At 42.0% G+C, this 72,089-nt stretch overlaps 1 protein-coding gene across 1 annotated transcript; it reads left to right on the top strand.

Moving 5' to 3' along the window:
* Nucleotides 1–41,841: 41,841 nt before the first annotated feature.
* Nucleotides 41,842–64,407, top strand: LOC126470086 (apolipoprotein D-like). The gene is made up of 6 exons (XM_050097611.1): nt 41,842–41,964; nt 52,802–52,930; nt 53,088–53,218; nt 55,673–55,761; nt 62,386–62,481; nt 64,117–64,407. The coding sequence occupies exons 2-6, from the start codon at nt 52,808–52,810 to the stop codon at nt 64,245–64,247; spliced, it is 570 nt and encodes a 189-aa protein (XP_049953568.1). The 5' UTR covers nt 41,842–41,964; nt 52,802–52,807; the 3' UTR covers nt 64,248–64,407.
* The last annotated feature ends 7,682 nt before the right edge of the window (nt 64,408–72,089 follow it).

The raw sequence follows: 72,089 nt of genomic DNA, 5'->3' as shown, positions 1-72,089 counted from the left end.
ATTTGCAGTTGAAAAAACTATGTGTGGTAAAGTTAAGTTGGGCTTGGTAGCTAAAAAGTTCAGCTAAATTATGATCGCTTCTCGCAGTGCCCTAAGAAAGAAGAGGACAACCAAAGGGTGCATGAAAACCTATCCTGATAGCATTGTATGCAGCTAAAAACGCTCGGAAGCAGAAAGGAGCGAGAAAAAAATGTAGTTTAAACCACCCAGGGTTCTGCCAGCACCTAAGACGTCGGGTGGAATTATTCCCTTCCTCATTCCTGCCCTAGCCGGTCTCTCAGCAGTGGGTTCACTGGCTGGGGGTGCTGCGGCCATTGCCAAGACAGTCAAGAATGCACAAAGCTCTTAGGAGCAAGTGCAGGAGGCACGATGACATAAACTATTGATGGAGGCAATAGCAATCGGAAAGCGACTTTACTTGAAACAATACAAGAAAGAAGTAGGTCTCATAAAAAAAAGCCCCATAGCAGTCCTACCAGACAGGGCGCTTAGAAATACAGAACTGCTAAAGTCTGGTAAGAAGAAATCAATATTCCGAGATTCCGAGTTATGTTTGTGTGGGACAGGTTTTGAAGACGGATCCCAGCAAAATTTACCTGGTCAGACAGTGGATATTCTCCCTGTCAGTACAATCTGTGTTGAGTGTAACATTCCAACGAAGTCATATCTCAGTGATGGATTGGTTCGTTCAATTTACGGATTCTTACCATCAGTTGCGACAGGGTATAAAATTGTTGAGAACCCTACCAACGCTATATACCGTCCAGTGACAGTTCAGTCATTGGACTATGTGGACCAAAATAACTAACTTGTTGACTTTCGTGGTGAGGAAATCATTGTACGACTACATCTAAGACTAGATGGGCGTAAGGCGTAAAACCATCACACACAGCACCAAGCGCAGCACTTCGCAGCAGAACCGCAAGGTGAAAACACCTACAAACTTTGAGTTTCTTAAATCAGTAGGCTTGAAACCTCTCAATGACGTCGTCGCTCAATATGTCTCATCCATTGGAACATGGTGAGCGAATCATACGCCAGGAATACTTCTCGCATAAACCTTATGCTCCATGGCATTTAACAAGGACGCTGAAATTAGGATTGTCATTCAGGGCCAAGACGCTTTAAATCTTCCATGCAAGAGTTTCATATACTTGGATGGATCATTTAAGAAGAAGGACTGTAGTCATACAGTGGGACGAAAACTTACACGTAATGCTTCGGCATTTCTGTTCCAGGAAATACGGTATGAACTTCATGGGGTAGAGATTGATCGTACACATAATGTTGGCATAACATCAAACCTTAAAACATATGTCTCATCATCACCCTCGGAATTAAATGGGTTAGAAAATGCAGGATGGTTCATAGAGGAGCCTGTGGGCAGAATAGCAGAAGAATACCGCCGATTTACTGCATGCATACCTATAAAACTATTGATGGGGTACTTTGCGGACATGCAGCGAATTATTACGAATGCTAAACAGGAGCTTATTCTGGTATGCAGTGCAACGGACAGCAACTTATACATCCAAGGAGCTCAAGAGGAGAATCACATCATCAACAGTAAAATTACATGGAAAATTCTGCTCATCACTGTAGCAGACGAGGAGAGCTTGAAACTTTTAAAAGTTCTGAATACCGGTACATGCCATTAACTTTCCGCTAATGGGAGGTTTTTGAGTACCCAGTGCTACCGACAGCGATCAGACAAACGTGGGCTATTAAAATTTCCGCTCTGCTGGAAACAGAGATTCATCATCCTTGCATTTCAGGCCAATGGAAGGGAAAATTTAGATAATGATTCCACCTTATTTGACAACTGTAATTTAACTAATGTCAGAGTGTACTTGAATTCATAATTCTGTCCGTATGACAATTTACTGCTACAGTGAGGTCAAAATGTATAAAGTCTAGCATTTGACACGTATGTAAGGTTCCGTACTTCTTACGATGAAGGTGTTGAAGAGGAGGGAAGCCTACTCAGTCCACGGAAATTCAAGGATCTGGCTCCAGTAATCGTAATTGACTGTTCTAATCAGAATGAGATAATTAAATCAGGACCAATAGATGTACAAATCGAATTTGAATCCTCATCAAATTTCCCAGAACACACTGCAGTGTATGCTCTAGTTCTACATACCGTGAGATTAACTATTGCTCGCTTACTATTGTTGTGCAGCGTGCTGTATAAATAACCAAGTACTGTGGCTTATCCAGAGCATTTCACAATGACAACTTGCAGTGTGAACGTCGCTGCCGACATTCAAGGTTTCTATGATGATGAATGAAGACAATCATATTTACAGATGTTGCACTTACAGCATACACAGAAGATGCTGGTGTAATAGGGACATTCTCAGCCAGAATTGCGGCACTGAGGCCTTTCAGAGATGTGAATTGTGCTAAAATACGGAGGATTGTAAAATGGCTAACACGTTTCTTTCATGGACTCAACTGGGGCGATCCTGGTGTACCTTACAAAGAAATACGGACGTCACTTCGAATGTTCGATCATCCTGAGACCATCATCTACGTCAAAGGCGAGGAGATCAATGCATGCAGCGAATCTTTAATTTGCACCTGTTCCAGACCTGGAATTCTATGTATGCCCTGCTATCCATCAGCCCAAGAAGAAGAAGATGTGTGAAAATAGTGTTGTGTCTGCTTATGAAAATGTATAATTACTTTTAAGTCGGATTAATGAAAATAAATGAAATTTTTTACTCACATTCTGTGTTTTTCTTTCTTTCTACCTATCTCCTACTTAGATAGTATGTAGCTTTGCCCAGATTCTACGTCTGTGGTTTTGTTCAAGCAAAGGAGAAGTAATTTCAGCCTTGTTTGCTATATGTCTTTGCAAGCACTATTTATTCCCAGAAACCTACGTGAGCAGCATGATAAGCGAAACCCCATGCAATAATTACAAATATTTTGTTTTTCTCCATCTTAAACATCACCTCCTTCATGCTTCAAACTAATATCTTGTGCACTTTGCACAGCCTTTTATATACATTTCTAAGGGAAGACATTTGTGAAATAAGGACAAAGACGTATGGTAACGAATAACGATTTTTTAATCAGGTATCAATAGTCGCAGTAGTAATATAGCTTTACATCCACAAATATTGTTATTTTTACAATACTAGTAGTAACACAGCTTCTAAATTCACAATTCTTGTTACTGTTTGAAATTTTTTTATTCACAGTTCTTGATTTTACAAATAATAGTATTGGTTGAAAAAATTTTTTACTTTACTTTGCAGTTCTGATCACAGCTATTGCAGAGGTATATTTTCTCTTACACTAGTGGTATTACTACAGAAATCCCACCTGTAGGGAAGCAGCCTACTAACGCCTTATAGAATTGATATGCTTTCCATTGTGTGGCAGCCTAGACCGCTCTAACTAGCTATGACATCACGAGTGTTGGACAATACCTTAAAAGTAAAGTAAATGATATGAAAAGTTCATAGGATGTCAGGAGTGATGCTAAAATAATAATGTGTTAAGTTTCAGTTTAGTAACTATAACAGTTTTCGAAATTTGGATGTTTTACATAAAATAATCGGCGCAACAGGAAGGAGCTAGAAACTTCAAAATTTATATTCGGATTCCTTTTTCATTATAATTTAATGGAAACAGTATAGTGGATCTCACAAAGTAATATTTTAATTGAAATTCATGATCTTCTGTTTTGTGACCTAAAAGTAAGGAAGCAAGATAGATTAAGTAAGTGATTAGATAAAGCTAGGATGTTTAGATTTAGATGGTATGGAGATACGCTACAATAACAAAGATGTGAGAAGTTTCCAAAAGGTAGCAGCTATAAAACTATAGCTGTAGCGACTCTCAGAGGGCTAGTTCAGAGCTCATCTATTGCGTGCAGTGCAACTAAAATAATTCTAGTATTTAACCTAACCACATCAGAATTTTATTACAGATACTTACCTGTGTGCAGATAGCACAATTAAATTGGGAGCTTTATTGGTCATCAGTGGTCCGCACCGCGGCTATATAAATAAGAGTGCGGCGAGCTAGAATCAGGCCCCAGTTCTCTTCTAGATTCGTATCAGCACGCACTCCCTGTCGGAAGCCGCGTCGCGTCTGCGCAATTGCAAGCAACAGACCTAGATGCCGCACTATGTAACTCGGTATGCACGTAACGACGAGTTCACATTGTGGTAAAGTGTTAATTGTGGAACGACTTCAGTGATTTATTCTCAGTTGGCGTATGTCGTATTTTCACGTGTCGCCATATTACAGACCTTCTACGATTACTAGTGTGGCATTTGATGAGAATTAACATCAAATTTTGGCGAGCATTCACTTTGAACATTTACATCGATAACGATTATTGAACAGTTTCGTTATCTATGGATAATAGGATCTGCCCAATAGACTCTGAACATCTCTGATAGTACAATAGCTGACAGTAACATTGCTTGGGTAAACATTTGTCTGAATCTTTATGCTTTGTCGTTTTCAGAATATAGTGAAAATTGTTATAGTAAACTTCATTTCCCACGAATCCCAGGCATCATCCTAAATCCTCAGCGTAATGAATTTCAATGATCAATAATTTTATTTCTCCATCAGAGTGGGCACAATGAACTTTAATTACAGGCATCACGTTTTTGCTAATCTCTTTCTGGTTACCAACATTGTATTTAGAGAGCCTGTGTTGAGAACGGCAACAATAGAAAAAAATTTTCCACTCGCCGCCCCACACACCCAAACAGAAGACTTAATTTATACGTTGCACTGGATGGCTCTAAACATTCTCCATCTCAAGCGGTTGAAATAATTTAAAAGTACAATGAAGCGGATGGCCTTAAAACATCCATTCCAAACAGCTGCAATAAAATTAACTGGTTGGAGGTCTCATTTGAAACCTGTATGACAGCTAGTGGCAGGTGAAACTTAAAAACTAATCTATTTACACATGCAATCACACAATCACGCACGCACATCAAGTGTAAAAGAGAGAATACAGCTAACTACTTTTTAAATGTGTTTTATATATATTTCACATTTTTAACTTTTTCTTTTTATAATTTCTTTAGAGCACATGTTGCTTAAATATCCATACATAGATACTATGCTACTTATTCAGAAGAAAAATAAACAGAATATATTTACACACAGGCATACCTATTTACACATACATCCAAACTCAAACACACCCACAAACATACACTCAGACACACATAAGCACACATATGCAGGCACACCATGCATCACGCCACGCACATACAATATTTATACTGTGATAAAAGAGTCATACTACTCAGCACAAGCTCTCTCTCAGCCAGTCACTCACACTCTCTCTCATTCACACTGTCGGATCCCTCACCCCCTCCCTCACTTCAAGTAAATAATGTGAGTAAGGGAGGGTTTCGATCCCGTCATCACAAATGGCTCTTTTATAGTCACGAGGTGACAAGCCGACTTTAGAGTGCAGCACAGTGTGCACCTCGTGACCTCACGATCGAATGCCAGTTCACCGTACCAAATGCATAGGCAATGGCGGAGCACCACGAAGACCACCGTACAGGCGCTGCAAGTTGCACATCCTTACGTAGGGTAGCCCGGTTTCGTCAAGTTTCGCCTTACCACCCAGATACTCATAAGGGAAAACTTCTTTCCTAATCATAAGTTGAAACTTTTCCTCGCCGGGGTATGCAGATTGGGTGATATGCATATTCTTCCGGGGTAGAGTTTCAACGAGTTCCTGGAGTGGCGCCTACATAAAACGTAGTTTGTCAAGGAAGCGGAGCGTAATTTTTGGCGTCATTCGTTTGGAGAACGAAATATACTTCTCAGGCAGGACACCGACCTGATATTTTTCGCAGCCGAAATTAGCCAATCGCTCAACTAGAAAGTGAGCGTCATACTCGCTTCCATTGTAAAAGAAAACGGGTGTGTGTCGTAGAAACTGATACTTCAAAGTGCATGCGTTACAAACTGCACCTGTAAGTTCTCCGTAAGATGACAGTGGTCTCTATTGGAAGCTTTAATTTTTCTGTGTAATGACAGACTACGAATATGGCAGTTAACGGCATCATTGTATAAGCTTTTATCCTCCTCCGATTCGGTCATGGGGATGTTGGTGCTGAAAGGCCTATGAACATCCCTTGAGAGTTTTTCAAGCTAGATGAGCAACCAAACCGCAGGATTATCCCCAATATAAGATTCATAGCAGTTAAGACTTTAATCAAATTAACATGCAATTTGGGACCCTGCCATATGTGTTACGTGTTTTTGAACGAAGGTGGTATATGAGGCTAAGGGACTCTCTTCGCAGTGGGTGATTGAGGCAAGGAGACATTCAAAGTCTGCGTGTACAACAAATGGACGTTGTTAATCGTGCCAAGCATTTTTGAATTTAATGAACTTGTTTTCGTCTGTAGGCATAACAACACGTACCAGTTTTTTATATTCTCAGTCCTCCAGATGCCTTTTGAAATATCTTTCTTCTGTAAAGGTATTTAGATACTGTACTTGAAGCAAATGTGTTTTTTTGTTCTTTTTTCGACAGTTAGCTGTAAAGGAGGCTGTAATGGAGGTGATCCATATGTAAAGCTGATTATCACTTCAGAAAGTAGTATGTTTACATGAAGATCATGCTTACCTGCATATTTCGAAAAATGGAGTGGTCCAATTACAGTATGCTTGACCTGCTCATCTGGCTTGCTTTTCTGCTTCTTCTTCAGGCCATAAACGTGACCATATATTCCAGGATTTTGTGCCTCAAATTTTGGTATATCTGGTCTGGTATCTTTACGGGGAACTCAATATCGTCAAAGTTATAACATCCACGAATGCTAAGACCTGTTCCATATGAAGATGTGCGCTGTGGATCTTTTGTGTAATTTCTTTCACAAGTCAGGACTGACCATGCAAAACAAGCATCATCCCTTTCATTTTGAACGTTAATACCAGACTACTTGTTCTTAATACCCTCAGGGAGTTATAACTGGGCCCTCCATTTAACGGATCATAGATATGAATATGGATTTGGAGGTATAGTATTTGGCTGAGTGCTTTAGCTGACTCTCTTATTTCCATCTTGGGAAACTGAGCCAGTATAGTAACCAAGGTGGATTCACAACGCCACTCAGCGGTTGATGTAACACCATTATCACCCCAGATATGTAGTGCAGGCTTTTCTCTCCAGTAGCACCCTGTTTTTTTTTCTTTTTTGGGGGGGGGGGGATGAGTTAACTCACAGCAGAATACGGCATTATATTTAGTGGCATTATATCTCATCCCATCAAGGGCTCTGAGGTCTGCCTCCAGCACCTGGAGACATGCTTCTAGAAAGATGACTAGGTCGCGATACCCAACATGGTCGAATTCTCAATAAGCCCCTCAAAGGCATTAGCAACCACCAAGTACTCTAGAGGGCTCATGACGCCACTAATCCAATGTCCTTCACTATCACTACCGCTAGCCATAGGTCCATTATCATTAATACACTACTGGCCATTAAAATTGCTACACCAGTAAGAAATACAGATGATAAACGGGTATTCTTTGGACAAATATATTATACTAGAACTGACATGTGATTGCATTTTCACGCAATTTGGGTGCATAGATCCTGAGAAATCAGTACCCAGAACAACCACCTCTGGCCGTAATAACGGCCTTGATACGCCCAGGCATTGAGTCAAACAGATCTTGGATGGCGTGTACAGGTACAGCTGCCCATGCAGCTTCAACACGATACCACAGTTCATCAAGAGTAGTGACTGGCGTATTGTGACGAGCCAGTTGCTCGGCCACCATTGACCAGACGTTTTCAGTTGATGAGAGATATGGAGAATGTGCTGGTCAAGGCAGCAGTCGAACATGTTCTGTATCCAGAAACGCCCGTACAGTACGTGCAACATGAAGTCGTGCATTATCCTGCTGAAATGTAGGGTTTCGCAGTGATCGAATGAAAGGTAGAGCCACAGGTCGTAACACATCTGAAATGTAACGTCCACTGTTCAGAGTGCCGTCAATGAGAACAAGAGGTAACCGAGACGTGTAACCAATGGCACCCCATACCATCACGCCGGGTGATACGCCAGTATGACGATGACGAATGCACGCTACCAATGTGCGTTCACCGCGATGTCGCCAAACACGGATGCGACCATCATGATGCTGTAAGCAGAACCTGGATTCATCCGAAAAAATGACGTTTCGCCATTCGTGCACCCAGGTTCGTCGTTGATTACACCATCGCAGGTGGTCCTGTCTGTGATGTAGCGTCAAGGGTAACCGCAGCCATGGTCTCCGAGCTGATAGTCCATGCTGCTGCTAACGTCGTCGAATTGTTCGTGCAGGTGGTTGTTGTCTTGCAAACATCCGCATCTGTTGACTGAGCGATAGAGACGTGGCTGCACGATCCGTTACAGCCATGCGGATAAGAGGTCTGTCATCTCGACTGCTAGTGATACGAGGCCGTTGGGATCCAGCACGGCGTTCCGTATTACCCTCCTGAACCAACCGATTCCATATTCTGCTAACAGTCATTGGATCTCAACCAACGCGAGCAGCAATGTCGCGATATGATAAACCGCAATCGCGAGAGGCTACGATCCGACCTTTATCAAAGTCGGAAGCGTGATGGTACGCATTTCTCCTCCTCACACGAGGCATCACAACAACCTTTCACCAGGAAACACCGGTCAGCTGCTGTTTGTGTATGATATATCGGTTGGAAACTTTCCACATGTCAGCACGTTGTAGGTGTCGCCACCGGCGCCAACCTTGTGTGAATGCTCTGAAAAGCTAATCATTTGCATATCACAGCATCTTCTTCCTGCCGGTTAAATTTCGCGTCTATAGAACGTCATCTACGTGGTGTATCAATTTTAATGGTCAGTAGTGTACTACAGCTAGGAGATTACTGTGTCCATTTGGTGAACGTGGGTGATGGGGGGGGGGGGGGTGAGTCACATTCAGGGGAGAGGGGTAAGTGATGAGCCACAAATGCCTTTCGCTGCTGTGAAGATGAACAGCCGGAGCCGGAGTAGGAGGAGGCGGTGTTGGGCTGCTCTGGGAGTGGTAAGGCTGTGAATAAGGCGCTTGTTGATGCTGCTGCATGTTGGAGGCTCCACCATCGCCAGCCTGCGAGATGGGAGATCGTTGATCTGACTGTACCACCCATGGACGCCAGGGGCTATGCACTGCAGCCGCCATGGTTGCTTCCATCACTGCCTCTCGCACGGCAATTAGTGGCAATTTGTATGGTGGTGCACATCGCATGGGTCTGATACCTGCCCTCACAAACACCGTTCTAGGTGCATGTGCCTCAGCAAGCTGTTATCATGATGGTGTTGGTGGCACCTATGTAACATATGAATAACGGCAAAAAATTAAGTATTGTGCTCAAGATTTTTTAAATATGTGCTACAAGCAAATAACAATAATGAAGTACATCAGAATTCCAGAATAACAATTACGTGCTGTAATGATGATGGTCACATTATAATCACCTTTTACAACCTGGGTTCAGGACTGAGCAGTTGAGGCAAGCTTTCTGCGAGTTCTCCCACCCAGTCAAATATCTCCACCTCCTCTTCCAGAAGGGAGAGATCGCACTGCCTTTCAGCTGCCACCATCTCAGGCTCCCACTTTGGTATTTCACCTTTGTCACAATTGTTGTTGTTGTAGAGTCACAGATCCACCTCAATGTAGTTGTCTACAAGAAGATATTGATTATAAGAAACAACAACAGCAACAAAAAATTTGTACTGAATTTGCCTACAACGAGATGTTGGTTGTACATAACTATGAAAAAAATAAAATAAAAAGCCCATACTAGATGGAAGTAACGACTCCTGGTCATCATTATCGACGGATACCCTTACTAGAATCTCATCATCTTCTTGATCTATGGTAACATCTACAACAATGGATAACATATGCCCCACATACGACGCAAAAAAGTCTAATGGCAATATATTGCAAATGTGCTTAAGTTCTTGCTACATTTTGGCCTCCAGCAGCAACTCATTGTCTATTGGCTGCTGCTCTAATGCTGCAACATCGAGATAAAAAATATATAAATACTTGTTACGATATGAATACATCAAGAGCTGTTTTCTGAACACGTAAACTATCGTGCAGAATTTGGAGATGTAGTTACATGATGGTAGCACAAGCTCTTTGGCTTGTTGGAGACTTTCAGCTTTCACCTGCTGCTGCTCTCCCTAATGCTAGAATAACGTTCATAACTTGCCTTCTTTTTCATTCAAGCAGGATTGGTGCAAGTGTTATGGAACAGATCGCAGCTGTGTGGGAGAAAAAAGAATTCTGAGACAAACTTCCCTTATTTCCTGTCAAGTGACTGGAAAATTGAACGGGGCTGCTAGCTTTAGAAAAACACTCCTTGATTCTGAGGCAAACTTACAGCTTGATACTTCTGATGTCAGCTGCATCCCTCGAAATACATGTTGTTATTAGTCAGAGTAAGCTGTTGGAGGAGATTGCTAACCTCGACTTCCTTTTCTTCTTCAAGCAGGCCTGGTGCAGGTGGACGCTGTAGGGGACAAAGAAAATTCTGTGAAACTAATCTAGGCTCCTTCTGAAAACATCCTTTGTTTGACAGCAAGTGGCTGGAAAATCGGATGCATCTGCTATCTTTAGATAAACACCCTTTGTTCATTCTGAGACAGATTGATAGCCTTGTACGCCTAATGCCAACTGCATCCCTCGAAATATATGCTGTTGTTATCCTTAGGACACAGCTGTGAGATGAAAATGCTAAGCTTCAAAAACAAGTCATTGTTTGTGGTAGATGTCCAACAAAGCTCGCCTTGAGAATGGCGTTGTACATTACATTCAATTGCCGTCGATGGCTGTCACCCCCCCCCCCCCCTCCCCACTTCCTTCCGTGCCATGGAAACCAAAGGGATCACAAATGCGGGTAGTGTCACTGTGCAGATCGCCAGACACTGTTTTGTGTCACGTAAGGCTGCCTGAGAGTTATAAATGTGCTTCGCATGGCGCCCTTTCATCTCAAGCCTCCATAGCAGGTAAAATTTGTGGTAAAGTCTCATGGGACCAAACTGCTGAGGTCATCGGTCCCTAAGCTTACACAGTACTTAATCTAACTTAAGCTAACTTACTCTAAGAACTACACACACATACACTCATGCCCGAGGGACGACTCGAACCTCCGACAGAGGGAGCCACACTGACCATGATAAGACGCCTCAGACCTTGCAGCTACCCCACGTGGCCCCAGAGGAGGACAAGAGGCGGTAGACAGGTCCAGTAAAGACCCGCGAGGTGAGGCAGCTGCAGCAGCCGTCATAAATGTGGACCAAGCTCACCCCCTCCACACCCAAGGTCAAGTGACAAGTGAGGTGGTGTGGTGCAGAAGGCAGGGAAGGGATGGACCATGGCACAGCATTATTGCACTTGTGCTCATCAGGGCACCACAGAGCGTCTTTATGACTTTGTGATCGTAGTATACGAAGCGATCTGAAGTCGTTATCCTGCCAAATGAAAATTATTTCCTTGTCAGACCATAATTCACCGATTTCCTGTCCTCTGAATTTCTCTTTTCCTCAATTTCTATCACCTGTTCCCGTTTTACAAACATTTTCCATCAATAGTTTCCATTAAAATTATGTCCACCAAATTGACAGTCGAATTGTACAGCGAAGATTCGAAATGCCCGCAGACAGGGTAGGTGGGGGAGAGGGAGGAGAGGTGGAGAGGGGGGAGTGTGTGGGGACCCACATGCAGGCTGAGGAAAACACATGATGTCATCCTAGGGTGGGGGAGTTGCGGGGTGGGTGTGTTTGGGGGCGTAATTAATTGATCAATTTAATTAACTTGCATATCAATTTATGTCAAAAATGCACTCATGCCGCCCTTACCTTATTACTGTCACTGTTGTGTTCGAAAGGAAGTTTACGAACTATGGAAACAGCTGTAGGGCAGAGTTATGCAGTATCGGCCGGCTAACCGTACCGACCACAGTTGTGATTTCCCTTTCCCTCTCCAAACAGCAGAAGTTTACAGTAAGCAGAAGAAAGTTTGCGTATGCATGTGCACTGGAGTAGGAATACCTTCCTCCTCTCTTCAGTGCTTTATCTACTCTGAGTGCTGGATAGTGTTGCTGGAGATCTTTTCGCTCATACGGTAGATTTTAAGGTAAGTGATTAGTGTCGTTTCTATATTTCGGTTATCTATATTGTGTAAGGACTGATGTCTAACAAACGCTACATGATAATTTCTAGAACAGAACGTACAGTATCACGAGACCTGCTGCTTGTTGGTCATGCAGTACCGTCCACCCGATTTCTTACATTATTGACGAGAAGTAACTTCAACTTTTAAGTTACATTTTCTTCTTCTTACTCCTTTCTGTATTGAAATGGCGGGAAAAGGGAAAGAGTAAGAGGAAAATCTAATAAAGACTGTTTGAAAATGGCTATGAGCAAGGTTATGTCTAACAAAATGACAGCAAAGGAGGCATCTGAAGCGTTTTAAACAATTAGAAAAGAAATGATCGCCACTGAAGAGCAGAGATTAAAATCAGGAAAAATAAATTCTAAAAGAAGAAAGTTAAACTTCAGTTGGGTGTTCTAAAATTAAATAAGCACACAAAAGGTGCCGACAGAAAGTCAATTATAGAGCGGTGAAGAAAACTGGAAATTACTGGAAATAATGGGTCAACAGAAGAGACTGAAAATTGCATTGTATGTTTGGAACCATCTGAAGAAGACTCGGTGCTGCGTACCAAATACAGATGCTGGCCACATCTTAAATGTATGGATCAGCAGGATATTTTGTATTTTATTTGTGATTTTTGTTAAACAGTGGGCTAAACATTGGCGCACCAAGCTGAGATACACACATCAAAAAAATTTTTGCATCACCCCAGTTCCCAGAACTCCTGGAGATAGACGTTGACTGTGGATATTGTACCACAGACATAGTCTCTTTGACTGTTCAGAGTTGTCACTAAACCCGCCCAAAGATGTAAACAACCATGCATGAGCAGCAGCGCCTATTAGACAAAGGGGTTCCGACAGCCGACCAGTTACAGTCATTCCACCAGGAAGGAAGTGTCTGTAGTTCAACCATGAGGTAGCGGTTCGATCGCGTCTGCATTGTTACTTTGTGCCAGGAAGGGCTCCCAACAGGGAAAGTGTTGAGGCATGTCGGAGTGAATCAAAACGATGTTGTTCGGACATGGAGGAGATACACAAACACACTAACTATTGATGACATGCCTCGCTTAAGCCACTAAAGAGCTACTACTGCAGTGGATCACCGGTACCTACGGATTATGCCTCGGCGGTACCCTGACAGCTACATCACCATGTTGAATAACGCTTTTTGTGAACCCACAGGACGTGACTCTGTGTGCAACAGGCTCCATGATGCGCAACTTCACACCCGACGTCCACGACGAGGTCCATCTTTGCAACCTCGACACCATGGAGCGCTGTACAGGTGGTACCAACAACATGCCGGATGGACCGCTCAGGATTGGCATCACGTTCTCTTCATCACTGACTGTCGCACATGCCTTCAGCCAGCCAATAGTCGGAGACGTGTTTGGAGGCAACCCAGTCAGGCTGAACGCCTAAAACACACTGTACAGCGAATGCAGCGAGGTGGAGGTTTCCTGCTGTTTTGGGGTGGCATTATGTGGAGCCGACGTACACCTCTGGTAGTCATAGAAGGCGACATAATGGCTGTACGATACGTGAATGCCATCCATCCTCCGACCGTTAGTGCAACCATATCGGCAGCATACTGGCGAGGCATTCGTCTTCATGCACGACAATTCGCGCCACCATCCTACACATCTTGTGAATGATTTCCTTTACGATAACGACATCGTTTGACTAGAGTGGCCAGCATGTTCTCCAGACTTGAACCCTATCGAACATGCTAGACTGATATGGCTCGAAATAAGTTACTCAAGTTAATGAACTACGGGAGAACTCTTTAGAGATCGCTTTTTTGTAGATTACTGCTTAGATTATGTTGTCATTAAATGCCGTATCTAGATACGCCTCCGGAGCTGAGTGATCACTCAGCCTGAATGCCATTTGGAGGACCTGTGTTCAGTTCCCAGTATTGCCAATGTCTTTTTTTCCTTGGTGGGATGAGTGGAACGGGGTCCAGTCAGTCTTGTAATGCCAACTGGGGTGATACTTGAATGAGAAATTGGTGTTCTAAGGTCCCGAAAGGCCGCGCGTGATTAGCCGAGCGGTCTCGGGCGCTGCAGTCATGGACTGTGCGGCTGGTCCCGGCGGAGGTTCGAGTCCTCCCTCGGGCATGGGTGTGTGTGTTTGTCCTTAGGATAATTTAGGTTAAGTAGTGTGTAAGCTTAGGGGCTGATGAACTTAGCAGTTAAGTCCCATAGGATTTCACACACATTTGAATCTTTTTTTTTTTCACGGAAGCAGACAACGTCGGGGAGAGCAGTGTGCTGACCCCATGACCCACCAAACGGCACCCGAACGAAAGCAAATCGCTGTGTCGGTTCGAGAACATATTTCAAACAAGTGACATAATTTGGCGCCCCTTCTCCCGCCTTTCTCTCGCACACTTCCACCCGTGTCAGTGTTCACTACCAACTGTGATACGTACAGAACACAAACGTTGTGCCTGGGCGCTCACCGGAGAATGGCGCCCTAAGCGGCCGCTACAATTTGTGATACGTACTGTATACAAATCTCGGGAGTCTTTGGCTCCCCTCTCAGACTGGCGCCCCAAGCGGCGTCTTTTGTCGCCTTTGCCTTAAACTCGCCGTGGACACGCAGTCCTAATGGCCAAATTGCGGAGTTGAACAGATAAACTCTCTCACCAAAAAGAACTACTTCTGTTCCTACTGTTTCTGACATATTGGGAAGAGAAGCTCTCACAAGCCAGAAACAGCAGCTTTTTATACTCCTGACATTATTATTTCGAAGAGTTTACAGATTATAGTAATCTGTTTTGGCCGGTAGTGTTCGTCATAAGCGCTGTTTACGAACGTTAACAGTGATTCATACTGTCACAGTGATTCATGCTGTCACATGCCGAGTGATTGGTAATGAAAGCAATTAATTACGTAATTAATACTTCGTGAAGGATTTGCGGTCAGCTGAAAATGGATTTTTAATCCCCATGTCGCTGTTCAGCAGCACTTTTAAAAATCCCTCTAACACGACAGGATAAATCTCTCTAGAATGACAGAATACATTTTTCTGATAAGCCACTGTCACCAGCGAACGATAAATCATGGCATCGCGCTCTTTTTTGATTGCGGTGTACCCTGACCGACAGCTGGTGAGAGGTGTGTATCAGGCTCCTCAGACTAACATCACGTAATGCCCCGTGTTCTCTTCCGTAAACAGCTGCCTGACTTTTAGTTCTCAACAGTTTTCATTTGTTCTTGGTACGTTTCCACTTGTGCCATGTTTTACAGCAACAGCTTTACAAGTGCTAAAATATAATAAAGGGGCGTGTCAGACAGAACAATGAAGACCCAGTCTTTGTACAGTGCCACCTGACACACGTGCTGCGCGGCATATCGTGTCGGTATTCGGTATCAGTATGTGCCTCTCTGTTTCAGTTCCTTTACTTCCTCCCAATGACCTTAGTGACGCACATGTCCAAGGTCTATAACTTTTGTATCAGATCCGTAGACTCAGTGGACACAAACCACAGATTTCTGGGAATTGTCGTCATTTTTCTTGTCTTGTGGCAGAATTTTCTGTATTTGAGCTCGTTTCAGAATTCTGCCTTTCGTTACCTCCTTTATTTCTTCGTACAAAAAAATTAATTCTGTTTACTTGCTGTTTACGAACAGCAACACAATGACATTCTCTGACTCTTTCATTCTTCCTTTGCCATCTACGTCATTCAGGGCTTTTCACTGAGAAAGTATTCTAGAGCGAGACATTTTCATATCTCATTGTACAGATTGTACTTCAAAGATAACAGTTGGAAATCCTAAATCGATACGGTTTCGAAATCGTTCCGTCATAATCAAAACACTTCTAACATTACTTAAAGGTCAATTACCTCTCCTTCAACTTGACTCCACTCCCTCTGTCTCTTCCATTTACACACATGCAAAATCACACACACACAAATGTATTTTGATACAGTATTTCTCAGCAAACCGACGAATAAGTGGCGTTCACATGTTTCTCGGAATAGATGTTAATTTTTTTACAATAATGATCAGTCAGTTAAAATAGTGTCATACCAGTATAACAGCTCATTAATCTTATGAAAGTTTCTTTGACAGATGTCTATCCAGCGTCCTTGAAACTGCACAAGCGTCATCATACCGTCAGCAAATCCGGAAAGTGCGTCTCGATTAACAATACATGAGGCCCGTGTTCATACGGAATTACATTGCTAATGAGTCTCCTTCTGCTTTGTAGTAGAAGTAGTTTTATTCATATGTAGAGCTCTTTTACATGGATACTGAATATTTCTTGTTATTACAATTTAAGAACAACAAACATAATGTAATTCATATATACAGGCATTTACATACTTAAAAGTCTAGTTTGACAAGGATGGCACAGGTAGTTGGCTGTAACCTTATAGCATTTGCCTGGCATAATTTAAGGAAACTACCGAAAACATAAATCAGTTTACACATATTGTTTCATAATGTAACACTACACAAACGCCAGCCGTGATGGCCGAGCAGTTCCAGGCGCTACAGTCTGGAACCGCGTGACCGCTACGGTCTCAATTTCGAATCCTGCCTCGGGAATGGATGTGTGTGATGTCCTTAGGTTAGTTAGGTTTAAGTAATTATAAGTTCTAGGGGACTGATGACCTCAGATGTTAAGTCCCATAGTGCTCAGAGCCTTTTGAACTACACACACTATCAGTTGATGTCAAGGCCACAGCGATGATGCCTGGATTTATTTTGTGTACCGTACCTTCGCATTTGCTAGCTTGAAAGACGGAGTCAGCATCTCTCCGTAATGAGTGAGCTGTTGAGCTCGGAAAGAGCATAACGGGTTAGTATTACACAATGCGTAGCGTTGAGAGTAAAAGAAAGAAAAATATGGTGTGAAAGTGTTATGTGAAGTAATTTGCTTTATTATACTTATTATTATTTATATGAGTTACATTTTTTCCCAGACGCCTGCTCTGTTTTATCCAAGCATTCCTTCAACGTGTAGAATGTATTGCTTTACAATCACTTTATAATTGGGTTTTTAAATAAATTATTTTCAGTGATCTCTTTAATCCCCTTTGGCAACTTATTGTTCCTTTCTAGTCCTTGGTAGGAAATGCTATATTGCTTTTTACGTTTATTCTTGCTTGGTACAAGTAAGTTCAGTCTGAGTCTCGTTCCATGGCCATGGAAACAGCAGCTTGAGTAATAATTATCGATGGTATTTTCGATGCTTACAACTGACTGGTAAATGTACTCACAAGGCGTAGTAAAATGCCCAGTGGTTCGAACAGACGTTTGTTTATTAGTCTTACGCCCCTTTTATGTAGTTTGAAAACTGTATTCTTATTTTGCCCATCTATTATCCAGAAAATAACCCCATAGCTAACAACGGAACCTCCCCATCGCACCCCCCTCAGATTTAGTTATAAGTTGGCACAGTGGATAGGCCTTGAAAAACTGAACACAGATCAATCGAGAAAACAGAAAGAAGTTGTGTGGAACTAGGAAAAAAATAAGCAAAATATACAAACTGAGTAGTCCATGCGCAAGATAGGCAACATCAAGGATAGTCTGAGCTCAGGAGTGCCGTGGTCCACAACAAGAAATATGGTAACATGCTCCGAACTGTCTTCAACAGAATGGGTATAGGTTAGGAACTGGATTCCTAGTAGAGAGGGAATGGGTTGGGTCACGTTCCCGACCCTAACCTTACCTGCTCAAGTCACACATGAAAAATAAATCAGTAGTACGGCAGATACAAGAATATGGCGACAAACATCTGGTGTCTGATATGAAGGAAGATCTTGAACTCCCTATGGATGCGTTTAGGAGGCTGGAACTGACAAAAATAACAAGGCAGTGGAGTATTTTGCGATGTCGCTGTTCGGGACTGCTCTTCTGTCCACGTTATTTACCCTGGAAGGAAAACACATCAAGGATTTACTGAATGATTAATTTGGGTCTGGGAAATGATGATGAGGAACCGGCTGCAGAAGAAGAAAAGGTGCATGCTGATCTGTCACCAGTTGAAGGTGACAGTGAAGCTGCTAAATTGTGCTACTGCTAAAGACTCAGTTTTTGAATGCTGTAATTTATGACTGCAATTATCTGTCACCTTATTTATGTCATTTCATTGTAGCCATTTTTGTTACTGTTTTTGTGGCATTAAAAAAAAAGAGCGGTTAGCGTGAGCAGCTGCGGAACGAGAGGTCCCAGGTTCAAGTCCTCTCTCAAGCAAAAAGTTTACTTCCTTTATTTTCGCAAAGCTATGATCTGTCCGTTCGTTCATTGACGTCTCTGTTCACTCTAATAAGTTTAGTGTCTGTGTTTCGCGACCGCACCGCAAAACCGTGCGATAAGTAGACGAAAGGACGTGCCTCTCGAATGGGAACCGAAAACATTTGATCGCAAGGCCATAGGTCAACCGATTCCTCCACAGGAAAACACGTCTGATATATTCTATACGACACTGGTGACGGCATGTGCGTCACATGACAGGAATATGTCGTCGACCCACCTAACTCGTACACTTGGCGAATGGGTAAAAAAGATTCTTCTTCCTTGCCCGATTTAGGTTTTCTCGTGGATGTGATAATCACTCCCAAAAAAGTGATGAAAACATGAGTGTTTGTCACATAAACTGCAACAAATGAATGCGACAGTTTCACAGTCGCACAGTTTTCCCTGTGCTCTGTCAAAACAAATGTTTTTAACGTTTTCAAATTTTTTCGTGTGTAGACCGTCAAATCCTGCATATGTCCAAGCAAATCTGAACATGTCCTGGAATTTTGGAGAGCGATCATGTGTGAGTGCCTGAACTGTGATAATTGACACACGATCACGTAAACAATACTGCTCTGTGTACCTGTGCAGCTTCGCAAAATAATTGTCTGAAAATAAAAAATTAAACTTCTCACTCGTGGGAAGACTTGAACCAACGACCTCTTGTTTCGCAGCTGCTCACGCTATCCACGGGTCCACGGCGCTCCTGAGCTCACACTATCCTTGATGTTGCTTATGTTGCGCATGGACTACTCAGTTTGTATATTTTGCTTATTTTTTTCATAGTTCCACACAACTTCTTCCTGTTTCCTCGATTGATCTGTGTTCAGTTTTTCAAGGCCTATCCACTGTGCCAACTTATAACTAAATCTGAGGGGGCTGCGATGGGGAGGTTCCCTTGTAAGAATGGAGTGTGCATATGAAAAACATCTAACTAGGAGATTCTGGCTGTTAAAAACCGATGACAGGACTCTAAGGAAACAAAATCCTGATGAAATTCTGTTTGTAAATATCTTTCTGTATGCACACTACTTCAACTGAGAATCAATATTCATTCCTATAAATTCTGTGTTTATTGCACGGTCTGTAATTTAATGGTGTCATTTTCCCTCTTCAAATTGAAATTCACGGCATTTGTTTTCCTTATGTTAGTTATTGCATACTGACCAATTTGTAAACTTCCTTGAGTGTTTCATTTGCTTCCTCTACAAGAAGTTCTCTTGTTTTCTCAGTGACCTTAATATTACTGCCGTCTGCAAAGAGAATTTTTTCCCGCGACTACCACTATTTGGAAAGTCATTGATGTATATCTGGAACAGTATTGTTCCTAACACGCTATCCTTGGAACTTCTATATTAACATAAACTTAGTGAGATTTAAAAATATGCCTTTGACACAATCATCTTTGTTAAGAGGATCAAGTTCCACCTTCTTGAATTCTGCTATTGCTGATTCTTTACGTCTGTCGCTTCAGAAACCAAACGATGATTTACTTAAATTGTGGGTTACGAGTGGTCATGAAACTTCTGAATTGCTGTAGCTTATTTGAAAACAAAAAAAAAAAAAAAAGAAAAAGAAAAAGGTCACTACAACAAAGACGTGTGGCCCATAATAGCACCCGTTTGTTACGTTCGAAAAGGACCGAAATGATGATAGTCAACATTTTTAAAAAGCTGCTGACTTTTTGACTGTTTTTTTCCTCTATATCTAAACGACAACAGGAAGATGCAAGGAACTAGGTGCTAAATTCCAGGAACTTGTTTCACGCAACGTTCTTAAACACGTTATATTTCTCTCTCCACATAAACAATACGAAAGGCTCTTGTAGGCACAATCACAGAGATTATCTATGTCTGACACTAACGGACAAATAACAGCACGTGATAAGAGGTCGTCCTAAAGTACATAAGGTCCATGAAAAAGATCCATAATGAGGCAAAGTTCTTAAATTTCGGTCATGGATACGAAAAGAATTATAGGAAGGTGCTGATTCCTCACGACCTACCAAACTATGTGAATGAGAATGTTTCAGGTATAACGAAGACGTTCCAACAAAAATTTCCAAAAGGCAGTGTATTACCTACAGGTATTGTGTACAACGAAGTTCCTATGAACTGTAAAGAATGAAGCCATTGAAACTATACAAAGCCTTGAAAAATAATAACTCAGCAGGCTACGATCAAGTACCACTGGGTGTGCTGAAACAATGCATATAGAATAAATAAGATCCCTTAACAAAGATAATAAATTAATCCTGCACATCAGGGGAATTTCCAGAGTATTTAAAAGAGGTAAGACTTGAAACTGAGGAAAGGTAATGCGGATAACAAAAATATTACTGGCCCATTTCCTTGATGTCACCTTTCTGAAAAACAGTAGAATTAATTGTGAAAGGCAGATTAATGATTAAATGAACAAATATAAACTTTAAACACTAGGAGTATCACATCGGTCATTTTTAACGAATGTGGGTTTGTTAAGGGCCCTACCCCCTCCCCAAATATCACAGGTCCAAACGCTCTCGTGACTTTTAATCGCATATGGTATTGTGCAACTCACCAAAATGCCATCCTCATCTTACATCTGAAATATCACTTGGGTCATGTTTGACTCATTCGAAGTTTAATGAAATTTGATGTCAATAACATCGGTTTACAGACACTAAATAGTTTCTGGCCGTGCCTCGACGTTATTCACGAGATCTTGGAGTGTATTACGATGGTTTAGGACAAAATAGCCAGATTTTCAGAAATATGCGGTCAGCTTAGGTCTGATTCTATGTCATCGAGGAGATAACGGAAGGAAACTCATAAATTTTGCCTTGCTTCGGAAATATGGAATCTATTTACTGACAATTGCATTCCCTGCCAGGCGAAAACATGACGAGCAGCTGTATTCTTGCAAGTGCAGGTGCCCATTCGAATAGTGCATGCCGAGTAAACTGGATAAGTATGGGATAAAACTCTGCCTTTTGCGTGATGCTGACAAGCGCTACTTCCTGAACGAATTCTCCTTCCGTGACAAACATAAAACTAGAGATCCAAGCAATGATCTTCGTCACCATGTAGTCATGAATTTGACACAACCAGTCATCAAATTTGGTCATAACTTCACGACTGACAACTTCTTCACTTCCGTTAAACTGCGGGGTGAGCTGAAGCAAAAAGGAACAAGTTTAGAGATCACTCAAAACGGTCCTTCCTGCTGCGGGAAGCGGAACGACGCATTGGATGCAACACACGTGTACAAGTCGAGTGACATTCTTCTCACAGTTAACCAAGGCAAAAAAAGTCTTTGTTCTGAGTAACATGTATTCTGGATGTCAGGTGAACGAGAACACTGAGAAGAAACTTCCAAAAACAGTGAAATTTTATAAGTAAAGTAAGAGTGGAGTCAATATAGTTGACCAAATGACCAGACTCTTCAGTGTCCGATGACATGCCTTTTACGACATTCTTGATCTTGCCATGATCAATGCTCACACAATTTTTGATTTACTTACTCTAAGAAGATTTCACAGCGAGATTTTATCCTCAGAGTAGTAGATGAGATTGCTGGCCCCTACAAACCACAGATTGGAGCCGATGTCCGGGTGCAGGCATTCAGTACCGGTTGTGGCAAACCTGGAAATATAAAGCTTTGTCAAATTCAGGTTTCCTGCAGAGAATAAGAGGGAGGTAAAACATCAGACATTTGTTTCAAGTGCAACAAGTTTATGTGGAAAAGATGCCAAGTCAAAGCTGTTGTCAAATGTCTGAACTATGAGCCCATTCCAGCTTAGACAATTTTGTCCACTCCTTTGTTGCTAAATAGTTACAAATATTTATAGCTCTAGAGTCTAACTGCTTGTTCATATGTCTTTCTTCCTTGATTGCAAGGTAGGATTCGACCACTAGCAATGACTGCAGCGTTCCTTAGATTTTCGGCCTCAGTTCTGCTCTTATGGTCTTATACCTTAAGGCCAGCTTCCTGACAGACAGGACACTTGTGATTTATTTGTCACCTTTGATCTGGTTTTGTTATTCACCAAGATCTCCTTTCACATTCTTTCTCTCTTATCGGCAAGAGTTTTGTTAGAGAATCTACAACTTTGTTTAAACATGTTCGGACATGACGTACCTTTTATTATTTAACAACGATTTTTGAACAAACTCACAGTGTCGACACAGGTAATTCCTTGTCATCCTCAGTGGCCAGTTTATTTATGCAGCACTTCGAATAAGAGACGCTGGAGTTTGCTACTGTAAAACTCACGGTATTTTAGAGATACATTGGTAACAATCTTGTAATGTAGCCCGATGGTGAGAATAAAACACGAATTTTCAAGTTATCGATATTTTGTCCGTGGAAAATATCTGTTTACTACTGAAATCTAAAACCAGAAATTTCTTCCATTCTTGAATGTTTTGCTTTTGTCGCCAATATAACGCACCTTGGAAAAGTGACGCCCATATGATGCTTGTGTAGGGGGAGGCGACAGCTGAGGGTATGGAGTATTTTTGAATATTTTGGAAGACAGATGACGACATTTAAGTAGCCATAAAAACGTTCCAGTTCCGATCCTGTTAAAACCTGCCTAATAACCGGCTTTTCAATCATTTTTTTGAACGAAAAACACCGAACTGCAGTATATTTTTGCTTTCCCTGAGAGTTGGTTGGGGGGGAGGGGGAGCGAAGGGGAGAGAGAGGGGGAGGTATGGGTGCCCTTGCCTTGTAACATTCGCAAACCGACTGATACGTACTACTATATATATGCAAATAGGTGTCGAAGACGATGGGTGTACTTAAAATCAATAGCGTTAAGAGCTATTGTCTTAGTGGCAGCACAAGCAAACCAATTCACAGTGTGTTGAGCGATGGAGGAGGGTGGGGGGAAGGACGGTCAAATAATCTAGTTCACAGCATGTATATGAGAATGAGGCAGGGGCTCGCAGTCCTATTTACTGGTTTCGTATAATGCGGGTTAGACATGCATCTTGCAGCAATACCGTTAAGCAAATGTATTCAGTATTTCGATACTGTCTGAGTCAGTGCAATGCAGTAGTGGAAAGAAAAACTTTTCGGTAATATTAAAAATCGTAAATATGGGTCCTTCTTCTTAAAAACAATTTCTTTCATTTAGATACAATCTAGTTACATATGAGTGCTGTATTTTGGCAGATCACTAACATGCAGTATGCTCCAATCTCCATCACCTTCGAAGGTCATTTTTCACTGTTCCTCTTTCCATCCAGGTTTGAGCCTAGAAAGTGATGAAGAATGGATGAACGCAAATTTTTTGAGATACCTTGATTTTTTTGAGACACCTTTGGAATAAAGAGAAGATAGAACAATTTTTGGTGGAGAAAATGTAAATGATCTGGAATCATTCAACCTTATGCTTTTCCAAATTTTCTCATTTAAGTATGCATCTGTCACTTCTTGCAATGTAACAAAAATCATTTCCTGCATTAGAGAACGTCCCGGTAGACAAATGTATGAGCCTAAATGAGGAGAATTTGGTTTATTATTTATTTATCACGTGGCTTTTACTGACAGGGGTCTCCGAAAAGATGCTAGGCTTGTCTGCGATGCAGCTCTTTTCATTTAAACAGAGGGCTGCATCTTCAAGAGAATTTGGAAAGAAAGAACGGTATTAGAAAGGAAATGGCTATGGCTTACATTAAGGGACCAACCTCAGCATTTGCCTAAACTGAAAATGGGAAACCAAGAAAACTATTTTCAAGGATTCAAACCATCTCGCCTTCCGAATCCATGTATTGCTAGCTCAGCGGCTCAACACGGATAGCTACCCGAAGTCGGTGGAGAATTTGGGAAATTTTTTTTTAAAGATATTATCTTTACGCCAGTGACTATTATAAGGTTTTATTACACTATTGCAATTTCGTCCTTAGGCCATTATCAAGTGCCGATATTTTGGCTAAGGAACTATAGAAAGTTCACATACACCTTACGCTCTCCACAAAACCTTTCCCATTGTTCCGTATCGGAACTGGTTTTCATAAATAATTACCGCTCGAGTGACCAGATTGGCCGATATTTTGCCGTTTGGGCTACTAATGACATAGTCCTATGTCCTTTTTTTAAAGAAATGTCAGGAACACCATTTGGGCGATATTTTTGTTGATCAGTGCAACACAGATGTATCCAGGTGTATTTTTATGATAAGTAATTAGGTTTTTATAGTAGTGCGTACATATTTTGACTTATCATAATGCTAGCGAATGAATGAAAATCAGATTTGCTCTTCATTCTTGTTACAAACTTACTTATATTTCAAAATAGCACTTAGCACAAAAACAACAGACAGTAGTACTCAAATTAAATTCATCTCCACGTAAGAACTGAATTGATTAAATAAACAACAATGAGCTCAATCAAAGCAGATAGTGCTTTTGATGTGTAGACCGTTTAGATCCATCATTGGCCTTACCGACTATTACTAATGCGGATCTCTGTTTCGTCGAATGATTGAAAATCATATTGTCTTTCAGTTTTATTACACGGCAACTAGGTCGTATGTAATTTTCATTTAAGTGACTTGGGGGTGGGTAGTTCTGGATCTACGGACCCCCTCCCCCCCCCCCCCCCCCCTTTGGCTGCGTCCTTCACAACAGTTTAGATTTACTGTTGACCACACTAACAAGTGACCATTGAAACCCGATAATAATAATAATAATTAGTATTAATCTTGATTTTTTAATAACTGCCATACAAACCCTATACATCGCATCTTAATGGAAAAAAGAAAATGGTAACTTTTTTGAAAAAGAAGAAGGTACTGCGCTTTTGTTTCTTTTTGGACTCCAAAAATTTTATAAATGCTTTCCGAACATAGCTTTCCCTTCCAAAGTTCGGGAAACCATGTCTTACACGACATCCATAAAATATATTTTCCCTGCACTGTCTTGATGAAAATGGAGGATTAGTAGTGGGTGTGTCTCGACTGTGATTATTGATGTGACGATATGACTACGCGACGGTCAGAGTGTTGTAATTTTTATACACTTATGATATGTGAAGTTCAGAGCTCAAATATTAGTCTACAAAAGCAGTTCAGTGCAACTCTAAAAAATTCTCGCGAAAATCGACCTTGAAGTATTTGTAATTCAGTAAAGCTGGATCAGTACGGAGGTAGCCCTTGTTGCTTTGTGCTAGAGTCTTGTGTGCAACGTGGGCAGCCTGGGGTCGATTCTCTGCTGATGCAAATTTTTAAACAAAGGTGAAAATTCTGCCAGTGTTCACGTGAAGTGTATGATACAAATATAAGAAAAAAATAATTTGTGATATTTTCTTAATTTAAACAATCTTTTACAAAAGATCAGTGACTAAGAATTGATATTTGCTGTGAAAAATAGAATTATGTGTGTGAAGGTAATAAGGAAACAGAAAAAAATGACAATTAGATATGTCTTAAGTAACATATATTTGATGACTTTTATATTTAGATAAAGTAGATATTCGAACTGAATGAAAAAAAAACGAAAGAAAGACGGAAATGAGACTCGAACTAGAGATTGTCAGTCTCGAATCCAGCACCAGCCAGGAATCGAACCCACGCCTTCCACTTCACAGACGAGCATTCTGCCACAGAGCCACGTCCTCCGTCGAAAGTATTATAGCTACAGCGAATGGAAACCTCTCAGGAAACTTGAAAGTCGATTCTCCAGATTTTTTTTTTCAGTTACCACATTGACACCTAGCGAGTCAAAGCCTTTCGGATGCTGACGATACTGGAACTGTTATAATCAGAATGAGCAGGTGAATAACTTCCTTAGAAAGCTACTTAACCCTACTTAGATAGAGGACTTATTTAGGAGGACGTAGAAAGGTAGTATAGTCGATTTAAAATGGTTGAATGTTCTACCAAAGTCATTCAGAAAGAGATAGAATTTGAAAGACACCTTTCTTAAATCTTCGTTCATGAGACAATTCTTCATGAACGGATGGTTTTTCTGCACGGTCCAATCTCGCTGGTATTTTTCTTCACTGTGTGATATTAGCATTTTTCAGATTGAGGTTCTTAGAATAATCTTTGGATTTCTCTGGCGGCATATCAAAGGCTTCAACAGTCCTAAGTTTCGCACGAGCTCCTTCAAGAACGTCTACAGAACGTTTCAATCTGACTGCATTGAAATTCTGATTCTGCAGAGCTCTTGCCAGTTTTTCGCATGCACATACTTCCAAAGTGTTTGCCATATATGAAATAATCTGAAACTTTTCGATCCGCTTCGTTTCCCCACATGACTAGCGCGTCTTTCTTCTGTTGTGTATTAACAGCTCTTTGGCTGCTCTTGAAGAGGGATTTGATTCACACAGTTGTCCTACCCAGACATATGAGCTGTACGGTCGAAAAAATGGGCGCATAGGAACTCAGTTCCTGGTGAGAGTCTTAAAGAGACGTCATTTGTTGCCAACATTTTTGCCTTAGACTCCGACGGAATGTATAAACCCATTAACAGTTCCTTTACTTTGAGCGCCTCACGATCGACGGACCCTGCAGAGCAAATAAACTGGTATGGCCAGCCACATCCGCCGTTGACTCTTCAGTAATACCGTAAAATGGAGGATTTTTCATATGCTGCAGAATGCCTGAAGAGAACCCTAATTTCCAAAATACCGTTTTGAATCACTGGCGCCAGCCAAGTGTCGCCTACATCGTTCGTCCGCTAATCGAGAAGTGTTATCAGGTTTCCAATGAATGTTTCATGACCTTTCAGTACGTTTCCTGTTCGATTCAGGAACCTGAGTGAACTGACAACTACTACTGAAGCGGTTCTAGCTTTCTCCTGATCGGCCTGCAGATGTCACGAGAGTTGGTCGATCACAGGTGTGGTTTCCTCACGTTATTGGGTAACTGAAACATATTGTCGATGACAATGGTCGTTTTCGTATGATTTAAACATTTATGTAGCTTTTTCCATTTCTAGAAATCTTCTTTTTCTTTTTTTTTTTTTAAAAAAAGCATATTTCTGAACTTTTTATTCCTTACTGTGTGGACAGACCTTTTGCAGTCTTAGCAGAAAACGCCGTCACTCTGTTCTACATAATCTAAATACAGATAAGATACAAACTATTCCGATTTACAAGACGTCTCGACTTACCATCTGAGGTCATCAGTTCCCAAGATTTAGAACTACTTAAACCTAACTAACTTAAGGACACCACACACAGCCACACTCGAGGCAGGATTCGAACCTGCGACCGTAGCAGCAGTGCGGTTCCGAACTGAAGCACCTTGAACCACTCGACCAAAGCGGCCAGCCTCATTTCTGCAGAGAGAACAAGAGGCAATGTAGTTGGAAATATAAGACGTTTAAAATGTCTGATAGGCAGCAGCTTCAAGGATGTAATAACTTAGTGTGAATTAGTTATAAGCAAAAACTGCTGGAGACCAGCATAATTTTTGTCGATGGCTCTGCCTTAGATCAGGTGAATCTGTAACAGAATTTTGCGGGCGAGAGAGCAAAAACCGTGTCTTGCCCAACTCCCAGACTTGAAGCGTGGAGCGAGTGTCCCCCAGGCGATGTCCCAGTCTCCACCCGCACTCCCTCTACCCCATTCTCTTCCATCTCTCCTGGTTGATACGTATTTGGTTGAAATTTTGGTTCATTGGGCATACGCGGGAAGTGAGAAAAGTAATGAGTCTGAAACACTGCAGGCGATCTGGCAACGTTGTGTTGTTCTACTTAAGTAGAGCGGTGTGTTCATCCCTTCCAGATGCTCATTACGAGTTTCAGCTCCGTACGGGCATAGAGCGATTTTTGAGAGTGTCATAAGGGAAGTTGCATTTTGGTTGTGTGTTTCGAAAATAGAACTGTGAAATTTAGAACAAAGTTATCCCATCACGTTTTGTATTACACTTGGAGTATCCACGAGTGTGGCACTTCAAAAGTTGAAACAGGGCTATGGGAAATATTCCATATCAAGAGCACAAGTTTTCCGCTAGCGCTAAATATTTTTAGAAGGTCGAGAACAAACTGAAGATGAACCTCGCTCAGCGAGATATTCAACTTCAAAAACGGGCGAAAACGTCGAACGCGTGTGTGCTCTTTGGGGATCAGACCAACGTTTAACAACAAGCATGACAGATAGCCTGTTAAATCAAAGACTTGCATTTTACAGAAGTTTTGCTTATGAGAAAATCGTACCGAAAATCCTCACAGCTGAGCAGGACAATAGAAGAAACTTGTGCGTTAATCTTCTTGAGGCGTTAGCCAGTGACCACTAATGGTTCAATCAAATGATCACTAGTGATGAATCCTGGATTTTGCAGGACGATCCTGAGACAAAGAGGCAAACTGAGCAATAGGACACTGAGACATCTCCTCGACCGAGGGCCAAAGATCAAAATAATGCTGATGTGCTGTTTTGACAGTAGGGGTATCGCACGTAACGAATTTGTTCCTCCAGCACTGACTGTAAACCAAGTGTTTTACGAAGATGTTTTTGAAAAGCTCAGAAAAAGTGTGAATCGAGTGAGTCCAAATATTGCGGACAAATGGATACTGCTTCATGAAAACGTCCCATGTCACATGGCTACTTCAGTCGTGAATTTTTGACTGTTGTTCACAGCCGGCCTATTCACCTGACCTGTGTCCTTGAGACTTTTTTATTTTCTCGAAATAGAAAAATGTGTAGAGAGGACTCATTTTGGGATTCTGGAGAACATAGAAGATAGTGTGGACGGCATGAAGAAGGTCCCACTAGTTGAAGCCTCTTGGCGCAGCTACCAAGGATGGGAACAAGGACTCCGGCAGCGTATAACTGCCGAAGAGGACTCTTTTGAAAGAGAAAATATTGTTGTTTGAAGAAAAGATTGAAACTACTTTGGTGGATAAAAAATCAGTCTCATTAGTTTTTTCACACACCTCATATGTCACTGCTGAAGACAGCACACTACAGGATGAGCCTTGTTTTTTTTTTTTTTTTTTTTGGAAAAGGTAGGATAAAATCTAAGGTGGACTTAAGAAATGACGATGGCTTTCCTGTAACCTTTTTGCAAAGCATTGCGCAACTGAACGTGCTCTTCCAAAATTTATTGTATCATGAAAATCATCAACTATAAAAACTGCTGTTTTGTTTTATACGTGATAGTAATATCTATATATGAAATTTGATATTCTGTCGTGTCGTGCAATCGTTTTAATTTCCATATGTATGCTTCCCAGTCTCTTCTGAGTCCTCTTTTTCATATTCAATTTTGACCGTATACTATGTCAAGAAACCTGAGCTATGTGGAAACTGTGAAACAACGTAAAGTCATTGTTCAAATTATTTTTATTGTGGTAGCTCTGTATATATTATTTTATGTTCGCACCAACCTGTTTGCAATATGGTTCAATAAACTCAAGCACAACAAATTAAAAAAAAAGTGAATAAAATAAACATAATAAAACAGAAAAAAAGTTACCCTCACTTCATCATTCTGGAACTTGGCGGTGAAGAAAACAGTGGAAATGAAGTTGGATAAGGATTTAATTAATATAGCTCTTTGAGTATGGACAAAACATGAAATCTGCCACTTTCTTTATTATCTCTGACTGACGTCGCTACAATGCAGCTCCTATTGATGCACTGATATATCAACGCGAATTAAGCGTCTAACGATGGATTCGGTTTGCCGTCGAACAACGTTTCGGGCCTTTGTGCATAATGTTGTTTCGAGAATAGTGAAACGACTCTCATGTTTAAAACAACGGATGCGAGTACTGTGGGTGCGGTCTGCCAGTTCACTCGAAAGAAGACCGAAAGGTTTATGCTTGAAATATCAGTTGAAGACAAGGAGCTTCTGAAACGGAATTTCTCCAGCTGCACGCCCGAAATCTAGTACGTGATCAATACGCCGCGAAAATAGGAAGACGCAATTATTCTAGTGGCTTGCTGTCGATGGGGCAGCGGAGAACGGTGCGAGGGTTGTCATTAAGTTTTAATTATCACACCGAAAAAAATAAATTTACGTAATTAATGTTTTCTTCGTTTGGAGGTATTTTTTGTGCATTTCCGGCACACACTGGATCCCCCCCGCCCCCCTCTCGCAAATCACAATATTGTAGTATGACCCAGAGGATCCAAATCAAAATGATATAGTATCAAAAATGGAGTAATTTGTGTCCTGCAGCTGAAGTGGGACAACTCTGCAACAGTACGTGGTTGAGCTGATGTAAGCTTACGGACACAATGCACGGTCGTATGACACAATAATAAGACGGCGCAGACACTTACAGTCCAGTCAGAGAAGGCTGGGTGGCGAAGACCGAAATGGCAGGCGATTTCTGTGTGACGAACTGGGTATCAGAGGAGATGTGGAAACACTGATGCTTGAAGACCGCTGTAGCGCAATCGAAGAGATCGTGACAAACGGAAAAATTAGTCACATGAATCAGTTTTTAACATATTGCACGACATTTTGACAAACCATTAACTGACACCCAATCAGAAATCACTCCGTACCGAGGCAGCAGATAAAATTAGATAAAATGTTGCAAGTTTGCCAGATGATCCAGATGACTTCTTTATCCGCACTTTTTTATTTTTATTTTTATTTTATTTTTTAAATTTTTTTTATTTTTTATTTTATTTTATTTATTTAGTTATTTATTTATTTTGCTGTCATGGTGTTGTGCTAACAGATTATGCTCGTAAGGAGAAAAACGTCGCAGGCACATACTATCAAAATCTGCTGACGAGATTACAGATGGCTGTCAAAATGAAATATTGCGGAAAATTCTCCAACTCCTATTGTACAGTTTACCTCACTGCATTCCTTTTACATGGCATCCGGCGATGTCTTCCTCTTTCCTTGGATGTGCAAACCATTTCGTGGCATTGATCTTAAAAAAACGATTACTAGGTGCTTTTACGGATGAAACTTTTCCTCAACAGCCAAAATGCGGATCTCCAAACAAGGTCTCCACCAAGTTATCCACGTTGGGAAAAATGTGTCACATTGAAATGCGAATATACAGAGTGAATTTTACGGTCTCTGAGGGACAGGTTGCTTTCTTCAAAACTAGAAACAAAGTTCAGACAAAAATGTGACCAAAAATCCTTCGTTTTAGAGTTACTAATGAAATTTGGCCTTCAACAGCTTTCCAGGAATAACCCAATAACTTCGCTAATCTACGCATCAGTTTGCACGGCGAAAGTGCTCCGGTCAAACATGGGCGTGTACACATTTCGTGAGCTGGTAGACACCATTTTTATGTAGGGCCGCACGAATGGTACGAACACGAGGCTGCACGGATGTATCAGACGCCGTTTCCAGACCGAAGACAGCCGAGTCATCCAACCTCCAGTGCTGTGTATCATCATGTTGCTGAGATAGGATCTGAAGCACCATAGACTACGGATCGAGGAAGACCACATGTTACTGGTGCGTCTGACCAGGAACAACGCGTTCTACACGCTTCCGAAGAAGAGCCTGGTATCTGGGCAAGATAAGCAGCCCTGGCACGTGGCATATCACTAAGTTCAGCACAAAGGATACTTCACGAGCAACTCACGTATCCGTATCATCTCCTACGTGTGCAAGCCCTTACGCCTGCCGATCACCCACCAAGGGATAACTTTTACGAATGGTTTGTTTAACAAAGTGGCATTACATTGTTTGTCTCTTCAGTTCTGTTTACAGCCGAGGCATAGTTCGGAAGAGGTGGAATAACATATTTCCACAACTCACACATATGTGCTGATCGCAGTCCTCATGCTACAGTAAAGGCTAGAAATCGGTATCAGTTTATCACCAATGTGAGGGGTGGAATAGTAGATGACTGTCTGGTAGGGTCACACGCTCTGCTACTCGTCTAACAGGTGCTGTCTACAGGGACTTTACTCAGAACAACCTCCAAGTTCTACTAGAAAGCGTGCCACTGGAAACAAGAGGAAACATGTGATCCATGCTTGATTGAGCTCTCATTTTAGTTTCAGTGTTCGAGATTCTTTGGTAGGTATCTACCATGACAGGTGGGTAGGTAGAGGAAGACCAGTTGCATGGCTTGCATGATCCCCCAACATTATCTCTAAGGACACCTTAGACAATTGGTGTACGCAGCAGACCACTAGAACGCTGGAACTCTTCATCGACGTGTCATAGAAGCTGGAAAACCATTTTAAACCGCCAGGGAGTATTTGAAAGTACGCGAGAATCCGTGGTTCGATGATCCCATGCGTGTTTAGAAGCAAGAGGAAGACATTTCGAGCATTTAATAAGAGTTTCGAAATTGCCTGTCTGTCCACTGACTCGACAGAAAATCCTTAGAAGTTTTGATCGTATGTTAAATCAGTTAACTCATCGAAGGCATCAGTTCAGACATTCTGTGGCTGTAGTGGCAGTGAAACGGAGAACGACAAAGAAATTGTCTTGATACTAAAAGCCCTTTTTTTCCAAAACTATTTTGTAAAGAAAGATCACACGGTAGTGCTTCTTTTAAACCGTCTCGAGAACGACAAAATGGCTGCTACAGAAATAAATGAGAATGGGATAGAAAAGCAATTGAAGTCGCTCAACAGAGGGAAGGCCACTGCACCAAACGGGATACCAGTACGATTCTACATAGCTATGAGAAAACACGTGCCAGTCTTCTAGCAACAGTGTACCGTAGGCCTATGGAAGAGCTCAGTGTTCCTGGTGATTGAAAAAAAAAAAATAAATAAGCGCAGCACATTGCCGTTCTCAAGAAGGACCATCGAACAGACACACAAAACTGTAGGCCTAAGTCTCTGACGTCAGTCATTTGTAGAATTTAGTAACGTGTTTTACGCTCACGTATTACAAAATTTCTGGAGGGCGAAAATCTCTTCTGTAGGAATCAACATGCATCCCGAAAACAGCGATCGTGTGAAACATATCTCGTCCTGTTCGTCCGCGGGATCCAGAAATCAGCAGATACAGGCGCCCAGGTAGACACCGTTTTAATTGACTTCCGGAAGACATTCGATACAGTTTCACACAGCCGCCTAATGAACAAAATACGAGCGTATAGAATATCGCACCAACTGTGTGACTGGGTTGATGGGTTTCTAGAAAAACGAACACAGCATATGTTCTGAACGGAGAGATGTCTTTAGACATAAAAGCAAGTTCTGGCGAGTTACAGTGGAGTGTTATAGGAGCATTACTTTTCATATATATGACCTAGCAGATAACGTCGGATGTTCTATGGCGCATTTCGCGGGTGATTCCGTTGTGTGCGGAGAAGTTGTGACGTTAAAAAATTGTGGTGAAATTCAGGAAAAGCTGCAGAGGATCGACGGTTGGTGCAGGGAGTGGCAACTGACTGTCAACATTAGCAAATGCAGCATATTGAGAATATGTAGACAGAAAGACCCTTGGAAACTTCCTGGTAAATTAAATCTGTGTGCCGTACCGAGACACGAATTCGGGACCTTTGCCTTTCGCGGGCAAATGCTCTACCATCTGAGCTACCCAAGCACGTCTCACGACCCGTCCTCACAGCTTCAGTTCTGCCAGTACCTCGTTTCCTACCCTCCAAACCTCAGATGGTAGAGCACTTGCCCGCGAAAGTCAAAGATCCCGAGTTCGAGTCTCAGTCCGGCACACAGTTTTAATCTGCCAGGAAGTTTCATATCGACGCACACTCCGCTGCAGACTGAGACTCTCATTCTGGAAACATCCCCCAGGCTGTCGCTAAGCCATGTCTCCGCAATATCCTTTCTCCCAGGAGTGCTAGTTCTTCAAGATTCGCAGAAAAGCTTATGTGATGTTTGGAAGGTAGGAGACAAGGTACTGGCAGAATTGAAGCTGTGAGGACTGGTCTTGAGTCGTGCTTGGGTAGCTCAGATGGTAGAGCACTTGCCTGCGAAAGGCAAAGGTCCCGAGTTCGAGTCTCTGTCAGGCACACAGTTTTAATCTGCCAGGAAGTTTCATATAGGCGCACACTCCGCTGCAGAGTGAAAATCTCATTCTAGAAAGACCCTTTACTGTCTGATTACACAACTGCAACAATTATTGGCTGCTGTTACTTCCATAAAATACCTAGGAGTATAGGTGCGGCGCGATTTGGGATGGAACGAGCACATAAAATTAATCGCGAGTAAAGCATTGAAAGAATCTTCAGGAATCCCTACCAACAAAGTAAGTATCTTATAAAACACTCGTTCGACGAATAGTTGAATATTTCTCGTCAGTATGGGATCTGTGTGGGACAGAAGTGGTAGAGGAAATATAAAAGATTCAAAGAAGAGTGGCGCGCTTCGTTTCAGGTTCATTTAGTAAGCACGAAAGCTTCACAGAGACGATCACCCAACTCCAATGCCAGACGCTTCAGAGCAGTGTTCTCTGGATAATGGTGTAGTCTTTTTGTTAAGTTCCAAAAGCGTACGTTCCCAGAAGGGTCAACAAATACATTGCTTTCTCCTTCGCATGACTCGCAAAAGCACCATGAAGGTAAAATTCCAGAGATTCGAGGCCACACGGAGGCTTACCGGCAATACTTCTTCCCACGAACTACTTGCGACCTGAACAGGAACGAGGGGAAGTGATAGTGTTGTACAAAATACCGTCCGCTACACTCCGCAGTGTGGTTTGCCGAGTATAGACGCAGATGTAGATGTGTGTGTTCATGAGCTCCACTCACCGAAATTGCAAACTTTCATTAATAACTTGAAAACGAAGAACTTTCCGACGTATGTTTCTATGTAATTTTTTTCTTGCTATGACGCACGGAACGTGTCTCCAAAGCTTGTATAGAGAAGAACAAACACTGTCACCGAGTTTCATGGTCTCAGCTTGATTTTTGGAGGTGGTAGTCTAAACTTTATGAAGCCCTTCATATACACAGGCCATTCTAAACTGCCGCATTCAAACATTTGCTTTCACTTGCAGAAGACTTGATTCACTGTTTACTTTGGAGGTTGTAATTCGTGATTTTCTTACAACTGTTCCGCCTTAACGATGTATAAACTATGTTTCTGTTATTGCCTGGCTACCGTCGGCATCAGAAGAGGTAGAAGCAATATTAATCTTAGAATTATTACCTGTCTTAAGATCGCGCAGGCATTCTCCTTTGACACTTCCAGCTAGGACCACAGTAGTGATGAGGACTGCGCTGTGGTCTCACAGTCAACGGAAGTTACTCGATGCTGTCAGCGAAATCACAGACAACTTTACGCACGATTTTTATTGTTGTTTCATGCGCTGTCTGTGCGTGCTGAAACTGTCATTTTGTCTTCGAGAAACGGAGCTGTTGTCGTTCTTAAATACTGAGATCCATTTCTAATGAAGGCCCGCTTTAAAGTAAATATTTTTCGTTTATGAGTGAAAAACAAACTAATCCCATTCTCTTCCACTAACATTTCGTTACCGTGTACGGTTTTCAGATTATTACCCCTTCGTCGGCTAAGAACTGACTAAGATCCAGAAGATAGTGTAAAAGCAGCTTTGCAAACTAAAGGTAACTGCACAGAATCACACGTTACGCTATTCCGCAGGAACTGTCGTATGTTGGTTTATTCGGCATTGCCAGTAATTATGCACCACTGTGGCATATTTTAGAGTAAATAGTAAGCATATTCTTCCCGTTATACACTATGTTCCAAAGCATTGGCGATAAATATCAAGAGATGACAGACCATTTCATGGGGCACAACTTTTGTTAGAGACAAAATGTTCGCTGACACTTCCTAGAGACACTAGGCATCTTTCAGTGTTCGCCCACCCTGGAACGATATTTCACCGAACTTTCTGTCTCAACTAATCAAGTGTGTTGCATCTGCATGCTACCTACACCAGTAAAACGATATAGTGATTTTTCTAAAAACATCCTGAAGAATGGTCATCTCTAAGCGGAGAGAGATACACCGCTCAATCGCATTAATGGGACCACCACGTGTGTTCGACGTCGTCGTGCAATAACGAGTCACAGACGGCAGGTGTCAGCATTAGCATTGGAGTGTATATAAAGTGTGTCGGGCGGACGCGGGGAATATTTTAGCCGCTTCATATGTGGAACTGGAGCGATTTATCTGACGACCAAAAGGACATGATCGTTGCCTATCAGGCCAAGGGTGGAAGTACTTCCGAAACGGCTAAGTTTGTAAACCTTTCACATGACACCGTATAGCGTTCATCGCAAAATGGCGCTATCGAGAACTGGCACCGAGACAACGGTGGTGCACCACAGTCCACAGATGCCAGAGGAAACAACAGCTGTTGTAAGAACGAACAGACGTGCAACTGTAGAGCAACTGACCACCCAGATGGACCAAGGGCTACCAACATTGTCTCCTCAATGACGGTTCACCTAACGTTGCTACGTATGGGCCTTTGCAGCAGGCTCCTGGTTCATGCACCCATGCTGACTGCTGTTCATGGTCGACGACGGCTGGAATATGCATCCCCCTGCCGCAACTGGACGTCCAGGTGACCTTTTCAAATGAGTCACGTTTTATGCACCATTGGACAGATGGCCGTTGGCATCTATGGCCCTGCACCAATCGTTTGTAAGGATCCAGGCAGGAGGAGGGAGCGTTATGGGCTGGGGAATGTTTTCATCGTGTTCTCTGGGCGATCTCGTCATTCTGGAAGGCACAATGGATCAACACACGTCTGCATCTATCCTTGGGGGCCATGATCACTCCCAACATGCAGTTTGTTTTTTCCTCAACACGATGGCGTCTACTAGCAGGACAATGCACCGAGTCAACGGGTTACACAGCTCGCACTGTACTTTGTGGCTTGAAGAGAACCAGGATGAATTTACCGTACTCCCAAGGCCACAAGATCTCATAGTCCCTGGGACCACCTCGATCGGGCTGTTCGCGCCTTGGCTCCTCAACTGATAAAGCTAGCGCAGCCAGCCAAGGCACCCGAGTTTGCATGGCTCCACATCCCTGTTGGTACTTTCTAAAACGTCACTGACTCTCTTCTTGCATGTCTGCACTGCAAACCATGGCTATTCAGGCTTCTGACAGGTGGCCACATGAATGTCACTGGACCATGTAATGTAGAAGCTTGTTCTACCACCTCTCATGCAAGACAAATGACTGGCTTGTAGGCAACACTCATTGCATCCAAACACAGCAGAGTGCTCACACCCTGCCACCTCTGAGGTGCCTAATCATGTGGAAACATATTCACCCTACCACTCCGGAATGGAATGCCATAAATCATGGAACTTTCAGTATACCAGCTAGTTTGTCTACCCACTTGTGGGAACAGTGTCAATACTTTTAACTTTATAAAAGTAAGATAATCGAGTTACCGATCTCTACAAAATGCTGAAATGTAATAAATACTATTCTGGTTTTATGTAGGCAAAATTTTCAAATGCTAATAATGTAATTTTAGAAATGGGGCTCCCCTCCAAATAAAGCTACACCCTGTATTGAGAAAAATACACTCTTGTTTACTCACACTTATTGCTGAAATCTGCAGCGTTGTCTGTATCAATTTACTCACAGAATAATTCAAGTGCTTATCTACTCAGTCTCAATTGATTCTCAACTGGCCTATATCACACTGCTGCTGGAACATAAATTTGCGGCGTTCTTTTCTCCATTGAAATATTTTACAACATACAAGTTTTATCAATTATATCCATCTTATGTAGCACAACACACATAAGGTAAAAAACAATTCTGCGTTTGAGCATTGTTTATCTTTCCAAATTACCTGTTTTACTAATCATATTTTGAATAAGGTTCTCATCACGAGACATTTTGCAACCTTGTTTGTCGCATTTTCGTAATATTGTTGAAATTTGGCAATGGATAACTTGATGTTATAAATAATACAAAAATACGAATTTTTCAGTACAGAGATTGTGATGGACTCGTTGTCTAATTGTGTGATTTATCTACTGTCTAATGCAATGTCTTACACGTTTCACATTGCATGTTTGCTGCTCCCTTATTTTTGTCTGTGCCTGATGGTGCAATATTTTCAAGGGAAGGTAATACTAGAAGGAAAATATAAATGAATTTCATTACATGTACGTCAGTGTGTGAAATACTGCGAAATAATTACATGTATTTTCCTTGGTTATAGAACTTGAAAGCAAGATCCTGCCTTCCGGAAACTTGTTGGATTTTTAAATGAAATAAATCTCACTTTTGTATATCTGGAGTCTCATTATCTCCATACTGAAATCGTGCTACAGTTGTATAACGACCTCACAACAGAGAATACCAACTTTTGTTTATAAAGACATAAAGAAACAGTATTTTTAAAAATATGCCATTTACATAGTTGAATAACTACATCAAATATTTCGACATATAAAAAATCTAGATGACAATTCTTAATCTTAATTATGCAAATTACTTGCTAATCTTATTCCTAATTCTTTTTAATCTGCTTTATCATTGCACCCTAGCGCCGTTGTCCGGAATTTCCTCTTAGTGTTAGCAACTACATAAATTTTAATTGTTTCAATAATCCATTTCCAAAAGCTGTTTAAATGATTATACGAATTTGAGGCCAATTTTATTGATAACGAGATTTCACGAACACTGCACTACTTTTATTTGATTACTTAGTGGTCATGATACTTTTATGACACATGCTAGCTATCAAAATTTGTTTCACCTTCAGCAGTGCTTAAGCAGATTCGCGCATTGCCTCTGTTGGATTATAGGTACCTTAGTTCCATAGAAACCATAGTGAGGATATCCTAAAGGATGGTGAAATTGTCAGAAAAATGTCTAATACTGTTTACAGAAAAATTGATACGTTTATGTTTATTTCAAACATCCTAACTTATATGCTGTTATACTTAAATGCTACTGTGAAAAGAAAATTGTCTATAATGCTTATTTACTCAGACTGCTTTACTGTGATGAAAAAGTGCAAAATCCAGATACTACAAGAAACTCATGAGATACTTTTTGCAATATAGAGATCAATGGCTTATAGTAACAAGTTCACCAGTGAAGTAGAAGGAGTTGGAAAATAATAATGCATTTAGTTTCCTCTTGAAGTGTTCTTTATAAAGGGCTAAATTTTTTACAAAGAAGTGTAATCTTAACTGATGGGCACCATTCTAGATCAAAGCTATTTACCCTTGAGGTATTCAAGTTATATCCGATGTTTACTAGAATATTTTTCTAGCTTTCGTCCGTATTACCTCCTTCAACATACGGAAAGTAAAGACCTTGCAGGAGAAGAGATCCACTGTCAGTGATATTTGAACGCTTTTCACTTACAACTTTCGATTAGTTTGTTTCCGGACCAGGGTCCATTATCTGAAATTGCTAAGTTTACGCTTCTCCATCAACCATGAAAGATTATAAGACCATCACGGAATCACCTTTTATATGTTTTGTGAACAGTAATGATCCTATAACACGCCCTTGGGTTACGTTCAAATTTCCGTTTACCACTGATGATCTCCCTCCATTAATGATCTTTAATAATAGATCTCCGTGACTTAGATGTTAATACTTTCTATACGGTCTTACCAAGATGGCAAATAATTGCCTGTTTGGAACAATAAGTGATAGATCGATATTGTGAAGACACGCCAAAGGTTGAGAGGGGTTAGTGAAGAAGAGTTGGTTAGAAGGTTAGAAACCATTTGTGAGCGTCCACCCAAATGTCAAAAACAGCGCTTTATCCTCTAAATTAGTTTTTTATTAATAAATAGTTACTAATCAATGATAATGTCAAAATTTACTGTCAGTTTACCCAAGAGACATTCCAGCATCAACTTGAATTTTCTTTCTTTTTTTGGCCTGATGGAACCACCTGCTCTTTGCATATTAACTTGCACTTCCCGCTAAACCTCACGACCAAGACCATAGAGAAAGGTCTAACTGTTTCTTGTCCACACCTGGTACAGCTGGTGTTTGGTCTGTATGGGACGTATTTTCATTCTTGCACCTCTGCTTTGAAATGTTGCACCTAAAGGTTCTGACATCGAGCGAGTGAATGTGAGAAAATAACGTCTGAATGAAGCAAAATAAAATAAATGAAATCTTGTGAAAAAATGTGTCATAATAATTCAGAATGCTGTGAGTCCCTCTTGCTGACTTTTACTATTATCGTCGGCCGCTAAACATTCCATTTCACACTGCTAGTTATACTGTAATAAAAAACCTAGCTTAAAGGTTTTAGCGGACTTGAGAACTTCCTAAGAGACCAGTTGTTTAATGCATCATAACAGCCATCTTTTCCCGTCCACAATTCGGAGAAACTATCTGATGGATTCATTAGTAGATTTACCACTCCAATTACCAAAATGTCCTTGGCTATATCCCGACGCCTCGGATTTTAAAATAGTTGCCCCTGGTCTTTTACCTGAGAGATGACAATATTTAATATGAGCGATCTCCCATTCTTCGGCACTGCAGAATTTTTACAGGGTTCCTTATGTTATAGTCGATGTTGATTTACTTATCTCCAGAATTTTGTCTGGTCTTGGTGCTTAGTTCAATAGATATGACAGAAACAGCATTACGATCTGTCTTTTTTAAGATGTGTAACGATAGCCTGAAAGTGCAGCATTAGATTTCTTTCCTCTTTCTTCTATCACAGTCTTCGACCCTGAAGAAAAGGGTGAACTATTCAAAGACTGAGGAGAGCATTTACATTGCTTTTCACTATTTTTCTCCATTGTAGACGTCCATTTACTTTCGTTTCTTGGCGATTGAATCTTTGTGGACGAGAGCTACCATGTGTTGCTTCTTCCAGATACGATTGTGACATTCAAAACGTAATGTAGCATTAAATGTCTAGACGTACAGTCTGTTTGAGACTACAGCGATCACTTAATATGCTTTTACAATAAGTTTATAGTCCTAGAAGACCGCAATTTTAAATACCAAAAAATACTGTGATATTATATGTCCTTACATATTGTCTGCTGCAGACTACAACCATCACTTATAGTTGTACAACCAATTTATTGTGTTCCTAGATCGAATTTTATATACCTTCGTGTCAGTTTCGGCTACGAAATATGGCTCTGAGGTTGACTTTTATAGTTTTCGGGTTTATTGAGCTGGTTAGTGAAAATCCTAAAGACATTTCACCCATGGAAGAATGAATAGTGTTGGAAAGGGAGTGAGATGTAACTTTAATCAAAAGTAACTGCTTTCAGTATCAAGTCGTTAAACTGTTCTGATGAGGTTTCAATCCTATTGAATGATTGAGATTGGGGGAGGGGTGTAGATAGGAAGGATATGACGTAAAAACAATCGAAAACGATGAATATTAGTGTTAGATTAATATTAGGCACGGTTGATTGGCTGGTGGGTAATCAGCTAGCTACAGAATAATTTGCCGAAGGACGAATCCGCCCTGACTGCGAAGGTGACCGACCTCGACAGAAGTTGAGTTACGTACGAAGCCAAACATGTTTTGGCGTGGTTCGCACGCAATGCTTTGCTTTCTTTATCGCCAGGTGTGAGTGATCTCCCTCCAGGCCGTTGCCATTGGAGGCGAAGCTGAGCCGTGTGCGTCATATCAACTCCAAGTCTTATCATATAAAAGGGCGCCCCCGCGACTCACTGGCAGATTTTCAGTGGCTTCGGTTATCCGCTGATCTGTTTCACAGGTGAGTTGACAGGCCGATAACCACTCAGCAATCTACTTAAGTAATTAACTGAGCTTATAAATAACTCTGATTTTAGAACGGAGGATTATAGACCTTTGCCCGAAGGTAGCTAATAGTAGAGAAATTCGTCGCTAAAAATACTGTTCTGCAAGTCTCTATATCTACATCAATATTCGGTAATCTACCTGTCGGTGTGTGGCGGAAGGTATTTCCTTCCCTGTTCCACTCACGAATGGCTCGTGGGATGGATGATTGTCGGTAAACCTCTGTGTCAGGTGTAATTTATCGAATTTTCTCATCATGGTCATTTTGTTGGATGTATATGGGAGGAAGTGATACACTCTCGAAATTTTAACAGTAAACCTCTCCGTTGCGTCTGACATTGGAGTTTGTCGAGCGTCTCTGTAACTCTCTCGCGTCGACAATACAATCCAGTGACGAAATGCACCGCTTCCTTGTGTCTTCTCTATCTCTTCCAGCAGTCCTACCTGTTCAGGATCTCAGATTAATGAACAATACTCAAGAATCGGTCGAACAAGCGTTTGGTAATCCAGTTATTTCGTGGATGAGACATGCTTCCTTAAGATTCTACCTTTGAATCCCAGTCTGGCATCTGCTTTTACTACTATTTATTTTACGTGTCGTTCCACTTAATGTTTCTCTGACTAGTTAATCCTGGGCATTTTACGATAGATACTGCTTCCAGCATTTTGTCATAGCTGTATAGTAGTGGACTTCTTCTCCTACGTATGCTCGATTTATTACATTTATTAACATTCAGGGGCAACTCCCAGAGCCTCCACCATTCATCAGTCCTCTGAGGCCATTCTGCAAATCGATACTGTCTTCTGGCGTTGCTACTTTCTTGTACACACGCCAACTGCAGCATCTGCGAACACTCTTAAAGACCTTCCAAGGTTTTCCACTAGATAATTTATTACATCGTAAATAGTAATGATTGTGTATCACACTTCCTTGTGGCACTCTAGAAATTACGTTCACGTCGGTCGATTTTGTTCTGTTAAGAGAGTCGTAATGAATTCTATTTGCAAGACAGCCTTGAATCCAATCGCAAATATGGTCCGATATTTGGTAAGCTCGTGTCAAATGCCTTCGTGGAAGGACAGGGCAAGCTGACTTTCGTAAGATTGCTATTTTCGGTATCCATGCTGATTTTTATGGAAGAGATATTCGTCCTCCAAAAATGTCGTAATTCTTGAGCTTAAAGAGTGTTCCATAATTCTACAACATATTTATGCCAACTATATAGGCCTATAATTACATGCATCTGTCCTACGAACCTCCTTGATACCGGGAATGACCTCCACTTTCTTCCATTCGCTAGGTATCCTTGGTTGCTCCAGCGAGCTATGATAAGTTGCGGCTAAAAGAGAGAAAGTTATTTAGCATAATCTTTATAAGTATCCATTGTAGTTGCTTTTCTATTCCGGGATCGGCTATCTCAGTATCTGCCATTTCGACGTTCCTATATGATTGCAAGGAGGGATCTGTTACGCTCTTTCGCGGTGTTACAGTTTCAGATGACCGAATTCAGTATTTCGGGCTTCTGTCTGTTACCTTACGTTCCGATGATTGTGTGGTGACTGAGTGACTGGTTAGGTTACGTTAGCGTTGTTTAAAGTCCCGTCGACAACGAGGTCATTAGAGACGGAGCGCAAGGATGGGGAAGGAAATCGGCCGTGCCCTTTCAAAGGAACCATCCCGGCATTTGCCTGTAACGATTTAGGGAAATCACGGAAAACCTAAATCAGGATGGCTGGAAACGGGATTAAACCGTCGTCCTCCCGAATGCGAGTCCAGTGTGCTAAACACTGCGCCACCTCGCTCGGGTGAGTGACTGAACAGATGATTTCGAACCGCTCACTGATTTTACGAAAGTCCAATGCCTCTTAGAGCTTTTAGTCAGATCGGTTGCCAAAATTTTACTTTCAAAGTCATTCAACCCTTACGGTCCGTGCAATCTTTATGTATATCTCGACAAGACAGTCTTAAGAACTTTACGTAAAAATGTGACTTTTAAATCTGTACGTCATTAAGTGTCACTCACAACATTTGTGTCCCTATCGACTGAGCAGCTTCGCAAGCAGACAGCCTCATAGTGACGCGCTTTCCCCGGAAATCCCGTCCACTTTCTCCAACCTACGCTCACACACAGTTAAGCTCTGAATTCTCCTACTTATCAGATAAGGAAGCTAAAACATAGCAACCAAACTATATCCAGGAAGAATAAATATATCTGTGCGGAATGGGAGTGGCATCCGTCACGTTGGTAACAAATGGTTAGCTTTATGTTCAGTGCGATGCTTCTAAATAACTGTTGCAGTATATATGTTAGGAACGGTAGATTCTTGTGTATATTTAGATTCACATGAATAAAAAGGGGACCAGTGATGTGAATCTTGAAAAGCCCGCGCTACACGTGGGAGACCAAGGTCGGTGTTCCTACACATCTGTCAAACAGCGTGGATTTTCAACTGAACAGTAGTGCATACTACGAAGATTGATTGGCGCAAGATTAATCCATAAAGTAAATCTTGCATCATTAAAGCCGCATCACTTTTCAGATTTCGTAGGCATCGTTCGGAGAACTATAACCAATTTTGAGGGTAAGTGTCGTGATGTTGTAAATGAAGCGAAATGCGGAAGTGGTCAAAAGCATTTGAACGCACACTGGTGCGCAAGACTTAATGACGAAAGTAGCTTCCGCGTCATGTATCAGTGCCAAGTAACACAGCTCGATGATACTTGAACTAGGCACAGAAAGAATTGCTACAGTACTGTACGGAAGGTAAGTGAAAGAAATACGCAGCGAGACGAACAGAAAAGACACTTTTGTACAAGGCAGGACGTGGTTCTTAACGAGGTGTGACATAACCACGCGCGACGGAGCGTTCTGTACGACGTGCTGCCGGCCGCTGTGGCCGAGCGGTTCTAGGCGTTTCAGTCCGGAACTGTGCTGCTGCTACGGTCGCAGGTTCGAACCCTGCCTCGGGCATGGATTCCGTGATGTCCTTAGGTTGGTTGGGTTTAAGTAGTTCTATGTCTAGGGGACTGATAACCTCAGATGTTAAGTCCCATAGTGCTGAGAGCCATTTGTACAAGGCGCTCCCATGCCGGCCACAACGGTGGTAAGGAGTTCTTGTGATACGGTGATTCATTCCTCCACCAGAGCGACTGGAAGGTCGTTCGTGCATTTGGAGATGTTGCAGTACGTCCCCCCCCAAAGCATCCTACACATTCTAGGTGAGATTCATATCGGGAAATGACCAAGCCAGTCCATTCGCCGAGGTTCCTGCATGTGCGCTTTTTGGTGCGGTTACGCAAAGTCATCCGTAATAATGAAGTACCCATAGGAAAGGAGTACAGTGTCACAATAACGTCGACTGGTGTGTGACTGGTTTTCGAAGATTTAGATGCCAGCACGCCCACGCAATTATGTCTCCCCACACCATGATACCAGGACTACCAAAATGATTATGTTCGACAGTGTTCCTGGGTTCATTACGTGTTCTCACCTATCGTCATGTGACGACACGTCCAGTATCCCTAGCCAGACTGAAACCGCTCTCAGCTGATCCCATTCCTCTGTGGTCCAGTCCCTATGCTCGTGGTACTACCGCTAAAGTAGCGCCGATGCACGGGTACCAACGGTACACAATCTACAGGTCGTCGGGCAAAGAGACCACACACCTGCAGCTGCCGCGTCACTTTGGAGCGTGATATTGCGTGACTTACAGTCCTGGTAAAAGTGGTGCAGTTGTACTCGGTGTTTGACGTACGTCCTTTTTCGCTTGTTGCACAATGTAGCTGTCATCTGGTGCTGCAACTAACCGTGGTCAACCACCTCCTGTCCATCGAGCAGCAGTGCCCGAGGTAGGGAACGCTCCCAGTGCACCTGAAACAATGGCTCTGAGCGATATCAGACACTTGGCTACACTCGTCACACTTCAAACTTCTTCCAGTTTCCCTACGATTCTTCCCCGTGTGAAGTCATACCAGTTTTTTCTCCGAGCACTGTTGTAACCAAGAACACTATCACAGTGCACCGTAAGTGCTCGTTGATTGACACACAACGTCTTTCCAGTTCCTTCAATTTCCTCGTGTTTCGAGGCCAGCCCGATTTGGCGATATAGTCACGCAAAACTGTGACGTCCCACTTCCTGAGCACCTCTGGCAAAATGCTCCCGCACTTTCAATCATTTCCACCCAGTAGTTAATATGTTATGTTGCTTTATCTAGCTCGTCCTAATGTTTTCCAGAGCAGCGTAGCATTCGTAGAATATTCATTGTGCTCATTCGACTCGCACTTTCAAGCTGCCTCGCACTGACACGTGGGTTGTATGTTAAGGTTGCTAAAGTGTTAGATGAATTTCTCTCATCACTTACTGCTGTATTTTTTTTATTCTTTGAAATTCCAGTGTGTTGGAAATGTATCACAATCTTTGCGAAGATAGATCGTTACGACATGGCACGTTCATCAGATATTTCGGGTCACAACTACAGTGCTACACTAACGATTTGGTGACATTCGCCTTAAACGAAAACCACACGCACTGTTTTGACAAGTGTATACACTGTGGAAGTCAGAACAGCTTGAAGAGCTACTATTTCACTGATAGCCACAACAAAAGGGCAACAAGCTGATTGATTTCAAGCTCATTGGTATGGAAATGGAAATGAGCGTTTGGCGTCATTGGCCGGGAGGCCCCTCGCGGGGCAGGTCCGGCCGCCATATCGCAGGTCTTATTACATTCGGCGCCACATTGGGCGACCTGCACGCCGGATGGGGATGAAATGATGATGAACACAACACAACACCCAGTCCCTGAGCGGAGAAAATCTCCGACCCAGCCGGGAATCGAACCCGGGCCCAGAGGACGGCAATCCGTCACGCTGACCACTCAGCTACTGGGGCGGACGGCTCATTGGTAAACACTCGAACCGTAACCGGGTTACGTGTTTGTTTACATTTGGTACAGCTGGGCAGGCGGTTGAGGGATCTCTTCTCCTGACAGCTAGACAGTTCTTTTCGATGCTCTTATCTTATTATTACGTTATCACGCTCCGTACATGATAAGCCTTTTAAATACTCTTCGAAGGTTCTCTCTAATTCTGCAGAAAAGGATATACTTTCATAAAAAAATTAAGAAGACGTCGTATCCATAGTTTGGCAGGTATACACATTATATTTACTTGCTTACGTCAGAACACAATACACTAGTCACGCTCTCTTCTATAACTTAGTGGAAAACACATCTCGATGAATTTAATAGCCCTGGAGGTAGTTGGGGTGCCCTATGGTTTTACTTACCACTGTATACTGATAACTATAAGTACTGGAAGGGTTTATGGAAGTTCGCGTGCAAGTATGGCTCCTTCGATCGAAAAATATAAGATTTCAATTTCATCAGCCAGATATTACAAGCAGAAACAAGCTATGTGGAAATTTGGAAATTTGTGGTAAGGTCTTATGGGACCAACTGTTGAGGTCATCGCTCCCTAAGCTTACACACTACGTAATCTAACTTAAACTAACCTACGCTAAGGACGGAAAACACATACACGCCCGTGGAAGGACTCGAACCTCCGACGGGGAGACAACTATACGGAAGTGACTATTTTACAGAAGAGTTACGTAGTCGTTTTGGCAACATGAAATCTTATTTAGGTAGGTTTAATACTCAGGTATGTTTCATATTTCTACATGAAAGACACGTTTTCCAGTTGTGTATATGGCATAGAATTTTAGATAAGTCATTACTCTTCTCAGTAATTATTGCTAAACCTTCCACGGAAGCTGCAAAGTCGTCAACCTAGGGCTATTCGAGAATCGACCTTCCACACCCACATCCGTACTCAAGTCTATACATGTACTGCGCATACCACTTTACGGTATGCGGCGGTGGGCACATCGTGTACCATTGCCACCTCCCCTCTTTACTATCGAGGTTTTTTCATCCCCTTAATTTATTCTCAGTCGTAACGATCGCAGAGTGACGTACAATACCCAACAACCGGTAGAACCTGAGTTTGCCAACTACCCTCTTCGTAGTGGATTATATTTCGCCGACCGGTGTGCCTGAGCGGTTCTAGGCGCTTCAGTCCGGAACCGCGCGACCGCTACGGTCGCAGGTTCGAATCCTGTCTCGGACATGGATGTGTGTGATGTCCTTAGGTTAGTTAGGTTTAAGTAGTTCTAAGTTCTAGGGGACTGATGACCTCAGATGTTAAGTCCCATAGTGCTCAGAGCCATTTGATTATATTTCCTTAGGAATAGTTCAGTGTATCAGTCTAGCATCTGCTCTTCTTGTAAATAATTTTACAGTGTCGTCCCTCTTTAAATAGCTCCACACAACCTTAGATATTTAACAGCTGTGATAATCTTTTCATCGCTATCTTTTTTTATGGAAGCAGCTGGTATCTGTGGTTTTTGGTCTTTTGGTGTTTTTATTAGTATGGTCAATACTTCGTAATATGTACATGACCTGTGTATGAACAATCAACGTGTTCAATTGGAAAACGAGAGTTCTGAGTACATCAATGGTGCTGTCAGAGAAATTTCTCTGGTGAAAGGGCTTGAACGGAGTCCACCAAGCATTCAAATGGACATAGAGGTTTCATTACGTGTCACTCACTTTAGATAACAGTTTTTCATACGGAACACACGAAAATTTATTTCTTAACCAGGATGCTGTGTGAAGAATCAAATCCTGGTCTATGCTGTTGTCCTGTATGTTGACAACATTCTTGCATTTAGTTTGTTACGAGAAAAAGTTGTAAGGAGTAGTATTCATATGAAAATTTCTAGCATTATTTCTGAGTCAACTGGAACTTCAGCCGTTCATAACAAGACAAATACATGTAAAACTATTTTTCAATCCAACGGTACTGAAGTTGAGATAGGCACATAACCATTGTGCATGTCTCTGGAGACTAACAGCACTACAGGAAGTGTTCATTTGTGAGGAATGTAGGAGGGAGATTGTAGATTCCAGTGTTCCGTCAACGACGTGATACTTATAGACGAAGAACACTCTCATTATGGTTGAGAATGGGTAAAGAAAGCCAGCCGTGTTGTTTAGGGCTCAGTGGATTTAAACCCACCCCTATGTCTTAACTCTGGCATCATTCGCCAGAGGTGTGATAATGTTCGGTTCGGAAGTAAATGGTTGAAAATTTGGTGGTGAAGTTGAGGGCGTTGACCATACTCAGGCGAAGAGAGGAGGAGATGTCATGAAACAAACTTTTGTAAGACCAAACTTTGGGCCTATGATAGTATGTGAATTTAATTACAAGGTCTGCCTCTTTGAATCAACGGTAGGACAGTAATGATGATGATTAGTATGTCGACAGAGCGCAGCACGGGCTGTGCAGTGGCCGGCGACGCAAGTGCTTCCATCAGCGGCGATTCAACGCCATGTGGCCTCATATAGCCGCGACAGCGTGCGTTGTGCGTTGTGGTGCGACTCAGATACCCTATGCTGTACAGAAGGCGGCAGCCTGGTGAAGTAATGGTAGTAATGTATTGTCCCCGAGTCGATGGCCGGCGAGCTGCTCTCGAGGCCAGTGCTGGCCAGTTGAGACGGCAGCTACAGATCCCGCGGTGTTTGGGCGGACTGCCCTGACGCAGAACGGTCCGTGAACAGCATTCCAGATGGTGGTCAAGTGAAACGGCCCCGTGACGATAGAGCTTCAATACTAACAGAAGTGACTTTAGTATAAAATGGCTCGGTATTGTTCGCTTTCGGCCTGTGTTTGTTTGGGTTTTGCTATCCCTTCTGGCACGTATAGCAAACAATTCAGTGGCCGCCGGAGCTGGAAGGTGTAGGGAATCCACTGCTTGTGTACCGCTGTCTCAACTGTTACCGAACCCTACCACACCGGCTCGATTCACAACATTGTGAAAGCTGTGTTGTATTGTATGAAACATAACACCCGCATTTGCCTTCGGTTGGTGCTGCTGCAGTTCACTTCCAACCTTGCGCATTTGTGACCAAATGTGGTCGGTGCACTACACAGACAACAATCCAGTACAGTTTATCTCATAACCAAAGTGCCCGTTTACTCGGTTTCAACTGACAATACTAATCGAAAGTGACAATGAAGATGTTCTATTAAAGCATCACCGTTTAAAATTGTTGTCATAGCTGGTAACTGCAAAAATTTCAATACTTGTTGAATAGAACACGGAAAAAGGACAAAAAAGCTCGTACAGTATTTTCTTTGTGACCACCAGCATGTACCTCCAGTACTTGCTTAATATTTGCAAAAGGTACTGAAAGTGTCTCAAAACAAGAACCTACACCAAATTTGACAAGGTAATCTGTGTCCCGAGTCCATTCAGTATCTTTTCTTTTTGGGACGTCTTGATGTGATACTGCGCCACTCTTATTGAAAAAGTAGCCCTTGTCGGGATCAACGATGTATAGAATGGGATAGAGGATGTCTTACTTCCGTCTACTTTGCTACAGTGAAGATATCACAGAGATATCAAATAGAAATGGGCCAGAAGGGCCAGAAATACTTTATATTGCTCACTATAAAAGAAATATCTTTGATGTTAGCAGTCAAAACTTTCAGCCATAATTTGATCAACAGAGTTCAGTAGTCTTAGAATGTTCTGTGAAGCCAGTTCAGGTGGCAGAATGACACCAGGAGTCTCAGAAGAGTGCACGGCGGAGGGTAATAGAGAACGAAGAGCTCACTACAGGAATGACTGTCGATGCAGAACTCGTATTTTTGGTGCACTTCGAATAGTTTATGGTATATTCACTATCTTACACTACTTGATTCTTAACACACTATATGAATATCAATTTCGTGTCTACCTGTGTTGTTTCTCTTGAGCGTACACACGTGACTGCTTTTATAAGGCTCCTTCGACGTCAGAACGCATTAAACTGCCATAATGATTAGAATTCTATAAGCAGTTAGCGCCAGTTTTCAATGTAACTTGCTTACTGTTTTTGATTTCTTTGTTTAGCGCCATGTTGGACACTGCTTTAAGACAACAGGGTTCAGCAACAAAGAATATTTTCAGAAGACAAGAGTGTCTTTGATGACGTTAGTTCGCGAGTCTGTATAACGACACATGTGTTATGGAAAATGTACATTCAATAAAGGGTACAACACATAGAAAAAACTGTGAAATTAATAGTGGAAACGCTAATACATTTGTAGAAAATTTCGCGGCTTATACAGAGCCGGCTCGAGAATATTTTGCTATACAAGCGACATACATATTGTCTAGAGTCCCATGTCCCTTCCCTCAGAGATTTGCACCCCTCACCCCTCTTCCCCTATCCGATATTGTGCTCCTTCAACAATGACTCTTCGTCGATGGGTCGTTACACTTGCTTGTCAGATTCGTGGTTGATGACAGTGACTGGATTAAAAGTGACAGCTGCGTTCAAAAATTTAGCGTAAGACAGAAGAACGAGCATGTCCTGTCCAGATTGTGTGACACAATGTGCCACTTTCCTTTCTCAGTTGGCTGCAAGAAGAGGTTGCTAGTGATAAACCGTAGGTTTTGAAACTTAAGTTGACGTTTTTATCCCGTGGATAGCCTTCCATTCCTTGCTACAGTGCAGTAGGTCCACTTAATTGGTTTATAGGGGTGTAATTCACTAAAGTGGGTGAGTTAGTAAAAAAAAAAACATATTCGTCTTGGCATGAAAAGTAGTTACATATTTTGCTTACCCAGTCAACTTAATTAAAGTTTCGTATATCTCTTCCAAACCATTTGAGGCCAATACTGCGATGGTTTTCTGGATACGTCTTCGCTGAATTAACAACAGATCATTACAAGACTTTGTAAGATGAAGTACTTTCTCATTGTTTTGGCCTACTAAGGGCCACATGAAATAACTTCCGTCTTCTTTCTTTTCTCCTATCTTTCCTGCCAGCAGTTTTTCATTCCTTATCTACGTTTTTTTCTTCCTTTTCAAGTCTATAAAAGTCCTGTCTTTTTTTGTTTTCTCTGAGAAGTCTTTGAAACGTTTTACTTTTACTCGAACTTTTCTCTTTTTCCTATTTCTTCCTTCGCTATTTCCATTCCCAGCAGATGTGCTTTAACTTCTTTGGCCCACATTATTGATATTTTTGGGTTTCCGACAAAAAAGTTAAAAATTCTTTTTTCATCTCGCCTTTTTTCTCTTCCTCGATGTGTCAAACATTCGTTATATTTATTCATAAACTTTTTTATTGCTTCTGAACTTCCATATCCCATTGACATATTTTGCTCGCACAATTTTCCTGATTATTTTCCTGTCCTTCTTTCCTGTTTAACCTGATTTTTTGGTTGTATTCAACGCAAACTTTCTGATGCATTAAGGTATTTTGGTCTGATGACAGTGTAGTAGCGCCAGAGTTTTGCATTTATGGAAACAGATATTATAAAGGATTTTTTTTAATTGGAGTGCCATTAATCGGAATACTACCTCCATTTTCTTTGGCCTATTTGTCTAAAGCTTTTGGTTACATTATTTCTTCTAGATATTTAAATCTGGTATCCTATTTTATTCTTCCATAAACAGTTTCCATTTATTTCGGCGCCTCCCTCGTGTCTGTTAGATACACTGTTTTTTTTTCTAAAGTTATACATTCTCGTTGTTGTTATCGTCATTATGTTATTTATTGTGTGTTATTTAGTGTTTCGCAGTTGATTGTTGTTCTGATTCTTCTTTTACAACTTTCTGCATACGCTACGACTTGTATTATGGCCATATAGTAGTCATGTAGACATCCACTGAAACAACAATTAAATGAAGTTACATTGTCTCGGTAACCAGACAAAATATAACGTTGTTTCTTACAGAAATCAATGGCTTCAGCAGTTTCTTTCGTAACCGTTCTGGCTCTGATAGCGACACCGTCGCTGGCCCAGATCGGCAGTACCGGACCCTGTCCCAACGTCACACTCGTCTCAAACTTCGACGCAGCTGCTGTGAGTACTGTAGCTTTGCAATTAAGTTATTTTCGTCATAAAGAGTTGTACTGAGATTGTAATGATGCCAGTCATAAATTCTTAGTGTAACCTGGAATTTTGGCGGATAAAACATCCTTTGCTGCTTAGAATAACGAACTCTTACTCTCTCCCGCAGTACCTGGGGAAATGGTACGAGCAGTACCGCTTCTTCGCCATCTTCGAGGGGGACGGCGAGTGTGTGACCGCCACATACACTGACAATGGGGACGGCACCGTTGGAGTCGAAAACGCCATGATTGACCCAGAGTGAGTCGATATTTTCACACTGACAAGGGCAGCGAGTTAAGCGAACCAGTTCACATCCTTGTGGTCGACACATACATTTGATGGACTTTTCCTGATCGTTGACAGAAGGGGGAGAGGAGGCTGTGCCTGGTACACAGACTTTTGTCAGGAGGGGAATGGTGAAGTTGTGAAGAGATCCACCTACTCAACCAGGGCTAGCAGTAAAGTTGTTCTTTTTTCTTCGAACTGACATCTAAAAAAGAAGCAATGATACACGAACAAACAAACACTTAAAAAAAGTATATTTGTGTCATCAGCTCTACACCCATGGTTATTTCCAAATTTTTAGTGTTGTTACTTCTTGTGCCGTGTTGGACTACATGACAATAGTGGAAATATGCTCCCACACGTAAATAGAGTATACAGGCGAGCAGCAATCTTGCTGTGTGTGGTGCAAGTACTTTCTGCTCAGCTCATGTGCTCATCCAAAGTTACATGGTTTTTATTAATGTTTTGGAATTGTAGCGCCCATAAGTTTAATAACAATAAACATATTTCCTTGTGCGTCAAACCGGTTAGAATATACGTACAGTAATGGAAATAAGTATTCATACACGAGAGCGTGGAAAAGTAAACTGCCATTATTGACAATACGAAACCAAAAACACTAATTGGATATGCACTATACACATTGGCCAGTCACCAATGCAGCTATGCTGGTATATAGAACGAGAATGAACAAGCCTTCACAAAACAAAATACAAAAACGTCTGCCAAGTTCTCTACTGCGCTGGGAATTAAGTATTCATACACCAACAGAAAATGACACTTCTAACAATGCAAGAACATGTTTAATACTTTGTATGCATATACTTCCGATTTATTACTTCTCGCAACCTCCGTGGCATGGAATGGAGCAACTTTCTTGTAGTTTCCGACGTGATACCTTCCCATTCTCGAAGGAGAGCCTCTTTCAAAGAGGCCTTACTACGGATGTCGTGTTTTCTCACTCGTGTTTCCAGCTCACTCCACAAGTGTTCGATAGGATTCAGGTCTGGACTCTGAGCTGGTGTTTTAAGAGTGTGTGGAGTAGAGCAACCACAGCCGGACAATTTGCTCCCTATGTTTGGGATCATTGTCCTGTTGCAAGTAATAATTTCTAGGAAGAGCCAAGAGATCAACACTCTGTTGTAAGTTCTGTTTGAGAATGTTCATATACACAAATCTGTCCATGGTACCTTCCACAAACACTAATTTTCCGACACCGGAGGCAGACATACAGCCCCATACCATCCCTCCACCACCTCCATGCTTCACCGTGGGTTGAATGTTGCTTCGATCGAGGTCTGTATTCGGTCTTCTCCAGACCAAGATCCTACCATCATTGTGCACGATATTAAATTTGCTTTCATCACTAAACAATACAGTATCCCAGAAGTCTGCTGTCTTGGATACATGCTGTTTCGCGAATTCCATCCGCCACTTCCTGTTCTTTTTGCTGATGTAGGGCTTTCGTCTCGGGAGCCTGGCACTGTAGCCCGAACGATTGAGAATGGTACGAACTGCCCTCGGAGTGATGTCCTTTCGGAAGTGGTCATGCCGAGTGGTTCTAGGCGCTTCAGTCCGGAACCGCGCGAACGCTACGGTTGCAGGTTCGAATCCTGCCTCGGGCATGGATGTGTGTGATGTCCTTAGGTTAGTTAGGCTTAAGTAGTTCTAAGTTCTAGGGGACTGATGACCTCAGATGTTCAGCCCCATAGTGCTCCGAGACATTTTTTTGAAGTGGTCATGTACATATGCGGATAGTGCCGACACTGTCGTTTTCGGGTTTTTCTTAATGATTCTTAGTAGCACTCTGGTCTCTCTCGTTGTAAGCGTCTGTGGATGACCGTGTCGTTCACTGTTTATTACTACATGTCTGTCCTTATATCGCTTAATGATAGATTGCACAGTAGCTCGGCTTCGTCCTATGATGTTCGCAATTTCGTCATACGACTTGTGTTGAAGGTATAGGGCGACAACGATGTTTCGTTCCTCAGTGGTCGTTTCCTTCCCCTTGCGGCGGCCCATTCTGCTGTCCCACGGTACCCACGTCCGATGTGCTGTTGCTTCACGGCCGCCATACGACTACACAAGTGTGGCATGCACTCCGGGGCTGCGTCAGCCGTTTGTTTGGTTAAAATTAGTCCGCTGTATGAATACATTTTGCCTGTCGTAGACCGTGCGGAGTGTAACATATTTTATTTTCCCAGAATAGATTCATGGCATACGGGAAGCTTCATTACCAAGGACATGGTTAACAGACGCTACATCATCGTACTTATTCGTATCGGCGCTGTGGGTGATTTACTATCCCAACACACCATCGTAGTTTGTCACCACCTACTGTATGAATACGTATTTCCATGACTGTATTTAATGTCATTAGTCAGTGATTTCTTCAGGTCATTAATGACTTGATCCGTTGTCTTTCAGAACGGGCGATCCAGAAATCATCAATGGACAGGCCAGTGTGGATGGGAACACAACGGAAGGTCGCCTGGTCGTTATCTTCCCACAGACCGGTGAGTGTTTACGAGCAAATCGCCTCAGAAAGTTTAATATGTGTCAATGCTATCAGGCATTGACTCTTGTTCCACAATCTATTTCTTTTAAAAGTCATCAGTCTTGTGACTGCATTAGTAACGTTTCTTTCTTTCTTCTACTAATCTTTTCATCTTTGAATACCTACTTATCACAAAATTCTCTATAACATTATACTTCGACTGCACTAATCAGTTACACAGTTTTAACGTTTTAAGCAAGTTTAGCATAATAATGTTCTTTCACTATCGCACACTCTGCTCCCCTGTACTACTAGTGCCCTCTCTTGGCAGAAGCTGGCCTTAGCGCAAACGCTGCGTACGCGATGCTAGTGCACTAGCTGGAGGTAGTACTAAATTACAACGTAGACTACACTCATTCCGTGTTTTATAATGAGAGCGCCAAGCGACTGGCGACGATCTTTAAAGATAATTCATTTTTCTTGCTATAAAACATAAACAACAAACATGACGTTTCGATGTAATGTATTATTTACTTACCCCCAAATCTAACGGCTACCCTCTTTTGGTTTTGACATTTTCATTAGTCTGTGGGTAAATAATTCGGGGCTAATAAAACAAAATTAATTAAAGTTTTGCCCTTCTACCATAAAGGTTTAACATGCTTCATGTCAAATATTTAATACAGCCATTAACTCGTCTGTAAACAGACGTTTGAAGCTGTTTTGTACAAGGAAGTTCGATTCTTTAAAGAATCAGGAGTGAGTGGCACTGGTATGTTCCTGTTTGTGGAAAGAATATTGTGTAGTTTCCTTTCCTCTCCTATACACGTACCTAGTACTTGTTCATTTTGTCTGTATTCATTCATTGAATTCTTAACTTTATTTTGTGGCACCACATTTCAAGTTTTTAACTGTTTCTTCCACGATTTACGTTTCTCTTCTGGGTAAAACTATGCACAAAATGAACATTTGTAGGAAGTCCTTCATTAATTCTACGTAAATTTCTGTCTTACACTGATTTCATCTTTCTCCTAACATGTATTTTTAATATATTAATGCAACAGATACTATTTTACTTGCATATTTTGGTTTATTAGAACTGGCGTTTCTCTGTTGGTGTTAGTTATAACCTAACTTTGAATGGCAATGTCTTAGGTTGATTAGGAATTGGATGCGAATGTCGGAACATACCCAGTTAGTCAAAAAAGTTTCGAGAATGGAATAATAAGAAAACAGGTAAATGTTAAAAAGGTGGTTTTAATGCTTCCCGTGTTCTCGAAGGTCTTCTCCCACGAAACTGCAACGCACAGAACGTTCATAGATCCATATGAAAGTGTCAGAAAAGTCCTTCTTCGGGATGTTCCGTCTTCTCGAAAGTCTTCTCCCACGAAACTACAACGCACAGAACGTTCATAGATCCATATGAAAGTGTCAGAAAAGTCCTTCGTCGGGATGTTGTTAAACTCGTGCTTCACATTCACGCCTCAGAGACCCACTGCACACATTTTCTTTTTGTGGTAGCTCCGCATTGATAACACCAAATCCAGTCACCCATGGTGACTTATCCCAGCTAAGAACTGTTCACTTTTTTATTTTCAATCATGTCGTGATTTTCTCTTCTTCAAAATATTCTGGAAGATGTCTTTAACACTTGATTTGGAGATGTTCTGTTCGTTGTTCCATTGCGATTTATGTAATAACTACGCTGCCGCACGTCCTATGCTTACACTGCCTGCTCACAACTGATTGGTCGAATGCACAGCTGTTGTTTAGAGTTGGTAGTTTCAGATGCTACTGTAGTTACTGCACTGACGTCGCTTATACGCCAGGAAAAGAATCAGTCTCGGAACATTTTGAATGAAAGGTACAGGATAAAATGACTCAGTTATCCTAGATGTTATTGAAACTAAGTCGACCGAGTAAGAAACAACAACTGAAGAAACCAGAGCGCCTTATTGAAATTATGCTGCCTGAAATAATTGAGCCAAAGAATGATACAGAGACTATTAATTTTGTAGACCATGAGCACTGGCTTCTTAAAAGAAGAGATATATATGGGGCAGTCTGAGGGATTTAGTGATGGAAGTGATTGGGTATGCAGACTTCATAAAAATTTATATGGACTAAAACAATCTCCAAGGCGCTGGAACCAACGATTCAAGGACTTCCTAATAAATCTTGGGCTTGTGGAAAGTAAGGCAGATCCGTGTTTGTTCTATCGAGAAAACTGCAATGACAAGTTGATAGTAGTTCTGTATGTTGAAGATGGATTAATATCTGCAAGTAAGAAGAATGATATTGAATTTTTCCTAAAGGAAATTCAAGATGAGTTAAAAATTGCTGTTGAGCCAGTAGGATATTTCTTAAATATTAATAATGTATGTCATGATAATGGATCAATAGAGATTAATCAAGACATTTATGCTAAAGATATTCTTCACATGGCAGAGGCAAATCCTGTGTCAACTCCAACTGAACAGTATCTGCAGCCAAATGAGTTAACCAGTGATAAACCAACTAATGCTCCTGTTTTCATGGCTAGCATCATATTTTATACCCAATGAAACTGGACCTTTTATGTACTTTAGGATTCTTTTTACCACAGACCAATGATTTTCTCGAGGATTCTCTAAAATCTTTGACACATAGCTCACTGCAAATGCTACACCGGGCCTTGTACCAACAGCTAAATACAGAAGACAGACAAATGCTTCTCGATATGGCGTCTGTTTACATTTGGCATATTTGTTTAGTTGTTTCTGCAACAGTGTTCTGACCCGTTTTGTGTTCCAAGGAGTATCAGCTCCGTCGTTTGTTAATTTATTTGGTATAAATCTCTCAACTGCTGCTGATACTGTTTCTTTGGATTCAAACCACATCTGGTTTACACTTGCATAATTAATGTGGAAGGAGTGGAGATTCTCTCTGAGGAAGGTGTCAAGTGAATTATTATCTGCTTTCTTGAACAGTTATATTGTTCGGTTATTTTTGGTGAATTTGGGGGTTACAATACTCAATCTCGCTACGACAACCCTGTGTTCACTAATCTCTGAATCCATTTTGATGCTCGTTATTAACTGAGGATTATTTGTTGCTAAGAGGTCACGTGTGTTTTAACAACCGTTTACAATTCGCGTAGGCTCATGAACTAACTACTCGAAATAATTTTCAGAGAATGCGTTCAGCACAGTTTCGGATGATGTTCTATGCGTACCTGCAGAACTAAACATGTATTTTCGCCAACATATCGAGGGTAAATTAAAGTCACCACCAAGTATGATCGTATGAGTCAGGTACGTGTTTGAAATCAAACTCAAGTTTTCTTTGAACCTTTCAGCAACTGTATCATCTGAATTGAGAGCTCAGTAAAAGGATCCAATTATTATCTTATTCCGGTTGCCAACAATGCCCTCTGCCCATGATAACTCACAGGAACAATCTACTTCAATTTTGCAACATGGTAAGCTACTTCTAAGAGCAACAAACACGCCACCGAAAACCGCGTTTAGCCTATCCTTTCGGAACACCGTTCGTCGCAAAAATTTCGGCTGAGCTCATTTCCGGCTTTAGCCAGCTTTCAGTGCCTATAACATTTTGAGCATCAGTGCTTTCTATTAGCGCTTGCAGCTCTGGTACTTTCCCAACACAGCTTCGACAATTTACGATTGCTATACCGATGTTTCCTGTATCTACGTCAATCCAGTGTTCGGTCTGCACCCTTTGTGGCTGAAGCCCATATTGTATTTTCCATAGACCCTCTAACCTAAAAAGCCGCCCAGTCCACGCCACACAACCCCTGCTACCCGCGTAGCCGCCTCCTGACCTATTCAGTGGAACCCGAAACCCAACCACCCTTTGGCTCGAGGAATCTGCAGCTTACAGGGTCGCAGAGCCGTCTCTGATTCAGACCCTCATCTCGGCTCTGTACCAGAGGTTCACAGTCGGTCCTGTCGAATATGCTGGAAATGGTCAGCTTTGCTTCCATCTTGCAAGCAAGACTGGCAGCGATTAGCACTTCTGTTTGTCGCTCGAAACCAACAAGAATCTCTTCTGATCCGAAGTGAGACCCATCACTGGTACAGACGTGAGCCACCACCTGCAGTTGGCTGCACCCTGTGCTCTTCATGGCATCTGGGAAGACCCGTTCCACATCTGGAATGACTCAAATCGGTATGCACACGGAGTGTACACTAGTTTTCTTTCCCTTCTTGGCAGCCACGTCACTAACGCTCCTAACGTTGGAGCTCCTAACTATCGTTAATCGCACCCTCTGTGATTGTCCGGATCTTGCAGGCTGAGAGGTTTCCTCTGAAACAGGACAGGCGACAGCATCTGGCTCAGTGACAGTGTCAGCCACACTTGCAACCGGTTTGTCTGTCTGACAGACCCTACGTGCGGCCGCTTGGGAAGTCTTTCGCCGCCTGCTACGCCCCGGGGCGACCTCCTACTCGACCACAGGGAAGGGGTCAACCTCAGTGCGAGCAGTAACTGGGCTGGCCACCGGTGAGGACCGATCGGAGGTCACTGACGTGCTGGACGTCCGTTGAATCCCCACTCCCGGCCCACAACAGTGGTGCCCATCCACTGCAGCCTCAGGCTGTGTAACCGAAGCCACCACAGTCTGAAGCTGAGAGCGAAGTGTCAACAACTTGGCTCGCATCCACACACAACAATCGCAGTAACCGAAGACATCACAGCTTGAAGCTGAGAGCGAAGTGTCACCAACTCGACTCGCATCCACACGCAACAATTGCAGTCCATGTCCGTACTAAAGAAAGTGGAAAACTAAACTATGCAGATAAACGGATAATCGGCACGTGCCGCGCAACTCTACTGTAGACTCTGACGAAAACGCAGAAACTGTGTCTAGTAGATTAGATTAATACGCAGAGATTCAAAAACCTAACTACCGAAGCACTCAGGTGAAACTAAATAATTCGCCCCTGGTTAGGAACTTGTAATATGTCACAAAATCGGTTTACTTTTCGACGCAAACTAAAACACGAGAACTGTGGCTATTAGATGTTAAATAAACACGCAGAAACTCAAAAAGTAAACTATTAAAGCACAAAGATGATATTATAGAATTGGCTCCTTGTTAGGAACTCGTTAAAGTCACAAAATCGGTTACTTCCCTGTTGCTGCTTGTGTCTCTGCCGGCTACTGCTGCCTGACTGACTGGCTGACTAACGTCAGTGGATTTAGTGTCGCTATCCGAGTGACAGACTAGTTAGTACTAGACATGTCACAAGGTCTCGCATCGTGCAAGAGGTGTCTGTCACGGCCTCGAGCCCCAAGGTAGTACGTACCAGAAGGCTTGTCTCATTGGACGACAAGTTCTGGTGATCCAATTTCCTTCCTCCACCGGCATTTAAACCAACTACATGCACCCATTCACGGATGTTAGTACAGATGTGTGTGACGATACTTTGTTATTCAGCAGAACATGTAGTATTGTTTGTCTCTCGGAGATGATATCTAGAGCTTTCCGGTGAAGGTTGAATTGTGAAAAACATTGCAGCTGACACTCGAATGTCGCGGTCTCAATATTAGAGAAGACCCTGACAGATTAAAAAGCTCTGTATTGGTTGGTTGGCCAGATGCTTCCTCTTGATTATCTCAACAACACCTCTCATCTTCTGTACGATACAAGCTATGAAAGAATTCTATAGAAAATTTCATATTATAGTATTCTTACCGCAAAGACCAAAGAAGAAACTGTGAATACACAGTGTGAAAACGATTGGTGCTCGAGTTATCAGTCAAACGGATCAGTATGAAACCAACTATACAAAACGGGTAATATTATTTTGACAGATCCATGTAGAATGAATGTCTTTCAATAAACAGACTTTTGTCGATGGTGGACTTGATTTGATTCGTCTCAGATTGCACCGTGTGTAATACAGTAAGGAACTATAGCTTCGAAACCAAAGAAAAACGGTGTAAATTTTACACGATATTTCCGTATGGTACCGAGGTACACCAGATCGAAATATAATCATAATTTAATTTGATGTGGAGACGAGCATCATAGGTGGCGTAAAGTAATGTTCTGATGCTGAAGTTAGGAACTGCAGGAGTCACCGTCGAACTACAGAGAAACTAACGTAGGAAACTCTTCGATGTCATTGCCGCCATTCCTTCGACAGTATCTTCCCTTGGCCCATGTATACGTCGTATTTTCTACTTCTGTACTAATTGTCTGTACAAGAAGTAGAGTATTAGTAGTATCAATTATATTAATTATTCATAGATATTATTTGTTAATGATTTACATCCATTATTTTCTATGTAACTGTTATCGCTGTACGGTAATTAAACAAACAGAAAACGAGATGTATTTTAGTGCTACATTAATAATGGAAAATTCACAGTAAAAGAGCATTTCAGTGAGAAATGTGCTGTCAATAACGCTCCAAGCTTAGTAAGGTAGGTATCGCAGTAATTATGTAAGATACGGATACCTCATTTCCCATCATGAAAATATCCGTTAGTGACGTAGACTGAGTACGTTCGAAGCTTCTAGTGTATGAATTCTTGTTGTTTCACAACCTTTGTTGCAATATATCCCACAAAAGAAATACAACGATTACAGTTAGAAGCTTGAATATCAAATCCGATTGCAAATTTTCCTCTCCAGGTTCATTTGAGGCGCCATACTGGATTCTCGACACGGACTACGGGAACTACTCCGTGGTCTGGTCGTGTATCGATATTGGAGGGGCGGTTAACATGCGTAAGTATCGCTGCTAGCTGTTCGGCACCTTTTTGATCAATTTTTGCGTAAGTGGTCGTAATAAGCTTTGATTGTTACGCAAGATGCAGGTGAAGTGAGACCTGTAGAACAAAAAGATATCGGCGCAAACCAGACAAACACGTGGCAATGCTGAATTCTGTTGTTGGCGTCATACTGCTGTAACAAGCTACTGGTCAATTGGGAAATACTGTTTGTGGTTTCTTTTCTTTTCATTTTATTTTTTTATTTTTTTATTGCAGACTACGCTCTCTAACCGAGACCAACGAGAAACATACGCTCGCACTTAATTTCTCAGATACCTAGTCCTGAATCAGCAGAACCGAAAGATTTTCGGGAAATTATTTTTTTCGTCAGCATATGCGATGAATACTACTAGAGTGACAAAATAAACACAGCACTATTATCGATCGTTGTGCTTCCATAGTGTGCTACATTTCAAATATGATACGGAGTAACGAATTCAGTATTATCATCACCTGTGTGTCACAGTCTTCTGCATAGAGAAGCAGTCTCACTTAAGATTATCTGTAACATTTAAATGTTCTTTGTTCTTACATGTAGCAAGTAGGTCCTCTGTACAAAATCATGCTGAATTTTCCTAACTGAAGACACAGTATGTAGGAGCTGGAGCATACTGTGTCCCCTCTGCTAAACCTCGTTGTGATGGTGTAGGTTTCCTTCTCCACTCCCTGTATCAGCCTAGTAGTGGAAGCAATGACTAAGGACACTTTCATGCTAAAGCATCAGATATTATCAGCGCTAGAGTACTTTGGTTTTTTTTTTTGTTTTTTTTTGTTTTTTTTTTTGTTCAAACCAGCCACCCACACGCCAGTATTCAGAGCTTCTTCAGGTAACAAATACACCCATTCTGCAAAAAAAAGTCTGCAGGCTTGTTTGTAGGAGCACACATTTAGAGCAAGACCACCACGTACTCTAGACTAATGTTTTTAGTATCTGTGCACATCAGCAGAGTTGTGACCACAGCCGCACATTTCCTATGATTCATTCCGTCAATACTACACAATTAACATAGACAACATTTTCATTCCCGGTCAAACTGCCACTAACGCATACGGCTGAAGACTAGTAAATACTATCTGCTGTCAACGACAGCAGAGTAGTGAATATCTGGAAGAAATAGAAACAGTGTTCAGTGGTCATTTCGCTCATCGGACGCTGACAAATTGGGTTATTTCTTGCGAAGCAAAGCAAGTGTTTGGTTACTTTCATTCCAGTGAGCAGTGTGAATGATTAACTTCGTAGATTTGACAGGATTGTGGAATGTCAGTCAGAGAGGAATTTAAAGCAGTGATGTTTTGAGGTTTGTATTGAAATTGTCAGAATACATTTTAGGCATGTAATTTCATGCTACGTATGAAAGATGGACTGAAGTAGTATAGTTGAAGGAAATAAATTGCTCTTATCGAGATATTGAATAAGAAAATCGTATGTTAGTATTGATATCTTTTTGGTTTATCCAAATTTTGTACTGCTATTGACCTAATATGAGGAATGTGGAAACATCATATATTTCCTTTTAGCTTGTGTGGAGATCTTCAGCTGCAGCGTAAAATTTCAAAATCACTTGTTCAATGAAACTAATTCTTGTTTCAGAGTTCTCGTGGCTGCTCACAAGAGAAAAATACCCCACCGACGAACTCATCCAGAATATGTTCTCTGTTATGACAACGAATGGTCTGGACACTGAGAGACTGAGAAAAACAAACCAAACCTGTGAAAATTGATTATTGGTGATGAAGGTTCCTAGGATGATGAAGTACATTTAATCAGTGTTATAATCATTATATCTAATGTTTTGTAACGCCAGATAAATGTAATGAGACTATCACAGAATGTGAAAGTTGTTGTATGCGACATTAATTAAACGACATTTGATGAACAGAATGTGAAAGTTTTTGTATGTGACATTAATTAAATTACTTATAATGAGTATTGTTCTTTTTACTACGGTGGAGAGTAGTACTGTAATTATAAAACATCTGAGAGAAAAATTAGTAGGAAAATAGAATAATGTGAAGTATCCGAAAACTTCTTCAAGGTTCTGACAGCGTTGCTGTACTACATCAAATGGCTAATTCATACAGACGATCATGACTGACAAGTACATCACACACCATTATAAACACTGTTCCGTTTATTGAGTTACTATATTCATTATCGCACTTCCGTTTTCCTCGACAGAGTAACTCCAACCTGATAGCAAACTACGTTACTCAAGCTAAATAAATGATTCTAAACTAACTGAAAAAGAACGTGAAATTTGTCATGCTCTGCTTCAAAATTAGTGTCAGGACAGTGTGCTGTGTCACTAGAGTCTTTGATTTTCTTCCATTATGTTTCATTTACACTCACGCATAGAACGACATTTGCTATACTGACGCTTTTTCGTTCGCAGTTCTTGTAACGTGAGCTCTAGACCAATAGTACTTTGAGATGATGAAAAGGTGAAGCGTAAAACCTTCCCCGGAAACGTTTGACCAGCAATCCGACATGCTACCTAAGTGCTGCTAGGTAACGTAAACTTAAAGAACTCACAGGAGTAATAAAGTCACTGTTTTGTACCTTCAGAACACCCAGTCATAAATGCTACCAGCAGATGTGGAACAGTATGTTCACCAAATCACAACAGTAAATTAAAGCAATAACGCCTTTTCTCCACCATTATTAGTTCCTTGGTCCAGAGGTCATATCCACTATAAAAGCTATGATGTGGAAGGTGTCAACAGAAAAATCATAGAACACTTATATAAAAATTAAAAAATATGTGCACCGGGGCTGCTACACTGCGTGCAGCTTTTAGCAACCGTTGGCGCGACGAAAGGTTGGAAATAAACATCACGAACCGTGTTTTATCTGTCGGTAGCGATTCAGAATGTTCGTTGATAATTTTCTATAGTTCGTAAGTAAAATTAGCTGATATTTTATACTGTTAGGTTAGAATTTAACCACATCATAGGAGTATTCGGAGAACTTGGAAGTAAGACATAACAGTGCAATGATGAGTGTTATTCTCGGTCTACGCTACACAAAAATCTTATTAGGTCAATCGAATTTTCGTGTTGAGTTTCGTCGTTGTTCGAATACACGAAGTACATTGAACCATTTACACCCATTGCGAACATCTATTTGATTGTGTTATCTTCAAGGGTGTATTATGACATCTGTTTTCTTTATTGTTATTTTAACACCTTACAAAAGGTAGGCCGGCAGCGGCCTATCTACACCGCTCTTTGGCCACAGAATAACAGATAAAAGATACGGAGAAAGAAAATCAGAAATACATGAATGGTAAAAACAGGAGACATACATAAGAAACGAAAAGAAAGCGTTCGCGAAAGTCACTGGTGGTACAAGTAACTTCAGCACTGCACACAAACGTAGACAAAAAGTTTCACACGCGAACGAAGGAGCACTGAAGAAGAAACACCGACGGACTTAGACACTGTAGCACATGGGTGACGATCTTCTGCACACTAAACACACTATTTCACAATAGAGGGTGGAGGGGGGAGTGCCATATGGAACAGGGGAGGGTAGGAGGGAGATAGGGAGGATGCCAGGGGGAGAGAAGAAGGGAGGGGGAGGGGAGATGGTATGGTGGGATGTGGAAGCCCAGGGAGGGAGGAGAAGGAGAGAAGAGGGGGAAGGAAGGAGGGAGTGAAGGGAAAGAGGGAGCCCAAGGAGGGAAAACTCAGGAGGAGGAAGTGGAGGATCAAATCTGGTGGGAGGGGTAGATGGAGGGAACAAGGGCATCAACCAGGAGGGGGAGTTGGCGGAAGCCACCTTGAACCAGGGTGTGAAGTGTGGTAAGATGTAGAGTGGCTGGGATGCAGAAGTACAGGCACGGCAGCAGATTGGGGTGAGAAAGGATGGGATCAGGTTTACGGGAGGTGTTAAGGATCCATATCTGTTCAAGGAAGTGGAGGAGGTGTGGGAAAGGAGTTAAGTCGTAGAGGATCCGTATGAGGGATGGCAGACGGATGTGATAGGCAAGGTGGAGTGCAAGGCTTCCAGGATTTCAAGAGACTTGTAGTAGGTAGGAGGGGCGGAGAACTAGCTGCGGTGGGCATAACAAAGGATGTGGCTGATGAGAGATTTATAGACGTGGAGAATGGTGGAGGGGTCCAGACGCCCGTGCGGCCTGAGAGGAGTTTGAGGAAGCGTAGTCGGGAGCGTGTCTTGGCTTGGATTGTCCGGAGATGGGATGGCAGTTACCTAGTTGTCCTAATTATTACCCAATTTATCATAGAGGTGCTTGAAAGTGGAGCGGTGTAGTGCAGAAATCAATAGCAGATAAGGAAAGACTATTGAGCTTTCATAATCATCAGTCGGAAGAGGTCGAGTGGTGCTGCATCTGCAGGTTGGCAGTAATGGGTCAGTCGTACAAGCTCCATCTAAGAAAATGGGCTTTGGAGTCTTACTTCTTCTGTAAAGTAGAAGCTGAGGATTTTGAACAGTTTTGGTCACTGACAGCAGAGCGCGCTGCTGAGGAAATCACATCTCTACACACGGAATCTCTTTAAAAAATCTGAAAAGTTTTTAACGCAGCAATGAGGCGTGCAAACGACGTGCCTTTGGCAACATTGCATCTACCGTAACATTAGGTTACGAAGATGAAACTTTTACTCGAAAAATCTTGCAAATGGTTTTTATGAATAAAAGTGGTCAGTCAATTGAAGGCGACCCCAGATCTGCCTCAACGTGTTGCGTTTGCCTCAGTGTGTCATTTTATCTGGTGCGTTTCTCATAGTCTCAAATCTCCATTATTACTATAATAAAATTTTAAAAGAAAATTTCAGACGTTGACAAATTCCGAAGGAACATCAAATGAACTTTTGAAGCAAACTGCTTGCTGACGATGACGAAACATTCAGGGGAAGAGTCACCACAGGGAAGGAGTATTGTAACAAAAGATGCGACAAAAGTATCTTCACAGTGAGGTAGCAAATACTCTCCTCTCTCCAAAGAAACAAGAAATTTTGAATCTTATGTAAAATTATCGCCACAGTTCGTTTCGGTGTAATTGGTTTCGTGCTTTTGGAATTTGTTGTCTCGGTATCAGTGAATAGGATTCAACATGCAAGCGTTTTGAAAAGGTACCGCGACAAAATTTGGCAAAAAGGAACCACAGTTTTGGCAGGAAAACTCGCAGTTCGTCACGCCCATACACTCAGCTTAATCAGTTAAATTATATGTGCCATAAATCAAAATTATAACCACCAGAACCCTACTCACCTGCAATTGGTCCATGTAGCTTTTTCTTATTTTCATAATTAAAATTAGTGTTGCAAGAACGTCACTTCGCACCAATTCATAGCATTCATGACAATTCGTCATGTACCGAAAAGAGCTTCCAAGGACTGCGCTGCGGAGTGGAAGTTCTGCTGGGATAATAGTGTGAATGTAAGAGAAGAATACTTCGAACGAGACGAGGAATAAAAATTTCTAACACTAACGTGAATTACAGTACAATGCATTTACAAAGTGCAGTCAACTTTATAATAAAAGAAATAAGGAAAAAATAAAAGAGCTTTCAGGAGACTAAAAATTACCAAACGGGAAGTGAAGGAAACAAGGTTAAAGGTAACATGAAATATCGATGGTCCTGAATATACCTTTTGCGGAAGAATTAAGAATGTCCTTGTTGGATATTCTCAACAAGATTAAAACGTTTTCCAAGGAGAACTTAGCTGACAAACGCAATGCTTCATAGTATGCAGGCAAGGAGAAAAGTTAACAGCGAGAGTGATAAAGAAAGAAAGAGGACCTGAAAAAATGGCAATAAAATAGACAGAAGAGCCAAAGAAACTGGTACACCTGCCTAATTTCGCGTAGGGCCTCTGCGAGCACGCAAAAGTGCCGCAACACGACGTGGCATGGACTCTACTAACGTTTGAAGTACTGATGGATGGAATTGACTCTATGAATACTTCAGAGCTGGCCATAAATCCGTAAGGGTACGAGGGAGTGGAGATCTCTTCTGCACAGCACATTGCAAGGCATCCCAGATATGCTCAATAATGTTCATGTATGGGGCGTTTGCTGGAGAGCGGAAGTTTTTAAACTCAGAAAAGTGTTCCTGGAGCCACTCTGCAGCAATTGTAGACTGTGGGGTGTCGCATTGTCATGCTGGAATTGCCCAAGTCCGTAGGAATGCACAAGGACATGAATGGATGCAGGTGATCAGACAGGACGCCTACGTACTTGTCATCTGACTGAGTCGTATCTAGAGGTATCAGGAATCCCATACCACTCCAACTGCACACGCCCCACAGCGTTACAGAGCGTCTACCAACTTGAATAGTCCTCCGCTGACATGCATTATCCATAGATTCATGAGATTGTCATCGTACCCATGCACGTCCATCCGCTCGATACAATTTAAATCGAGATTCTTGCAACGTCGGTACTGACGGTCCCAGGCGAGGCGTAAATCTTGGTGTCATGCAGTCATCAAGGGTACAAGAATGGGCCTTCGGCTCCGAAAGCCCATATCGATGATGATTGAATGATTTGCACACTGACACTTGTTGATGGCCCAGCACTGAAATCTGCAGACATTTGAGGAAAGGTTTCACTTCTGTCACGTTGAACGATTCTCTTCAGTCGTCGTTGGTCCCGTTCTTGTAGGATCTTTTCCCAGCTGCAGCGATGTCCGAGATTCGATCTTCTACCGTATTGCTGATGTTCACGGTACACTCGTGAAATGGTTATACGGGAAAATCCCCATTTCATCGCCACCTCGGAGATGCTGTTTCCCATCGCTCGTGCGTCGACTATAACACCATGTTCTAACTCACTTAAACTTGATAACCTGCCATTATAGCAGCAACAACCGATCTAACAACTGCGCCAGTCACTTGTTGTCTTATATAGGCGTTCCCAACCGCAGCTCCGTATTCTGCCTGTTTATATATCTCTGTATTTGAATACGCATGCCTATACCAGTTTCTTTGGTGCGTCAGTGTATGTCTAATATCGTGCTTAATTGCGCAATATTAATATATTATTCATCGCCACGTTTTATTCCCTACAACACTACTTATTCTTTTTCCTGACATTTCAACTTCTGAAGCAAGAAACAGTACATAAAATGAACAAATAGGTTGTTAATTTTCAATGGAAATCCAGTGTCTGTGTCTTACAAACACTGATTTAGTCACAATGAGCTCGCTGAAACTGGAAATTTCAGCGTGGATTTCTTTACCCAACAGTGGTAAATAAATTATACCTTTTTATTTTTTTTTTTCGAAATGAAAGTAAGAGTGCGCTACTGATGTAGATGCAATGAACACAAATATCAAGGTTACATTTCACATTCGCACTTGTAGGACATTATAAGAGCTACATGCAAAGACAAGAGATCCTCTCCCATGAGTGACCGAGGTGGATGCTTCCAGTACAATTTGGCAACACTCCTGTATATCATGGCTCGTGTGTGCGCCATACAGTCACGGGAGCATTGTAGAATGTAGATACGTAACGCAGTCTTAACTATCGTTTGTCACAGCTGCTTGCTATTGTGCTGTCTTAGTTCTCTTGTCACTGGAAGGCGTGTCGTGGCGATAGGCAGCGAATGCATGAGATGAAGCGTAGAAATTGAAGAATTGTTTTATTGCGCGCCTGTATGCTTTCATAAAAAAGTCCACTTGATAAATTTTGTTACGTTTGAGCAGATGTTATTTGGCGCTAAAAAAAGGCGTCCATTGACTAAGAAATTCAAACAGGCGTACACCGTGTATTTTCAGTGTCAGTTTGTAGACCAAGACAAATCGTGGATCCTGCATGTTTTGCAGCTTTTCTTCCACTCTGAATGCATGGCTGGATGTAAAAAACGTCTCCATGAAGTTCGGTGTTCCTGTTATTTGGCGTGAACGCACAAATCATGCGTCGAACTGCTATTTTTGTATGACGCATTCCTAGAGGAAAGGAGTCAACATTAAGACCAAGAGGAATATTCAGTACCCTCACATCCTTCCTGGCATACGCCCTACGGCTCATGGAGGAGGACTGCTATTTCCTGTTCCCCCATATGTGCCACCATGAAGCAGTGATAGCGATGGTCCTGAAACGACACATTCATCCAGAAAAGTGCAATCACCTGCCAGTGACACAGACCCTACGTTTACACCAACATCACCATCTGAAGAACCATACAAAATCACACAGTGCCAACTCAGTAATCTGATTAGGGATTCAGATCTTTCAAAGCCTAAAGCCGAACTCTTGGTTTCATGACTGCAGTAGTGGAATCTCCTCACCAATGCATCGAACAATTCTGGTGCCTGGTTCAAAAGCTATTTCCACAGAATCTCTCGCGAATCCAAACAAAATTGTTCTCCCTCCAAGCGTATAAATTCCCGACCCATGACAGCTTTTGTTAAGGCTGTGCACAGGAATAAGCAGCATATCAGTATTTGTGTAAGAAGTATCCATGACTCAGCACAGAGGTTATAAAGGGGGATATTCATTGGTCCACAGATACACCAGCTGTTGGGGAATACACACTTTGCGTGCACTCTAACGCCTGATCCGCTGCATGCTTGGCATTGTTTTCGTAATGTGACAACTCTCTTCTTAGAAAACAGGAGAGCTGAAAAATACAGGGATCCCGAGGACGATCTCATTCATGGTTATAGGGTTCTGACACGCCACTCCTTTTTGCATTAGTCAGACATCAGCAAAAACACCCTGTGAGTTCGTTAATATCACTAGAATAAATGAATGGTGGAGGAATGGACTCTTATTCTACGACAGAGCACATCGACGTTTAGCTGTACAAAATTAGTTTATTTACTGTATTATTGTCAATGAAGCACACTGTTTTACATTGAGTGTGACATAACAATTTCAGAACAATTGTCAAGATAACATACACTCCTGGAAATGGAAAAAAGAACACATTGACACCGGTGTGTCAGACCCACCATACTTGCTCCGGACACTGCGAGAGGGCTGTACAAGCAATGATCACACGCACGGCACAGCGGACACACCAGGAACCGCGGTGTTGGCCGTCGAATGGCGCTAGCTGCGCAGCATTTGTGCACCGCCGCCGTCAGTGTCAGCCAGTTTGCCGTGGCATACGGAGCTCCATCGCAGTCTTTAACACTGGTAGCATGCCGCGACAGCGTGGACGTGAACCGTATGTGCAGTTGACGGACTTTGAGCGAGGGCGTATAGTGGGCATGCGGGAGGCCAGGTGGACGTACCGCCGAATTGCTCAACACGTGGGGCGTGAGGTCTCCACAGTACATCGATGTTGTCGCCAGTGGTCGGCGAAAGGTGCACGTGCCCGTCGACCTGGGACCGGACCGCAGCGACGCACGGATGCACGCCAAGACCGTAGGATCCTACGCAGTGCCGTAGGGGACCGCACCGCCACATCCCAGCAAATTAGGGACACTGTTGCTCCTGGGGTATCGGCGAGGACCATTCGCAACCGTCTCCATGAAGCTGGGCTACGGTCCCGCACACCGTTAGGCCGTCTTCCGCTCACGCCCCAACATCGTGCAGCCCGCCTCCAGTGGTGTCGCGACAGGCGTGAATGGAGGGACGAATGGAGA

Source organism: Schistocerca serialis, chromosome 1, assembly GCF_023864345.2.
Source record: "Schistocerca serialis cubense isolate TAMUIC-IGC-003099 chromosome 1, iqSchSeri2.2, whole genome shotgun sequence".
Lineage (NCBI taxonomy): Eukaryota > Metazoa > Arthropoda > Insecta > Orthoptera > Acrididae > Schistocerca > Schistocerca serialis.
This window is presented reverse-complemented; position numbering and strand designations above follow the sequence as displayed.

Bases quoted from the DNA above. Each gene is read 5' to 3' on its own strand.
- LOC126470086 (XM_050097611.1), top strand. From the start codon at position 52,808: ATGGCTTCAGCAGTTTCTTTCGTAACCGTTCTGGCTCTGATAGCGACA. The intron at 53,219-55,672 runs GTGAGTCGATAT...GTTGTCTTTCAG, and splicing joins AACGCCATGATTGACCCAGA to AACGGGCGATCCAGAAATCA. The intron at 62,482-64,116 runs GTAAGTATCGCT...TTCTTGTTTCAG, and splicing joins TGGAGGGGCGGTTAACATGC to AGTTCTCGTGGCTGCTCACA.